Source organism: Balaenoptera acutorostrata, chromosome 18 (genome assembly GCF_949987535.1).
Source record: "Balaenoptera acutorostrata chromosome 18, mBalAcu1.1, whole genome shotgun sequence".
Taxonomy (NCBI): domain Eukaryota; kingdom Metazoa; phylum Chordata; class Mammalia; order Artiodactyla; family Balaenopteridae; genus Balaenoptera; species Balaenoptera acutorostrata.
Genome location: NC_080081.1, coordinates 13281483 through 13353571, shown reverse-complemented (window position 1 = coordinate 13353571; position 72089 = coordinate 13281483). Strand labels below are relative to the sequence as shown.

Here is a 72089-nt window from a genome sequence, read left to right as displayed (position 1 = left end):
CCTGTAATCTTTAGGGGTAGGGACGAAAGCCTGCAGGATACCCCTCATAGTATACTAGATCTTGGAGAGATTTATTCTAAATTGAAATTGGTTCACATGCTGAATGAATAAGAATAAATTGCGTACTCTCTCTGATTCTGGGCCCCTGAGGGGTAGAAAAGCATAATTATCCCAATAAATAATATGGCATTATAAGTCAATAATGGGATGGCATCTTCCTGGCAGCTAGACTGTAATTGCCTGAATTCAGACCATGAGTTTGCCAAGGTGCTTGTTACTGCAGGGTTACTATGGGCTTATTATATTCCTTTGGTCTTGAAAATGGCTGTCTCTGAAGCTGAGTTCGTTAGGTAAACAGCTGGGGTAATTGATAGTGTGAGTACCATTTCATTTCCTGCTGCTCTAAAAGAATTTGCTCTGAGGTGGAAGAAAATGACCGGTTCTGCCACTGTGAATTCTGGCCAGTTTTCCTTGAGGAAAATGCTGCCGGCTGAGTGTCTGCAAATTGTCTTCTTCCCTGTAAGGCGAAGACCATAGGAGGGGCCTATTAGTTCTCTCTCTTTCTCATGGCAGGGCTGGAGTTCCAAGTTCAGATCTCATTTGGCTGCGAAGACTTTTCCCGGGAGCCCCCAGTCTCCACTGGAAGGCCCTGGCAATGACAGAAGGATCACTGGGTCACCCAGGAAGAAGAAAGATGAGCCTTTTCACTACTGTCAGCCCCAGGCATGAGATTTCCAAATGTCAGAGGAAGGGGTGTCCTGGTTTTGTGGGGCTTAAAATGGGGCATGGTGCTCTTGGAGAAAAAAAAAAAGGGATATGCAATTCTATTGGATGGGAAGAAATATTTTTCCCCAAGTTAATTCATAAATTTAAAGCAATTTCAATAAAAATCTCAGAAGAACTTGTGGGACAAAATTATCCCACAAAGTATCTAAAAAAATGATAAAATCGTCAAATTTTACATAATCAAAATAATAAGAGGTGACTTGCACTTGCAGAAAATACAATACACTGCCAAGTAGTGGTTATTAAACATTGTGTTTCTGGGACTAGAAAAGACACACATATCATTGGAACCGAATGATCCAAATGAAAAGAAACCAAATTCATATGGGAAATGCAGTGCAAAATAACATTATTTACATCAGAAATGGTTGTCAACAACTTACCCCTTCGCGGGTAAGGAGATTGGGAGAGACAGCAGCAGAGCTGGTATAATTCATACCAGTGGGTAACTAAATATCTCTTTAAAAGCACAGAATACCTGGAAGAGACTTTGGAATTTCCTTGTTTTTCCTTCTGTTTTTTCCCTTTACTGGAGTGAAGGAGACATTTTAAAGAATGGTATTAAAGGCAAGTTATATAAACGGAAAGGTTGTTTTGTCTACAAAAAAGAAATATTGAGTAGCAGGCCTTGGTTCCTCTAATGAAAGTGAAAAAAAATGCACAGTAATGAGGGTTAGAATAAGGGAGACTGCTCTTGCCAGCTTCATTTTATTTTTAAAGTAATAAATACCACCTCAGCAGCCCTCACGAGAAACTAGAAAACTGGCTCACTTGCGATGAACAAAGGGTAATTAAAAATTTTTTTCTTAATCTTTTCTTAGTACTACATTAAAGGAGCCTAAGGAGACCACTGGTCTCCACTTGAGATTGGATACTTGGGCTTATCTTTCATCCAAACGGCTCTTTACCACCTGGCATCACATCAATCCTCTGTAGGGGGCTGATCGCCATCTTTCCCCCTCTGCTCAAGACCAACAAAGCCAAAAGCAGAAACCTCCTGTTAGTGGACAAAGAGATACTTTTTGTGCATTTCATCAACTTGCTTCTTTGTGAGACGCTGCACCACATTTTGATTTGTGGAGCCCATGACCAAGTGACAAATGAGGGCACAGAGATCGGATTATATAAGAGACGAGTTATGAGCGTAATAAGCATGTGTTAATAGCATTTCCATATTTAATGATCATTTTATCCTATGGCAATTTTGCATTAAATATTCAGAAATTATGTTCTCTTTACTCATGTGAAAGCATTTTGTCAAATGCATTATTATTATTCTGGGAAAAGAAACTATTATGCCGTTACGTGACACGCGATGGCGTTTAAGGTCTCATTTCAACGTCAGTCACCTGCAAGTCCTCACCTCAGCCAGCCTTATGGGGGTACATTTTACTGTAATAGTGAAATAGGTGCCTGGAGCTCCACCCGCGTGGGAGGAAGGAACCTCATTCCCGATCCCTCCATCTCCCACCTCCCATGGGCCAAGGGATTTCAAGGGCTTTTGTTTCTTCTCCTCTCTTTTTGCTTCCGTGTTTTATTTCAGTTTCATTCTCAATTTCCCCTGTAGCTCCCGTCCTGTGACTATTCATTTCCCTTTCACCCCACTGTATTTCAACCCAAAATACAGAACACTAACCCTTCTGGCTTGCTGTGCTTTTCCTTCACAGTACCATTTGTGAAAGCCACTTGCGGTAAGAGAGACTTTTGCTGACAAATTTGGTGGTGGGACGAGTGAGGGTGGGGCTGTAGGTGACAGCGAAGCCCCTGCAGCAGATAACTGTGAATAGAGCATCGGACAGCCCGATTCTAGAGTGAGTTTCTGCCTGGCAGGTTTCTCTCCCCAAGCCCCACAGCCACTCACCCTGCTTCAACCTCCCCTATCACATCTCCTTTCATCTCCAGTCTCCAGCGAGGGCATCTCATCCATCACAGTGACTTCTGAAACTCACAGAACCTCCCACTTCAGAAGGCAGAGCAAAGTGGGTCCCTCTGGTTTGCCCTGACTATCGAGGCCATGAACAGCTTGTCAAGGTATCTTGATACAAAGAAAAAAAATTTCCTCATCCCAGTAGGAAGGAAGTTTGCCACCAGACGATGTACCACCAATGGCTGTTTGGTTTTTTCTTTTTCTGCTACATATTCTCTCAGCAAAATCTCTGCAGCCCCTGCAAGGGCATCTAATATTGCTCAAATTTTCATCCTGATGTGATATGTGGGAATGGAGGAAAGAGAGGATCATATCATTTATTTGGGGAACTTGAATGATTGTTCACATTGATCCCAAGAGAAAATGGTCTACACACATCAAGCAATGTCTATGCATCACCCATATTTTGTAGACCATGAGCAGTGCATTTAAGCATAACTAGGAAGTGAATTTCTCACGCTCCCCAAGCAAGATCTCTTCTATCGCAGCTCTTATTCTCTTTCTTTCTTAGGAGTCCTAGTTTCAGACTGAATGGGAGTTTCCAGCAGGTTTTCTGGGAGGGAAGGCTGGGTGTTCAGCCTCTGCTTGGAGGTGGGGCTCAGAGCCAAGAGCATGCCTCACGCAGAGAGAGCCCAGCTCCCTCTCTCCAGGAAGCTCTCCTAGACTCCCCTTGAGAGCAGGACAATTCTCTTGGTACTTTGGTGCTCTGCCAGGCCAGCGTTCTTCATCAGAACTCTGCATGCTCTCTCCACACCTGGAGCCCTAACCCTCCAGCTCTGGAGCCATACTGAGTCCCCAAGCTTTGGGTAGCCCCGTCCCCATGCTCCCATACATTTTTCTACTGCATGCAGACTTGGGTTCCTAAGTAGGAGAGGAGGGAGGCCCCAGTGAGTTACAGCTCTCCAGCTCATTGGCCTCGTAGGTCTGGTAGAGAGTGGACGGTGCCCTGACTGGAGGTCAAGATTGCCATAGCGCCTCTTCCCTCCGTGTCTGGAACACAATCTCCTGTTGCTGGATCTTACCCACCATGACTTCTACTTCCTATGGCTGCTTTGGACTTTTAGTGCTGACTCTGCTGTTTTGGATTTTTCCTAAAAGCAGCCAATACTGCCTCCCTAACGCCCTCACCCTAGTTTAACTTCACTGGTAGGAATACTTCAGGAATTCCTGTAAATCTCTTGTGCCACCCTCGTTCATTTTATTCCAAAATGTTTCACATAAAATAGTTTCAGCAATCTTTAGTTCCACATCTACATCTGACAGTCCTGTTGTATTTCCCTCGCCAATGATCTCTCTGATATGAATTTACAACAGTGGATTTTTTTCTCCTTACTTTTGGTCATATAGTCAAAGTTTGCACGTACACAAACTATTAATCAAAATTAATGCAAAAATGATGGACTTAATACTCAAGTTTTGATTTTATTTAAATTTTATTTTATTTTATTCTTTTAATGGAAGTATGGTTGATTTACAATGTTTTGCCAATCTCTGCTGTACAGCAAAGTGACTCAGTTATATACATATAGGCATTCTTTTTCAAGTTTTAAATAAAGGAAGAATCAGTATTACCGATTTTTCCTTTTGTCTCAAGTTCTGGTATGGTTAAAGTGTTGTTTTTTTTATCATAGATTATTTTGGTTTTCACTTCAGTTTTTTAAAAATATTTCATTAAAATAGTATTTATCTTGATTACTGATTTTTTTTTTTTTTTTGGCCCCTGAGGTGAGTACCACATTCACCTTGCCCTAATCCAAGCTCTGATCTATCTTCCTTTTGGGTAGTAATTGGAGGGCCAGCCCAGGCCCTGGCCTGTTGAATTGCAGAATATTTCGCAGGAGTAGCCGTTCCTTAAGGTTGAGAGCAACAGTGAGGTAGGGGATTGAAGCAAAACAGAAAACTCAATAATCTTGGTGGGCACCAGAGGACTTGTCACTCTTCCTTGTGTCCCACAAGCTGACCTTTTGTGTTCTTTTTCCCCTCATCTTGTGGATGCTTTAGTAGCCATCTTTCCATCACCAAAATGGCAGGTGAAGGAATCTAGCTCACTAGGAGGAATTAGACAATCAGTGCTTAAGCAAGCATAACAAGCATTTCTTTTTTCTCTCGATGGCATTTAGCAAAATCTGTGCCCACCCACTAATGACAGGCGCTAGTAATACAGCAATAAGTAAAACTTGCACGTGGCCTTGAGGAGCTGACGCGCTCTCTCTGGTCACCAAACAGACCTCGCCGAGGTCTCACCCCATACCCAGTGAAACTGAAACTCTGGGAACAGTATTGTGGGCATCTGTATTGTGTTAAGGTTCCCAGTTGATTCTGAGGCACAAATGAGGACGGGAAATCACTCTTCTAGCTGAAGAGCGGACACAAAGAATTGTCCAAGAGGACAGTGCCCTCTAACAAAAGTCAACGTGGAAAGGGAACAAAGTAGAAGTAGGATTAGTTGTGCCTGGAGGGGTTGGGAAGGTTTTCACAGAGGATGCGACACTTAAGAGAGACCTCAAAAGATGAAAAGAAATTGCTAGGCTACCACAGTACACTATGAACACTGCAGCAGTGTTTGCTTCGTTCTGTCAAAGCAGAGACAACGCCAAGTCAGAACCAGAAATTACCCACAGCTTTCTCGACAGGACCCGGGTCATACAGGACACTTCTGCGTGTACATTGTGGAGGGGCGGGGGGAATGTCATCTGTGGCCTGAGGTGTCTTGAAAAAGCTGCATATTTATTTCCCTTCTGCGAGATTCATTCTATATTAGCATATCAAAGGCTCTAAGGAGCCCTATGGTGACAGTTTCAAGAGCAAATAGATTTAACATGCATTTGGTCAAAAACCTTTTTTATTTTGCTTTGTGTTGTTTTCATGGAATGCCTTAACATCCCGGACCTAACTAGTGTACCATGAAACACACCTAGGAAGCACTGTTAGAGGCCAGAGATTCTCAGTTGCTTCTCTATAGAGCAGCTGCTCCAGAATTAGACTACACGGTAAGTACACAGCACAAATAAAAATCAAAGAAAGGTCAACGAAACATTCAACAACAACTGCTGATAAATAGTTTTGTTTTGGCTTTTTTTTTTCTCATCTTAGTCCATATTAATACATTTTAAAATTTGCAGTTATAATATAGGTGATATTTTGTATTCTTGTTTTCTTACTAAAATTTAACTGTAAATCCTTTTCTTACTGTTACATGGGTTTCATAATTATTACTGTCAATGATCCATCAGGGAAGTAGCAGTTTCCGTATCATTTCTCTTGTATGATACTAAGGTTGAGCCCAATGGTCCTGCAATTATAAATAATTTTCTATAAAGAACAGGTAACATTATATTTTCTTGCCTAGAATTATTTCCTTAAATTCCAGAAGTGGGATAACACAGTTATGGGATCTGGAGGTTATTATCCTGATGGAAATATTTAATCTTGATGGAATTAATAAGTTTGTATCTCTGGGGTAAAGTTAAAGAATGGATGAGAAAGAGTTGTCAAGACACCTCCTGCTCGATTTATCTGCTAAAATCAGATTTCCCAGTGGACAGAGTCATGATACATAAAGAGTCCTCCCACTCAGAGAGAATGAGGCCTTTCCAACACTTCTTCTTTTACCATTGCATCTAAGAGGACAGAAAGGTGCGTATTTAAAACTCCATAAATCTCAGCCAAACTGCCAATCTCTGTCCTTGATCTCTCCTGGTCTCCTTGACCCAAGGAACCCTTTGCTTTCGGCAGGGAGGCACTTACATGCTGCTACCCACTCCCCAACTCTGGAACTGGAGATAAATGCGAATTAGGAATATATCTTTTAATATATCTTTTATATTAGGGAACAGCCTGTGCTAAAAAAAGCTTTAGCATTGTCTTCTCTGTTACTATGGAATTTCAGATCTTCACACCCAACAGGAAAACAAAAACCAGAAAAAAATTTTTCCTTGTGAAAATTAATCTTAACAGAGTATAGGTACAGAGATATGGGTACAATTAGCCTTTGACCTTGAGTTGCCAGAAAGTTTTTGATAACAAGGATAATTCTAAATGGCCTTTCTGGTCCTCTGGAGTTGGTGAAAGTGAAGCATCCTGGCTTATAATTCTGGAACTGAGCAGAAGAATCATGGTGGTATACTTTCCCACTCTGGAATGCTGATTTTCTACAGTCTGAATCTAGATTTTGAAGGTGCTACTATAAGGCTTTGCTCATTGATTTGGCTACAAGGATTGTGTACTCCTTCTATTTAAGGATTCAGTGACAACTCAGTTCTTTCCTGAAACTTCTGGTTAAATCAGAATCTTAGAGGTAGGATAAAACCTTGAACATGGGCCACTAGAGCCACAAGAATACCTCAACCCACGTGGCCACAGAGGGGGGACTGAAGAAGAAGAGTGTCATCTTTATTTCAACAGTTTTAAGACACTTTTGTAGTCTTGTGGGTTTTGTCTGCTTGGTTAGTTTGTTTCTCCTCCTGAAGACTCTTTTGATTGAAATGATGTTACTGAAAAGAAAAATGCAGAGACTAAGGTAGAAAAGTGAGGAGTAAACTCTAAAATGAGGTATTTTGAGGGGAATAAAAACATAACTTAATAAAAATTTTTGAAAACTTACTCTTGACAAAACGCCAAATAGAACAACAAAACGAAGTTGGAAAAATGGAAGAAAAAAAATATAAGCAAATTAGATAATCAAGCTAGGACATAACCACATCCAACTAAAAATGCCTTTTAGAAAGGGAGGATAGAGAAAATGGAGAAGTTATCAATGAAATATGATAAATTTCCAAGCAATGACGAAAATGAGTATCCAGCATAATTAAAACAAGAACACCAGCGTATATCTTTGTCAAATTTCAAAACATCAGTGTAATTCAACACCCCTAAATGCTCCAGGGACCAAAAGCAAAGGGTGAGGAGGCAGACGGCTTTAGACTCTCAACACTACCATTACAAGCCAGCAGATAGCGGCACGTCCCCTTGAAAATTCTAACAGAAAATGATTTTCAATCCAGAGCTCTATACCCACTAGGTGATCAATAAAGAGTGAGTAGGGAACATAATAGAAAACTCAAGATAGGCAAAGTTTCTCATTTCCCTCCCATACTCCCTTTTTTGGAGAACTGCTGGAAGATGTTCTCAACAAAAGTGATAGGCAACCGGCTGGATGATCAGTAAGAAAACAAGACAGCTGCTGCCCTCCCTGGACCGTAAGATTTTCCAGTGACTTGGGTTTCCAAGGCAGTGTCAGCCCATGCTCTCCGAGCAAGATTTGTGAATTGTGTTTGGAATGTTGCACAAGCAGTGGCAGGTCAAGAAAGACGCCATGTCAGCTTCTGTTGGAGGTGCCCAGGTGAGACAGCAAGGCTCTCCCTGAACTGCAGACAAGGGAAGAGGATCTCAACAAAAAATGGCTCTGCACGCATACTGGGTGAGGCCCAACCTGGGTGGGCCTTCCCTTTGAGTCAGCTCATAAAGTAAAGTGCAGAGAGGGCAGAAGCAGCAGCTTCTGGAGGGTTGGGGAAGACTTCCCTTCTGCATAGTGTTCTCTGCTCTAAAACCTAAGGACTCAAGGTCCAAGGTTCATTGGACCTGGACCCGTGAAACGAGAGGGGTCCCCTAATCAATTACATGTGCCTTTGTTATCCCTCCTTTCCTGATTTTTGCTTCTCACTTGCCGAACACCTGTGAATTTTGGATGTCCAGGCTTTGACTAATCACCACGCCTGCTCACACATGCCCTACACACCCCGCAGCACACACACCCTCCCTCATTCCCATCATGAGTTCTGTACCATAGGTCAAAATAACCTCTCACTTCTTTTCCTTCTCACCTCTCCTCCCTCTCAGGAAAAAACAATCCACATACTTGTTCATGAACTATCAATCATCAGAAAGAAAGCAATTCAATTAAATTCTTTCCCACTAAGCTGCGAATATTTGAAATTTCCCACTCTCCTCCAGTAACACCATACTGAAGAGGAGGATTGTTTATCTCAATGCAGGTCCAGTTGGCTGAAGTTCAAGCAGAAGGGTGAGTCTGCTTGGGATAGAATCACCTTCCTGCTGACTTGCCAGAGAAGTAGGGAAGCCTGCTTGCTTCTGCCCTGTGGGGTACCCGGAAATGAGAGTCATAGAACTTGAGAACCTTTGAAGTTTTGCTATTCATCTTCCTTATTTTGCAGCTGAGAATAATGAAGTCCAAGAGGAAAATCCAACCACAGATAACTGGTGGCAGAACCAAAGGAAAAATCTGTTCCTCTGACTCTTTCCAGCCGTCTTTTTGCTTTGAATGCCGTCTCCACTTCAAGGACTCAAAGCTTCTTCTTATTCCATTTTGTAATCACTTGCCTGTTCCCCATATCCCTAGAGAAATTTCCCACAGATCCCTATATTTAGAAAGGTATTTACATATTATGTAATTATCCTTCTAGAAAATGATTTCAAACTACATCTTGAATAGGTAAAAAGAAAAAAAAGGTCATACACAACTCTTTGTGTTTTTGTTTCTTTGTTAGAGAATAGTGGCTACCAAAAATGACTCAGATAGATAAGGAATAGTTACTCACCTCACTACCAGATTCTAAAGAAGTGTGTCATAAATGCTAATCCACATGCAGGATATCCATTAAATCAACATTAGCAAGGAGGCAAAAATGATTTGCACAAAATATTCAATAAGCTCAATGAAGTGCTGACTTTCAGTCTTTTTAAGCCTTCTGGCCTTACTTTGCATGCAAGTTTCTCTTGAGCCAAACACCAGCATTGCAGAGATAGTATTCCGGGCACTGTAGTCAGACATTCAGAAACTCTCCTAACTAATGTCTAGGCCAAGGGACATTTAGGGACCTCAGGTGCTTTGCCTACACAAGCAGGCTACAGACGTTGCTAGGTTTTATACCCTGGCCTTGTGAGAGGTAGGGAGAGTAGGTGGGGAGGGGTGTCTCTAAAATATTTCTAATATATCTTAGAAACTTCGATTTTACCAATGAGATGCCATTTCTAACAGTCCTCACACTAGTCAACAAATCAATACTTTTCACCAATAAACACCCATTTCTGACATTCAGCATGCAAATGAATACAGGGTAGCTTGATTGAGATTTGGCTGCTAGAAATACATGTAGTAGCTGATCTGAAATGTGTCATTTCCCAAATAAAGCCAGCTGACCTCCTGCAGACTGTGTACTCTGTGGTAAAGCAATCACTTGCACCTGGAGTTAAAGCTATGGTTACTAGTCGACCTTGATCTATGGTTTCTTTTCCCAAGGTCAGAGCATGGGCTTCCCATTAGAACATAGCCCTAGAGAAACCATCTCCAACCTCCTAGATATTCTACCCACTTGGGAATGTGCTCCTAGGAACTAGCATAGGTTCTTCAGAGGTGGGTTGTTAGAATTTCTGACTTTTTATCAAGCTGCTAATTAAGTTATTTTCATCATGATCCACGTTGGTAGATCTTTGCTCATAATATAGAATCATAAGCAGGCAACGGAGCCAAAGCAGAATGTAATGGCCACAGTGGAACATATGGTCTAAAAGGAATTTTCTATATTATTAGATCCAAGTGGACCCTAACCTACTATCACATGCAGAGTAAATTGTAGCTCAATACCCTTGGACTTCAACCAGCCATGCTGAAGTAAGTACCTCCACCACAGGCTAACTGATGTAGAATTACACAACCAAAAATGTATTCCTTCAACTTAAACTCTTGTCGAGACTTGAATGCAAATACCCCTAAGGGGAAGCATTTGAAATTAGGGAATAGACCAATGGGGGAGATAGACTTTGTGGAGTTGGACAAAGGCCGTTCTCTATGCCTCTCAAATCAAACTCTGTATTTGCCTATTTGCTCTACCTGCTTGTAAGATTTGCACTGATATGGAAACAGAACCAAATCCTCTTACTGTGACACATCCAAATAACCTCGTGAGAAGGGATCAAAAAGAGTTCAGGTGGGTTTGTACTCCATAGGTATAATATTTGCCTTGTCTGATTTGTGCAAACAGTGCCTATTACTTTTATGGCCAGTGGAAGGGCAGAAGCCAGAGCTCTGGCAGAGAGTAAATGACATATTCCTCAGTGATGGAAGAAGACATTAAAAGCTCATAAGCAAGGAGTCCCTGTATGTGGAGCCCATCCTTGTGATTCACAGCATTAGTGCTTGCTGCGCACAGCCCTTCCCTGGAATTGGAAGCTGGTCCTCCTTAAAATAGGAAAATTGTGGTAGTTTTGCAGGCTTCATTGGGATCTATTGTGTGTGAAAGTACACATTTGAGAGAAAGAGGCACAGGAAAACGGTACTTGCAGTACACTACGTCCGAGAGTGTGTTCATCTGCATTTGGCCCAAGACCTCTGCCCTAGAGGCAGCCCCTTGCAGGGCCCGGGAGACTGCAAGGACCAATCCAGACTCTGCTCCCTGCATGGTCCACAGCTACTACATAACAGACCAACCCCAGGAGCTCTAACTGGGTTTGTCTAACTGTTGCAGGAAGGGGGACCCCTTCCAGGGCCCAGGAGTGGGCTCTTGTCTAACACTCGGAAATGAACTGTCCAATGAGGCACATGTGCTGACAAAACAAGAGACTTTAAAGGTATGGGACACCCGGGCAGAGAGCAGGAGGGTAAGGGAACCCAGGAGAACTGCTCTGCCACGTGGCTCGCAGTCTCGGGTTTTATGGCCATGGGTTAGTTTGCGGGTTGTCTCTGGCCAAACATTCGGACTCAGGGTCCTTCCTGGTGGTGTGTGCATTGCTCAGCCAAGATGGATTCCAGCGAGGAGGATTCTGGGAGGTTGGTAGGACTTATGGACTGGTGTCTCCTTTCTCCTTTTGATCTTTCCTGAATTCTTCCCGGCTGGTCAGTGATAGCTCATTAGTTCCGCGTTCCTTACCAGGACCTCCTGTTACAAGACAACTTATGCAAGCGGTTACTATCAGATCTGGCCAGGGCATATGGTTTCAGTCAGTGGTTCTCCTAACCTAACCACTAAGTTCAGGTGTGGGATGGGTCCCTCCTCGCCATCCTGCAGGGATCCAAGGAACTATGGATGAGCACCAAGTATATATGAGAAATATTTTGGTTATCTGAATGACCAAACATATATATTTCTTATAAATTGCAATATTGCAATCCGTTTCTCCTGGCAAACTTGAGCGACTACCTCTTCTTTATCAGTTAAAACTTTAACCTCACTCCATTCTTTTGCTTCTAGATAAAAGTTATTAAGATTCCCAATCACTGAATTACCCCTGTTTTCTGACAGTGACTTACCCAGAGAGTATCCTTGTTTCCTTGAATCTCCCCAAATCACTTCACGGAAGCCCAAATCCTGTAACGGAGTCTTCCTAACACTGTCTTACTGAGATAGCCCATGCTTCCCCATGGGGTGTAGTCCCCCTTGCTACTCCAAGCATCCATAAACAACTCAGAATGCAGATGCATTCCAGACGAAGAGCCTTGAATCAAGAGTTTCAACAGCCACTAAAACTAAACCTCAAGTCATTCTGAATAAAAAAAATACATACGTATATGTGAGAACAAAACACCTAGTTCCCACTTCCTTTGAGGGTTGAGATGGCTCAGTGTTTAGCAAGACAATTACAGAGACTCCACTTCCTAGAAGGGAGGGAAAAAGTGTTTCAGATTTATCTTTTGCCCTTAGGAATGTCACCACCACCACCCTACCGCCATTTTGCTAAGAAAGGCAAATGAGTCTTAAGTGATGCGTTGGAAAAACCAAAGGAAAGCGATTGTATTTGTTTTCCACCCTGGTATAGTGACTGATTTCCCTATGGATTTTTCAAGTATCTATATCTAGATTTATCATTTGTACCTAATATTTTTAAAAGCATTTGACCAAGTCATTTGCAGGTATAAACCCAAAATGCAATGCAATGTAATAAGTATCATGATAATAGTGAACTCAGACAACTAAGGAGCACAAAGGGAGGGAATCTTTGTTGATACCAAGAGGTTAAGGAAGACTTCCCAGATAAGGTGATGCTTTTGCAGAGTTGAGTAATTGTTAGACAGGCATGTGACCTGCAAGGTATTCCCTGTAGAGGAAGCCACATTGGTAAAGGAAAAGAGGTCAAGCTCCTTGGGAGAAATTTACATAGATCAATTTGGCTCCCTTGAGAAAACTTCCCAAAGCCCTCAGGCTGAGTTGGTCTGTTCTCACTTTTAGGAAACACATGATATATTTACATACCAGTGTATTTATATACAATGTACTGGGATTATTTTCTATGTATTTCTTTCTTGCACTGGAGGGAATGTTCTGGAACACTCCTGATAGCAGTACAGTATATGAGACCGAGAATAGGGCTTTAGTGTCAGATAGAACTGGAACTGCCATTTATTCATCATGCAACTTAGGCAAGCATCCAGCAGGACAAAGCAGGTGCTCAGAAATATTTTTGAATGAACATATAAAGTCATTTCACCCCTTTGAGCTTTAGTTTCCTCATGCATAAAATAAAGATAATACCTACATGGAAGCAGGGAGAACATTAAGGGGCTAATGGAATAATCCAGAGAAGTAATGATGGTGGATTGCATTCAGAGAAGCAGATTGATTCAGGACGTCTTCTGGAGGAAGAGTCCTCAGAACCTTCTAATGGATTGGATATGAGACACAAGGGAAAGAGAGAAAACAAAAAGGGCTCCATCCCCTTTTTGACCTTCAGTTCCAAGTGTCACTTACTGATATGGGAAATACTAGAAGGTATGTTGCAAGACTTTTCATCCTATAAGTGACATTTAAACGGGATACAAGGAACTACCGAGGGAGAGTATACTTTGGGAGGACAAAGGGTCCCAGGACATATCCCTGGGAACATTCCAACATTTAAGAGCCAAGCAGAAAAGCAAGAGTTAACAAGAGACTGGGAGTGATGGGTATGAGTGGCCCCAATGAAGTAAAGGGAAAATCAGGAGAAAGTGATATCACAGAAGCCAAGGAGAAAAAGTGTTTGAAGAAGGAAAGAACGTCCGTCTGCCCCAAATACTACCTAGAAATCAAGTAAGGCAACAAGAGAAAAGGAATGTGACAAAGTGAGGGTCACTGGGAACTTTGATGAGCAGTGTTAGCTAGATGTCAAGGTGCAGTGAAGATAGGAACTCAGGACAACTCTTCAAGGATGCTTGCTTGGGGAGGGTAAGGAAGAGTAAGGAATTGGTAGCTATAGGGAAATTGTCAAGAGAGGTCTTTGTGGTTCTGTTTTGTATCGTATTAAAGGCCAGAGCCACTTTTGTTTCACGCTGGTATGATCTGGTACAAAGCAGAAACTAATGATGCAGGAGAGAGAAGGGGCATTTATATGAGTGAAGTTCTTCTTGAGAAAGAAAAAGAGGCTGGTTGATATGTGATTGATAGAAGCAGGGATAGATTATTCATCCAGCTGAAGGGAAGGTAAAGAATTTAGACTGATATCCTGTAGGTTGGTGAATTTAGTGGAGGAAAGGGGAAGGAGTTCCTATCTCGTTGTACCTAATTTCTCTTAGAACTTTAGGGCAAGGTCATCTGTTGACAGTGAAGGGGGTATAGAGGAAGCAAGGTGTTCGAGCAGAGAGGGCAATGTGTTGAAAAGTCACTTTAGGGAATGGGAAAGGGAATGCTAAGGATCTATAATGAGATTAGCAAGCAGCATTGTATGCCCATTGGAAATGTATGCATTAAAGTGAGACAAACACATGAAATTGTGTGCTTTGCTAAGCCAATATTTGTCTACTCAGCTGCAAGAATGAAATAAGTGGATATTTTGTTTCTCCAGGATTGTATTGACCAGGATGGTACAGAGGAGCAAGAGAATTAAAGGTGTCTGTGCAAAACTCAGGCACATGAGGGGGAAGATGACTAGGGCTGAAGAAACGTCTGTAAATGAATGAATGACTTAGGACAGAAAAAACTTCAAAAGTGGAAACATGCTTCATTATTGGGTTACTTATCAACTCTATATAAAGTTGCCTTTTCTACTGTGATTGCTATTGAATGTGGGTAGTTTACACCCTCTTGCCTGAAGCTTGGAGTTCTCAAGTGCCCCTTCTCTGCACATACTTGTGAAAGAAGCACACGTCATCTGGATGGGTTGAAGTAACCAAGGAGACGGAAATGATTCTTGCAAAACCTTGAGTGACATTTTCAGGGATGCAATCTTAGCTTCTTCTTAAATGGCTTTATAAATTATAGGTTTGCAGGGTCAGAAAGCCCATCACGAAAAGGTCTCAGAGGCAGAGTGTGAGAGTGGGGAACGAGTGACCTAAGAGGACAAAATGTAGAGAAGGATCAGAATGGACCACCTCCCCCACTTTGTTTCTTCTTGCTGCCTGAACCGCCAAAGGGAAGTTCATCTGATGCTCTTCCCAAGTTTTCTGTCTCCTTTCCTTGGCCCCATGGCCCAGGCACAGTGGTTTAATGACAGCTCTCTTCTCTGTTTTTTTTTTAAGTTTTTTTTTGCATGTGGACCATTTTTAAAGTCTTTATTGAAGTTGTTACAATATTGCTTCTGTTTTATGTTTTTGGTTTTTTGGCCGTGAGGCGTGTGGGATCTTAGCTCCCCAACCAGGGATTGAACCCACACCCCCTGCATTGGAAGGTTAAGTCTTAACCACTGGACTACCAGGGAAGTCCCCAACAATCTCTCTTTTTGATAACACCTTCTTACTTGAAATGAGTGAGACGCCAGATTCCTGTCAATTCTAAAAATCATCAGGAACTTTCATTACTCTCAACTACTAATTTTGCTTTCCTTCCCCAACAGATGTTTGTTTGTTTGTTTATTTTATTTTTGCCTTCATTAGAGGGGCCCCAAGGGCTCCTGAGATAGGAATACATTTTATTTTATTTTATTTTTTATAAACTTATTTATTTAGTTTTGGCTGCGTCGGGTCTTCATTGTGGTGCGTGGGCTTCTCATTACGGTGGCTTCTTTTGTTGCGGAGCACGGGCTCTAGGCACGCGGGCTTCAGTAGCTGTGGCTCACGGGCTCAGTAGTTGTGGCTCTCAGGATTGGTAGTTGTGGCTCGCCGGCTCTAGAGCGCAGGCTCAGTAGTTGTGGTGCACGGGTTTAGTTGCTCCGCCACACTTGAGATCTTCCCGGACCAGGGCTCGAACCCGTGTCCCCTGCATTGGCAGGCAGATTCTTAACCACTGCACCACCAGGGAAGTCCCTGTTTGTTTGTTTGTAAATGCCCTTCTGCAGACAGGACCCTCGCAAATAAATAATAGCAAACACATAGGCATCGGTGTCTCTGTTTAGAGTATCATGAGTGAGAGGAGGGTGCCGGTTGCCTGGGGCCCCTTTTCCTTCCCCTTAGCCTGACTGCTAAACTGGCAAAAGCGCAGGTGACAGCTTCGTCTCAGCGCCTTCAAGCACAGGGACTGCGTGATGACAGCTGTGGTTGGAGGGCCCGAAGCTGCTGCACAGGTACGTCTGCTGTTCCTGAGGAAATGGTACGTGAATTGGGTTTTTTGAGTCCAAGAAAGAGAAGACTAAAAGGTGCTTGAATTTACCGTATTCTAGCATCTGAAAGTGGTTTTTTTTTTCCCTCTTAAGCAGGAGGATGGCTTTGAATGCCTACAACAAAACATGAAGTAGTAAACTTAGAGCAGGAAATCTTTCCAGTGGGCATGAGAAAGCATCTCCTAACTATTTTTCCTTGTGGAAACACCCAGACGTGCTCCTGAGCAGATCAGCCATGTCTCTGTCCCTGGGTCTATCGTATACAGGTGTTCAGTGAACCTTGCTCTTCACCATTCTGTGTGCAGGGAGCACGGTCACGTCAGCACCTCCTTCCCAGGGCACTTGACATGTGGGGCAGCATCAAGTCACAACGTGCTTGTCTGTTCCTCCTGGAATTCACGCCCACCTCTGTCCACCCAGCATGACCTAGTTGTCCCCTCCAAGGAGATGGAGAGGGCTGGGACCTATATGCATTAACTCCTGCCACATACAAGGCCCTACAGATGAGAAAACTGAGATTCAGAGCCAGGAAGTAATTTGCTCAAGGCCTCTAGCCAGCCTGACTCCAAACACTCTGCAGCGCATTTCTGAAGCCTTTAAAATTCGCAGCCTCTCCTTTTTCAGAGACTCTTTCTGCCTGGACCATTTGTTCCAGCTTGATGGCAGCTGTAACTCTGCTGTTTTGTGAGGCGCGAATCCAAGCCCTTGTGTGGATACTATTCTTGTAGGTTGAGTGGTTTATCGCTCTGATAATAAGAGGTAGACTATTATTTGGAAAATTCAAAGTCTTCTTTTCATCCTTGCATTAGATAAAGACACTGCATTACCATTTTTAGCCTCAGGGGGAATTCCAAGCTGATATGAGCACGCACATCTTCCAAGTCCTTCCTTCACTGTTGGCTGAGTTTGCGGAAGTCACCTGCAATTGCTGGCGCTGGTTGGTTTTTAGGGGTTACAGGTTGATCAACTATCCCATTTTTTATTTTCCCTTGGGACTTTCCCAGTTTTAACACTGAAAAGTCCTGCATTCCAGAAAAAAACATCAGTCCTGAGCAAACCAAAAGGTTAGTAACCCTAGTTAAAACCTCAGCTGGAAGAAGTGATAGAAAGACAAAAAGGGCTGGTAACCAGGAACTCAAGCAGAAGTTTGTTAAAAATTGGTTTACTGTCCTTAGGCATTTGAAGCCACTTTTATATTTTTCCTGGTGACAGGATGGGATCTTTGGAAGGCCCAGGAAAATAACCTAGAAGTCCATTAAATGGGGACTAGTTAAATAAAATTTGGAAACTCTATCGCTAGAATATAAGACAGACTTAAAAACTAAGGTAACAGATGTATATATATGACTATGTTGAATAATTTCCAAGACTGGAGAAAAAAAAGTATAAGTCATTTGCATATGTACACTATTTGTGGGAGGGTACTGTATTAATTTTCTGTCACTGTGTAACAATGTTATCACACACTTAGTGACTAGAACAATGCACATTTATCATCTCACAGTTTTTGTGGGTCAGGAATCAGGGCTTGGCTTTGCTAGGCTCTCTCTAAAGCTACAACCCAGGTGGCAGGCAGGACTATGTTCTCATCTGAAGGTGTGACTGGAGAAGGATCTGCTTTCAAATTCACATGATTGTTGGCAGAATTCACGTCCTTGTGGTTATCGGAGTGAGGGCTTTACTTCTCAATGACTATTGGGGGTTGGGGGCCACTCTCAGCTCCTAGAGGCTGCCTGCAGTTTTTTTGCCACATGGGGTTCCCTAGCATGGCTGTTTGCTTCCTCAAAGCCAGCAAGAGAGCAAGAAACTCAAGCAAGATGAGTGCTCCAATCTATATAACATAATCACACAATCAGGTGGAGATTGACTTTTCATTACTGTTCACAGTTTAATTTTTTTTTTTTACCAAGTGCACAAATTACTTTTTATCTTGCTTTTCTTTCAGCATTTAAAAACTGATTCTATTGTCTTTTATTATTGAAGTAAAGTTGACCTGCAACACCACTTTAGTTCCAGGTACACAGCAGTGATTCGATATTTCTAAACATTGCAAAATGATCACCATGATGAGTCTAGTTACCGTCTGTCCCATACAAAGTTATCACAATATTACTGACTATATTCTCCATGCTGTACATTTCATCTCTGTGACTCATTTACAAATTATTTTTTTATTAAAATAAAACACATACACACGCACAGAACAACACAATTTCACTAACCAGTGAAGAGAATAAAATATTGGGCAAGGGACAAAGCACTTTGTTCACTTGACAATTGTCATCATAACCTCTTACTCCAGCACTGTATGCGCTCAGTGACAGCCCAGTCTCAGTGCCTGGCCAAGGCTTACATATAATGTACCCATACGTGAAAATCAAGGGGCATCTTATGGCAACTTTAAGGCTGTAAAGAAACTCTATTGGATCTCTTAAAAACATTGGTTTGGTATATTCTGTGGATTGGAGAGCGTATATTGTGGTAAGTGGTCCATTCAGTATTAAAGAGTAAAGGAGGCCAATTCCATTTATGGTGGAGACTACAAACTCACAGATAGACGGGCACTGGGATATACTAAGAAGCTGCCTGGAAACAGTCCTGTAAATCCCCTAGGTGGTCCACAGACCAGGAACATTGGCATCACCTTGGGACTTGCTGGAAATGCAGAATTTCTATCCAACCCCAGACCTACTGAATCAGAATCTGCATTTGAAAAAGATTCAAGAGCATTTTAAAGGTTGAGAAGGTTTGGGCTAGACTACTCCACACTAGAGTCCAATACACACCCAGAAAAACTCACCCGCATTTTCATAGGAACTATCTACACAGGAATGGTTATTGAAGTATTGTTTATAATAGATTTTAAAATAACTGGAAAATAAAACTAACTGATCATCTGTAGGGAATTGAAAAATAAGCTACAGTGTATTCATCAAAGGAACACTATAAGAAGTTAAAATGAACAAACAACAGCTGTATGTATCATGGATATATAGGTAAATCCTAAAAAGCTAACGGTGAGCCCCCAAAAAACAAAAATAAAACGACCAAGTTCTAGGAAGGAATATACAATATAATATCATTTATATGAAGTCCAAAGACTTGGTGTATGGATACATACATAAGTAGCAAAATAAGCCTTAGAATGACAAACACCAAATTCAAGACTGGTTTCATCTGGGAAGAGGAGAAAGAGAATGAGAAGGAGAAACATACAGGGCTTTTTCAGTGTGTGTGTTTCATGCTGGGTGGTAGATACGTAGATGTTGATTATATTTTCCCTGCTTTTTATATGCTCAAATTATTTCATAATATGAAAGAAAAGGCATTCATCTTTTCTAGATGACACCAATTTCTCCTTCAAAATATGCATGCTATTTACTAATCTGACAGGCAGTGAGTGGGGATTCCCTTTACTCCACGTCCTCACACAGTCTCTGTTGGTCAGACTTCTAGTTTTTTGCCAATCTGTTAGGCAGGTATGCGATGGCGTCACATTACTGTCTAATCCTCCTTTCTTCCCTTGTAAGTGACATGTGCTTATTGACCATCGGGTTTCCTGTTCTGTAAACTGCAGCTTCACGTCCCTTGCACATTTTTTTCTACTTATTTGTTTTTCCTCATTGATTTGTAAGAAACACTAATTAAGAGCACTAAGAATGCAAGTTGATGTCCTTCTTCTGTTTAGGTTGCAAGTAGCTAATTCTCTTAAACCAGAGAGAGCAAAGGTTGATAGGAGATGTGAGGTTTTGGATGCAAACTGGGTCACTTCTGAGGTTTACCACCCAATGTCTTATGGTATACCCAAGCTGGTGTCACTCTTCCTGCATTTAAAAATATAATAAAAGCAATCAATTAACCAAACTAAATGCATAGAATTAGCAACTCTGTATATGTTTCTCCATGGTAACTTTTTTTTTTTTTAAACATCTTTATTGAAGTATAATTGCCTTACAATTGTGTGTTAGCTTCTGCTTTATAACAAAGTGAATCAGTTATACATATACAATATGTTCCCATATCTCTTGCCTCTTGCATATCTCCCTCCCTCTCACCCTCCCCATCCCACCCCTCTAGGTGGTCACAAAGCACCGAGCTGATCTCCCTGTGCTATGCGGCTGCTTCCCACTAGCTATCTATTTTACATTTGGTAGTGTATATATGTCCATGACACTCTCTTACCCTGTCACATCTCACCCCACCCCCTCCCCATATCCTCAAGTCCACTCTCTAGTAGGTCTGTGTCTTTATTCCTGTCTTGCCACTAGGTTCTTCATGGCCTTTTTTTTTTTTTTCCTTAGATTCCATATATATGAGTTAGCATACTGTATTTGTTTTTCTCTTTCTGACTTACTTCACTCTGTATGACAGACTCTAACTCCATCCACCTCATTACAAATACCTCCATTTCATTTCTTTTTATGGCTGAGTAATATTCCATTGTATATATGAGCCACATCTTCTTTATCCATTCATCTGTCGATGGACATTTAGGTTGCTTCCATGTCCTGGCTATTGTAAATAGAGCTGCAATGAACATTTTGGTACATGACTCTTTTTGAACTATGGTTTTCTCAGGGTATATGCCCAGTAGTGGGATTGCTGGGTCGTATGGTAGTTCTATTTGTAGTTTTTTAAGGAACCTCCATACTGTTCTCCATAGTGGCTGTATCAATTTACATTCCCACCAACAGTGCAAGAGTGTTCCCTTTCCTCCACACCCTCTCCAGCATTTATTGTTTCTAGATTTTTTGATGATGGCCATTCTGACCAGTGTGAGATGATATCTCATTGTAGTTTTGATTTGCATTTCTCTAATGATTAATGATGTTGAGATTCTTTCATGTGTCTGTTGGCAATCTGTATATCTTCTTTGGAGAAATGTCTATTTAGGTCTTCTGCCCATTTTTGGATTGGGTTGTTCATTTTTTTGTTATTGAGCTGCATGAGCTGCTTGTAAATCTTGGAGATTAATCCTTTGCCAGTTGCTTCATTTGCAAATATGTTCTCCCATTCTGATGGTTGTCTTTTGGTCTTGTTTATGGTTTCCTTTGCTGTGCAAAAGCTTTTAACTTTCATTAGGTCCCATTTGTTTATTTGTGTTCTTATTTCCATTTCTCTGGGAGCTGGGTCAAAAAGAATCTTGCTGTGATGTATGTCATAGAGTGTTCTGCCTATGTTTTCCTCTAAGAGTTTGATAGTGTCTGCCCTTACACTTAGGTCTTTAATCCATTTTGAGTTTATTTTTGTGCATGGTGTCAGGGAGTGTTCTAATTTCATACTTTTACATGTATCTGTCCAATTTTCCCAGCACCACTTATTGAAGAGGCTGTCTTTTCTCCACTGTATATGCTTGCCTCCTTTATCAAAGATAAGGTGACCATATGTGCATGGGTTTATCTCTGGGCTTTCTATCCTGTTCCATTGATCTATATTTCTGTTTTTGTGCCAGTACCATACTGTCTTGATTACTGTAGCTTTGGAATATAGTCTGAAGTCAGGGAGCCTGATTCCCCCAGCTCCATTTTTCGCTCTCAAGATTGCTTTGGCTATTCGGGGTCTTTTGTGTTTCCATACAAATTGTGAAATTTTTTGTTCTAGTTCTGTGAAAAATGCAGTGGTAGTTTGATAGGGATTGCATTGAATCTGTAGATTGCTTTGGGTAGTAGAGTCATTTTCACAATGTTGATTCTTCCAATCCAGGAACATGGTATATCTCTCCATCTATTTGTATCATCTTTAATTTCTTTCATCAGTGTCTTATAATTTTCTGCATACAGGTCTTTTGTCTCCTTAGGTAGGTTTATTCCTAGATATTTTATTCTTTTTGTTGCAATGGTAAACGGGAGTGTTTTCTTAATTTCACTTTCAGATTTTTCGTCATTAGTGTATAGAAATGCAAGAGATTTCTGTGCATTAATTTTGTATCCTGCTACTTTACCAAATTCATGGATTAGCTCTAGGAGTTTTCTGGTAGCATCTTTAGGATTCTCTATGTATAGTATCATGTCATCTGCAAATAGTGACAGCTTTACTTCTTCTTTTCCGATTTGGATTCCTTTTATTTCTTTGTCTTCTCTGATTGCTGTGGCTAACACTTCCAAAACTATGTTGAATAATAGTGGTGAGAGTGGGCAACCTTGTCTTGTTCCTGACCTTAGTGGAAATGGTTTCAGTTTTTCACCATTGAGGACAATGTTGGCTGTGGGTTTGTCATATATGGCCTTTATTATGTTGAGGAAAGTTCCCTCTATGCCTACTTTCTGCAGGGCTTTTATCATAAATGGGTGTTGAATTTTGTTGAAAGCTTTCTCTGCATCTATTGAGATGATCATATGGTTTTTCTCCTTCAATTTTTTAATATGGTGTATCACATTGATTGATTGGCGTATATTGAAGAATCCTTGCATTCCTGGGATAAACCCCACTTGATCATGGTGTATGATCCTTCTAATGTGCTGTTGGATTCTGTTTGCTAGTATTTTGTTGAGGATTTTTGCATCTATCTTCATCAGTGATATTGTCCTGTAGTTTTCTTTCTTTGTGACATCTTTGTCTGGTTTTGGTATCAGGGTGATGGTGGCCTCGTAGAATGAGTTTGGGAGTGTTCCTCCCTCTGCTATATTTTGGAAGAGTTTGAGAAGGATAGGTGTTAGCTCTTCTCTAAATGTTTGATAGAATTCACCTGTGAAGCCATCTGGTCCTGGGCTTTTGTTTGTTGGAAGGTTTTTAATCACAGTTTCAATTTCAGTGCTTGTGATTGGTCTGTTCATATTTTCTATTTCTTCCTGGTTCAGTCTTGGCAGTTTGTGCATTTCTAAGAATCTGTCCATTTCTTCCAGCTTGTCCACTTTATTGGCATAGAGTTGCTTGTAGTAATCTCTCATGATCTTTTGTATTTCTGCAGTGTCAGTGGTTACTTCTCCTTTTTCATTTCTAATTCTATTGATTTGAGTCTTCTCCCTTTTTTTCATGATGAGTCTGGCTAATGGTTTATCAATTTTGTTGATCTTCTCAAAGAACCAGCTTTTAGTTTCATTGATTTTTGCTATTGTTTCCTTCATTTCTTTTTCATTTATTTCTGACCTGATCTTTATGATATCTTTCCTTCTGCTAGCTTTGGGGTTCTTTTGTTCTTCTTTCTCTAATTGCTTTAGGTGCAAGCTTAGGTTGTTTATTCGAGATGTTTCCTGTTTCTTGAGGTAGGCTTGTATTGCTATAAACTTCCCTCTTAGCACTGCTTTTGCTGCTTCCCATAGGTTTTGGGTCATCGTATCTCCATTGTCATTTGTTTCTAGGTATTTTTTCATTTCCCCTTTGATTTCTTCTGTGATCACTTCGTTATTAAGTAGTGTATTGTGTAGCCTCCAGGTGTTTGTATTTTTTACAGATCTTTTCCTGTAATTGATATCTAGTCTCATAGCATTGTGGTCGGAAAAGATACTTGATACGACTTGAATTTTCTTAAATTTACCAAGGCTTGATTTGTGACCCAAGATATGATCTATCCTGGAGAATGTTCCATGAGCACTTGAGGAAAATGTGTATTCTGTTGTTTTTGGGTGGAATGTCCTATAAGTATCAATTAAGTCCATATTGTTTAATGTATCATTTAAAGCTTGTGTTTCCTTATTTATTTTCATTTTGGATGATCTGTCCATTGGTGAAAGTGGGGTGTTAAAATCCCCTACTATGATTGTGTTGCTGTCGATTTCTCCTTTTATGGCTGTTAGTATTTGCCTTATGTATTGAGGTGCTCCTCTGTTGGGTGCATAAATATTTACAACTGTTATACCTTCCTCTTGGATCGATCCCTTGATCATTATATAGTGTCCTTCTTTGTCTCTTGTAATAGTCTTTATTTTAAAGTCTATTTTGTCTGATATGAGAATTGCTACTCCAGCTTTCTTTTGATTTCCATTTGCATGGAATATCTTTTTCCATCCCCTCACTTTCAGTCTGTATGTGTCTCTAGGTCTGAAATGGGTCTCTTGTAGACAGCATATATATGGGTCTTGTTTTTGTATCCATTCAGCCAGCCTGTGTCTTTTGGTGGGAGCATTTAATCCATTTACATTCAAGGTAATTATCAATATGTATGTTCCTATTCCCATTTTCTTAAATGTTTTGGGTTTGTTATTGTAGGTGTTTTTCTTCTCTTGTGTTTCTTGCCTAGAGAAGTTCCTTTAGCATTTGTTGTAAAGCTGGTTTGGTGGTGCTGAATTCTCTTCAGTTTTACTTGTCTGTAAAGGTTTTAATTTCTCCATCACATCTGAATGAGATCCTTGCTGGGTAGAGTAATCTTGGTTGTAGGTTTTTCTCCTTCATCACTTTAAGTATATTCTGCCACTCCCTTCTGGCTTGCAGAGTTTCTGCTGAAAGATCAGCTGTTAACCTTATGGGGATTCCCTTGTGTGTTATTTGTTGTTTTTCCCTTGCTGCTTTTAATATGTTTTCCTTATATTTAATTTTTGACAGTTTGATTAATATGTGTCTTGGCGTGTTTCTCCTTGGGTTTATCCTGTATGGGACTCTCTGTGCTTCCAGGACTTGATTAACTATTTTCTTTCCCATATTAGGGAACTTTTCAACTATAATCTCTTCAAATATTTTCTCAGTCCCTTTCTTTTTCTCTTCTTCTTCTGGGACCCCTATAATTCGAATGTTGGTGCGTTTAATATTGTCCCAGAGGTCTCTGAGACTGTCCTCAGTTCTTTTCATTCTTTTTTCTTTATCTTGCTCTGCAGTAGTTATTTCCACCATTTTATCTTCCAGGTCACTTATCCTTTCTTCTGCCTCAGTTATTCTGCTATTGATCCCATCTAGAGTATTTTTAATTTCATTTATTGTGTTTTTCATCATTGCTTGGTTCCTCTTTAGTTCTTCTATATCCTTGTTAAATGTTTCTTGCATTTTGTCTATTCTATTTCCAAGATTTTGGATCATCCTTACTATCATTATTCTGAATTCTTTTTCAGGTAGACTACCTATTTCCTCTTCATTTGTTAAGTCCGGTGTGTTTTGACCCTGCTCCTTCATCTGCTGTGTGTTTTTCTGTCGTCTCATTTTGCTTATCTTACTGTGTTTGGGGTCTCCTCTTCACAGGCTGCAGGTTCGTAGTTCCCGTTGTTTTTGGTATCTGTCCCCAGTGGCTAAGGTTGGTTCAGTGGGTTGTGTAGGCTTCCTGGTGGAGGGAACTAGTGCCTGAGTTCTGGTGGATGAGGCTGGATCTTGTCTTTCTGGTGGGCATGTCCACGTCTGGTGGTGTATTTTGGGGTGTCTGTGGCCTTATTATGATTTTAGGCAGCCTCTCTGCTAATGGATGGGGCTGTGTTCCTGTCTTGCTAGTTGTTTGGCATAGGGTGTCCAGCACTGTAGCTTGCTGGTCATTGAGTGAAGCTGGGTCTTGATGTTGAGATGGAGATCTCTGAGAGATTTTTGCCGTTTGGTATTACGTGGAGCTGGGAGGTCTCTTGTGGACCAGTGTCCTGAAGTTGGCTCTCCCACCTCAGAGGCACAGCCCTGATGCCTGGCTGGAGCACCAAGAGCCTTTCGTCCACACGGCTCAGAGTAAAAGGGAGAAAAAATAGAAAGAAAGAAAGAAAGAGGCTATAATATAGTGAAGTAAAATAAAGCTATTATAAAGCAAAGCTATACAGACAAAATCTCACCCAGAAGAATATACATATACACTCACAAAAAAAGGAAAAGGGGAAAAATTAATATATCCTGCTCCCAAAGTCCACCTCCTGAATTTAGGATGATTCGTTGTCTATTCAGGTATTCCACAGATGCAGGTACATCAAGTTGATTGTGGAGATTTAATCCGCTGCTCCTGAGGCTGCTGGGAGAGATTTCCCCTTCTCTTCTTTGTTTGCACAGCTCCCGGGGTTCAGCTTTGGATTTGGACCCGCCTCTGCGTGTAGGTCACCTGAGGGCGTCTGTTCCCTGCCCAGACAGGACGGGGTTAAAGGAGCAGCTGCTTCGGGGGCTTTGGCTCACCCAGGCCGCGGGGAGGGAGGGGTACGGAGGAGGCGGGGCGAGCCTGCAGCGGCAGAGGCGTCGTGACGTTGCACCAGCGTGAGGCGTGCCGTGCGTTCTCCCGGGTAAGTTGTCCCCGGATCACGGGAGCCTGGCCATGGCGGGCTGCGCAGGCTACCGGGAGGGGCGGTGTGGATAGTGAGCTGGGCTCGCACACAGGCTTCCTGGTGGCGGCAGCAGCAGCCTTAGCGTCTCACGCCGGTCTCTGGGGTCCGCGCTGCAAGCCGCGGCTCACGCCCATCTCTGGAGCTTGTTTAAGCGGTGCTCTGAATCCCCTCTCCTCGCGCACCAGGAAACAAAGAGGGAAGAAAAAGTCTCTTGCCTCTTCGGCACCTGCAGACTGTTTCCCGGTCTCCCTCCCAGCCAGCTGTGGTGCACTAACCCCTTCAGGCTGTGTTCACGCCGCCAGCCCCAGTCCTCTCCCTGCGAAACCCGAGCCTCAGCTCCCAGCCCCGCCCGCCCCGGCGGGGGAGCAGACAAGCCTCTCGGGCTGGTGAGTGCTGCTCGGCGCCGAGCCTCCGTGCGGGAATGTCTCCGCTTTGCCCTCCGCACCTCTGTGGCTGCGCTCTCCTCCGTGGCTCCGAAGCTCCCCCCTCCGCCACCCGCAGTCTCTGCCCGCGAAGGGGCTCCTAGTGTGTGGAAACCTTTCCTCCTTCACAGCTCCCTCCCACTGGTGCAGGTGCCGTCCCTATTCTTTTGTCTCTGTTATTTCTTTTTTCTTTTGCCCTACCCAAGTACGGGGGGAGTTCCTTGCCTTTTGGGAGGTCTGACGTTTTCTGCCAGCGTTCAGTGGGTGTTCTGTAGGAGCAGTTCCACGTGTAGATGTATTTCTACTGTATTTGTGGGGAGGAAGGTGATCTCCGCGTCTTACTCTTCCACCATCTTCCGAAAACGCCCCTGTAGTACTTTCTGACACCTCTCCATGGTAACTTTTATTTTATCTTGCAGAGCTTCACAATTTTATTTTACTTTTTGCTGTCATTTTTTAGAGGAAAAAAAGAGAAACAATGGTGTCATAAATTAGCAAAATTTGAGATTTTACCAGTTAGCTAAAATTTGTATAAGTCTTTTGTGTTTGTTTTGCCTTTAAGAAAATGACAATCTTTGGAAGTTACTTAGTGGAAGAAATGTCTTTTTGTGTTTGATATTTACTTCTGTAGCTGTCACTGTTTATATATTTTTTAAATTAAAAGACACATTTACTTACTTAAACTTAGAGGAATCAGTTTCTTTAGAATATGTGTAAACGATTAGGGAATTTCATTTATGTGATGGATATTCCTGACAAAATTTTTGGTAGCAGCCCAAAGAGAGCTGTAGTTCCATTTACAATGGGAAAGGTGGTATCACATGGGTGAGTGAGGCCTATTGCTTTAAGTAATAATGAGCTTTCTCTCGGGCCCATAGTGTAAAAGGGATTTTTAAGCATTGCAAAACAGAAACCACATAGACATGTTATACTGCTTAAATCTGAGGTCTGACCCTGTATCCAGCGACTCATTGTATGGCTCTAAGAGTTTAGATATGGCTAAAACCTTCAAGGAACCTTGGTCACTAGGCCAGTCATTCTCATCCTCTAGTAAGGACCAATGATGGTTTTGTTTCATTTGTTTGCATATTGGTTTATTTCTGGTATCATTGTGAATTCATGGATTTAAACATATTTACAGTGTGTTATGGACTGAATGTGTTTCCCCAACATTCATATGTTGAAATCCTATCCCCTAATGTGATAGTATTAAGAGGTGGAGCCTTTGGAAGGTAATTAGGACTAGATAAGGTCATGAGGGTAGAACCCTAACGAGTGGGATTCGTGCCCTTTTATGACTCACAAAAGAGCTTGCTTCCTCTCTCTGTTCTCCACCATGTTAAGGCACAAGGAGAAGTTAGCTGTCTGCAACCCTGAAGAGGCTCTCCAGACCTGCCCATGCTGGCCCCCCAATTTTGGATTTCCAGCCTCCAGGGCAGTGAGAAATTTCTGCTGTTTATAAGCTGCCCAGTCTACGGTATTTCTGCTACAGCAGCCGAGACGTACTAAGGTACCGTGTTTTAATCCTTTGTACTTATTAATGGACAAATTTTCTCACCTTTGGCTGGTAGGAGCCAATTCAGACAGGCTCTTTTAGTGTGAAAAACATCCCCTGATCCCCTTCAGTATTTACAGACAACATTCTGGGTATAATTGTATCATGGCAAATGGGTTGGGCATTGTTTCTAATCTTTTCAGTGGACACAGTAGGAAATAATATATTTTCCGTAAATAAAATATAAATAAATAAATAAATACTATGTTCAGGACAAAAAAATACAGCATAATACAGTTATAGTTCAAATCCAAGCCTATAAAGTTTTCATTTAACCTCATCAATTTTATATTTGTATATCCTTTCAACTCTGCTGAAAATCTCACATAATGACTTATTTGCTATTGTTCACAAAACATACAGAAAAATCTCAGAATAATCATATTAACATTTCTTCTAACAAAAAAATCGCTGAAAACAGTGTACGAATTTTTTTCCACAGTGCTTTTGCCTCCGCATCTATCCCACTAGGGCCAATCATTTTACTGTTTTTTAAAGTCACTTGGAATAACTCTTCTCGGTGTGGTTTTGTCACCAAATAGATATACAGTTAAGGTGGTCCATTTTATTTTACTTTCAATTGTAAGTGATTACCTTTTAATTTATTTAAATGTTGTTGAAACACACTATTTACATGGCTCCAAAGTAAAAACTACAACGTGAGGTATGTTCAAAGCAGTCTCACTTATATCCTCCCTCTCCTCTCGTTCCCCTTAAATCATTCCAGCCCTTGTACTCAGAATGGTCTCTTGAAAATACAAATCCTGTCACCCTGCCCCCCTCCCTTCCTGCTTGAGAACATTTGCTCACTGCTCCAGCCACTTTGCAAAGGTCAGCTGGCTTCTGCATGAGCGAGCCTTTGCCCACCTCTCCAGCCTCATGCTTCATCCTTCCTCTTGATGCTCCAACTAAAATGGAATTCATTCAGAGTCTTGAAAGTACCAACCTCAGTAGCACTTCTGGGTCTTTGCCAATCTCATTCCCTCTGTCTGAAACACTCACATTGCCCAGAGTCTGTGTGTGGGTCTGTCTAAATCCTACTCACCCTCTGGTATCAGCCTATTCGCGACCATCTCCAGGAATCCTCTACCTGAATCAGGGTCCTCTTGTGTGTGCCCATGGCACTCCATGCACGTAACAACCAACACACTGGTATGTATGTAATTGCCTACTAATGTGTCTGCATTCTCTGCTGAAATGTAAGCTCTGTTAGGAGAGAGACTTTGTCTTTTTGGCTCACCATGTTATCCCCAGAGTCGAAAACCTTTCCGGACTCTAGCCCACGTGGTTTCTTTGTGTGTATCCAGGTACTTTTGTGCAGTCTACACACTGCACTAATAGCAGCCCTGCCTGGCATAAAGTATTTGCTCATTAAACAGCTGTTGAATTAATATTAATTATCCCTGGTTTTGACATTTACTTACTGATAGTTTTACTGCTAATCCTCTTTTTCTCTTTACATTTTCTTTTTAGTGTTTTAGAGCATCCTTTAACAATTAAATTCCCTAAGATGGTTACACTGCAATTTTCCAAACAACAAATTCAGGCTTGCTGTATAACTTCATTTGGGAAGGCACACGGCTTACTCCACCACACCAAGATGCCCCCAATCTATCAAAAGAGGACATGTGCTTTTTATTTGAAATATGACTCCTGTTCTCAGCTCTTTGAAGGAATAAGTGGGTAGTATAGGAGAAGACACAGCTGGATCCATTACTGTTTGTTGTACAGATAGCAGGCCCTGAACTGCATCTATTCTAAAGTGTGGGGAAATTTGGAAGCATAAAGTTTACAATCACAACTGTGCAGTTTGAGCCCCACTGTTCCTTTTATTAAAGCATGTCCTTGTGGCTAATCTGCCTTGTGGAACTCAGAACTGCCTGGGAGTTGGGAAAAGACCCTCTTCACGTACAGCAAACCTTTAGAATAATTAAAGAAATAAGTCATTTAAGTACAAAGCCTCCTTTTTTTCCCACATTGTTGAAAGAATTGTCAAAATACCACTTTTATCATAATTAAGGCTCTTCAAAACCCCAAGATAATCATTTTGAATGCTTCCTCCCATGTTCCATTACAACATAGTCTTGCACGACAATGAAAGTCGTGCCACATTGAACAGAAAGGACAGCTATTCTGTCTTCCCTGGGTAGGGCGCATTTTACGCCCTTTCTAGAAGATACTTCAAATCTGGAGATAGTGCGCTGCTGAAGTATTTTTTGGAACAGTGTTTAAAGAACAGGAAGAAAGAGTTTAAGTGCCTTACAGGGAGAATCTAGACTGAAATCTATCTCCTCTTCAAGAATTCTTTCTGAGGCTCCTTGTATTGCTTCCTAAAATATTTATGTGAGCAAATATCTTGACTTATCATAAAGTCTGGGATAACATAGTCAAACAAATTCATTTCTAAAAGAAGGTAAATTCCCAGTGGATACTGAGGTGGCCAGCTGCCATTCAACATTTAGATCTGTTAACAGTAGTAAGTAAATATTAGTGAAAGCAGTTTTCTCATTGACTACAAGAACGGGCAAATACATGATCATGGAAATAATTCTCTGAAGAATAGATTTAAAGATTTGTGTTAAGAAAGACTAAAAGTGACTCTTTCACATGGTACCGAAAGCAGGAACAAAGCTTTGAGATTCCCCAGAAAATTTATTTTTCCTTTTCTGAACTTAGAAGATTTTATTAAAAAAAAACAAAACAATTTTTAACTGTATAATTGGTATACAATATCAACTGTTTAATTGATATACAGTAAACTACATATTTAACGTGTACAACTTGATGAGTCTGGATATCTGTATACACCCATGAAACCATCACCACAATCAACGTAATAGATACAACCAACTCCTCCGAAGATTCCTCATGTACCTTTGGGGACTTTTTTGGTTAGAACACTCACCATAGATCTATCAACTTAACACATTGTTACATGTATTGTACCGTATTGTTGACTATGGGCACTGGGTTGTACAGCAGATGTTTAGAACTATTCATCTTGCATAATTGAAACTTTATACCAACTGAACAACTACTCCCCATTTCCCTTTCTCCCTGGCCCCTGGTAACCGCCATTCTGTTCTCTGCTTCTTTGAATTTGACCTATTTAGCTACTTTATAGAAGTGGAATCGAACAGTATGTATCCTTTTGTGACTGCCTTATTTTATTCCAGGTTCATCCATGTTGTCACAACTGGCAGGATTTCCTTATTTTTAAGGCTGAGAAATATTCCACTGTGTGTATATATACCACATTTTTTTTGTATCCATTCATATGTTGACGGGAATGTTGGCTATTTCCATAACTTGGCTATTGTGAACAGTACTGCAATGACACAAGAATGCAGATATTGCTTAGAGATCCTGATTTCAATTCTTTTTGGTATATACCCCAAATGGCGATGCTGGATCCTATGGTAGTTCTATTTTTAACTTTTTGAAGATAAAGATGTCCCAGAGGAAGTGAAGCTGGCAAAAAAAACAAAAAAACAAAAAAAACAAAACCTTCACGTTAAAGGAATACCCAGTGATATTTCATGACACTGAAGGCACAAAGAAGACAATGTTGAAAGGTGATCCAATCTTAGAAAGGAGTATGACAATTCAACAAGGCATGGAAAAGATGCTTTCTCCATGCATGCTGTAACTTCTACAATGAGAAGAAAGTAAGCTCTGTTCAAGTTACTCTTGATACGTTTCTACAAAAAAATGAAAAACTTTCATTGTCAATGTGTCTAGTGTTTTCATTTATAGTATACTAAATTCATACTATTTTACTATTCATATTTTCACTATTTCCCTTTATGCTTACAAGTGACATGGAGAGCTTTTAATGTTTCAACAAAAAGTATTAAAGATCAAGAAGCAATCATAATTTTCCCCATTGATTATTTTTTTAACATCTTTATTGGTGTATAATTGCTTTACAATATTGTGTTAGTTTCTACTGTATAACAAAGTGAATCAGCTATACGTACACATATATCCCCATATCCCCTCCCTCCTGCATCTCCCTCCCACCTTCCCTATCCCACCGCTCCAGGTGGTCACAAAGCACCGAGCTGATCTCCCTGTGCTATGCGGCTGCTTCCCACTAGCTATCTATTTTACATTTGGTAGTGTATATCTGTCCATGCCACTTTCTCACTTCTTCCCAGCTTACCCTTCCCCCTCCCTCTGTCCTCAAGTCCATTCTCTATGTCTGTGTCTTTATTCCTGTCCTGTCCCTAGGTTCTTCAGAACCATTTTGTTTTTTTCTTTAGATTCCATATGTATGTGTTAGCATACGGTATTTGTTTTTCCCTTTCTGGCTTACTTCACTCCGTATGACAGACTCTAGGTCCATCCACCTCACTACAAATAATTCAATTTCATTTCTTTTTATGGCTGAGTAACATTCCATTGTATATATGTGTCACATCGTCTTTATCCATTCATCGGTCAATGGACACTTAGGTTGCTTCCATGTCCTGGCTATTGTAAATAGAGCGGCAATGAACATTGTGGTACATGACTCTTTGAATTATGGTTTTCTCAAAGTATATGCCCAGTAGTGGGATTGCTGGGTCGTATGGTAGTTCTATTTGTAGTTTTTTAAGGAACCTCCATACTGTTCTCCATAGTGGCTGTATCAATTTACATTCCCACCAACAGTGCAGGAAGGTTCCCTTTTCTCCACACCCTCTCCAGCATTTACTGTTTGTAGATTTTTTGATGATGGCCGTTCTGACCAGTGTGAGGTGATACCTCATGGCACGTTTGATTTGTATTCCTCTAATGATTAATGATGTTGAGCATCCTTTCATGTGTCTGTTGGCAATCTGTATATCTTCTTTGGAGAAATGTCTATTTAGGTCTTCTGCCCATTTTTGGATTGGGTTTTTTGTTTTTTTTGTTTGTTTGTTTGTTTTTTTTTTCAAACATCTTTATTGAAGTATAATTGCCTTACAATAGTGTGTTAGCATCTGCTTTATAACAAAGTGAATCTGTTATACATATACAATATGTTCCCATTTCTCTTCCCTCTTGCATCTCCCTCCCTCCCACCCTCCCCATCCCACCCCTCTAGGTGGTCACAAAGCACCGAGCTGATCTCCCTGTGCTATGCGGCTGCTTCCCACTAGCTATCTATTTTACATTTGGTAGTGTATATATGTCCATGACACTCTCTTACCCTGTCACATCTCACCCCACCCCCTCCCCATATCCTCAAGTCCATTCTCTAGTAGGTCTGTGTCTTTATTCCCGTCTTGCCACTAGGTTCTTCATGGCCTTTTTTTTTTTTTCCCTTAGATTCCATATATATGTGTTAGCATACTGTATTTGTTTTTCTCTTTCTGACTTACTTCACTCTGTATGACAGACTCTAACTCCATCCACCTCATTACAAATACCTCCATTTCATTTCTTTTTATGGCTGAGTAATATTCCATTGTATATATGTGCCACATCTTCTTCATCCATTCATCTGTCGATGGACATTTAGGTTGCTTCCATGTCCTGGCTATTGTAAATAGAGCTGCAATGAACATTTTGGTACATGACTCTTTTTGACCTATGGTTTTCTCAGGGTATATGCCCAGTAGTGGGATTGCTGGGTCGTATGGTAGTTCTATTTGTAGTTTTTTAAGGAACCTCCATACTGTTCTCCATAGTGGCTGTATCAATTTACATTCCCACCAACAGTGCAAGAGTGTTCCCTTTCCTCCACACCCTCTCCAGCATTTATTGTTTCTAGATTTTTTGATGATGGCCATTCTGACCGGTGTGAGATGATATCTCATTGTAGTTTTGATTTGCATTTCTCTAATGATTAATGATGTTGAGCATTCTTTCATGTGTCTGTAGGCCATCTGTATATCTTCTTTGGAGAAATGTCTATTTAGATCTTCTGCCCATTTTTGGATTGGGTTGTTCGTTTTTTTGTTATTGAGCTGCATGAGCTGCTTGTAAATCTTGGAGATTAATCCTTTGTCAGTTGCTTCATTTGCAAATATTTTCTCCCATTCTGAGGGTTGTCTTTTGGTCTTGTTTATGGTTTCCTTTGCTGTGCAAAAGCTTTTCAGTTTCATTAGGTCCCATTTGTTTATTTGTGTACTTATTTCCATTTCTCTGGGAGCTGGGTCAAAAAGAATCTTGCTGTGATGTATGTCATAGAGTGTTCTGCCTATGTTTTCCTCTAAGAGTTTGATAGTGTCTGCCCTTACACTTAGGTCTTTAATCCATTTTGAGTTTATTTTTGTGCATGGTGTCAGGGAGTGTTCTAATTTCATACTTTTACATGTTCCTGTCCAATTTTCCCAGCACCACTTATTGAAGAGGCTGTCTTTTCTCCACTGTATATGCTTGCCTCCTTTATCAAAGATAAGTTGACCATATGTGTGTGGGTTTATCTCTGGGCTTTCTATCCTGTTCCATTGATCTATATTTCTGTTTTTGTGCCAATACCAAACTGTCTTGATTACTGAAGCTTTGTAATATAGTCTGAAGTCAGGGAGCCTGATTCCCCCAGCTCCATTTTTCGTTCTCAAGATTGCTTTGGCTATTCGGGGTCTTTTGTGTTTCCATACAAATTGTGAAATTTTTTGTTCTAGTTCTGTGAAAAATGCCAGTGGTAGTTTGATAGGGATTGCATTGAATCTGTAGATTGCTTTGGGTAGTAGAGACATTTTCACAATGTTGATTCTTCCAATCCAGGAACATGGTATATCTCTCCATCTATTTGTATCATCTTTAATTTCTTTCATCAGTGTCTTATAATTTTCTGCATACAGGTCTTTGTCTCCTTAGGTAGGTTTATTCCTAGATATTTTATTCTTTTTGTTGCAATGGTAAATGGGAGTGTTTTCTTAATTTCACTTTCAGATTTTTCGTCATTAGTGTATAGAAATGCAAGAGATTTCTGTGCATTAATTTTGTATCCTGCTACTTTACCAAATTCATGGATTAGCTCTAGGAGTTTTCTGGTAGCATCTTTAGGATTCTCTATGTATAGTATCATGTCATCTGCAAATAGTGACAGCTTTACTTCTTCTTTTCCGATTTGGATTCCTTTTATTTCTTTGTCTTCTCTGATTGCTGTGGCTAGGACTTCCAGAACTATGTTGAATAATAGTGGTGAGAGTGGGCAACCTTGTCTTGTTCCTGATCTTAGTGGAAATGGTTTCAGTTTTTCACCATTGAGGACAATGTTGGCTGTGGGTTTGTCATATATGGCCTTTATTATGTTGAGGAAAGTTCCCTCTATGCCTACTTTCTGCAGGGCTTTTATCATAAATGGGTGTTGAATTTTGTCAAAAGCTTTCTCTGCATCTATTGAGATGATCATATGGTTTTTCTCCTTCAATTTGTTAATATGGTGTATCACATTGATTGATTTGCGTATATTGAAGAATCCTTGCATTCCTGGGATAAACCCCACTTGATCATGGTGTATGATCCTTTTAATGTGCTGTTGGATTCTGTTTGCTAGTATTTTGTTGAGGACTTTTGCATCTATGTTCATCAGTGATATTGGCCTGTAGTTTTCTTTCTTTGTGACATCTTTGTCTGGTTTTGGTATCAGGGTGATGGTGGCCTCGTAGAATGAGTTTGGGAGTGTTCCTCCCTCTGCAATATTTTGGAAGAGTTTGAGAAGGATAGGTGTTAGCTCTTCTCTAAATGTTTGATAGAATTCGCCTGTGAAGCCATCTGGTCCTGGGCTTTTGTTTGTTGGAAGGTTTTTAATCACAGTTTCAATTTCAGTGCTTGTGATTGGTCTGTTCATATTTTCTATTTCTTCCTGGTTCAGTCTCGGCAGTTTGTGCATTTCTAAGAATCTGTCCATTTCTTCCAGGTTGTCCATTTTATTGGCATATAGTTGCTTGTAGTAATCTCTCATGATCTTTTGTATTTCTGCAGTGTCAGTGGTTACTTCTCCTTTTTCATTTCTAATTCTATTGATCTGAGTCTTCTCCCTTTTTCTCTTGATGAGTCTGGCTAATGGTTTATCAATTTTGTTGATCTTCTCAAAGAACCAGCTTTTAGTTTCATTGATTTTTGCTATTGTTTCCTTCATTTCTTTTTCATTTATTTCTGACCTGATCTTTATAATTTCTTTCCTTCTGCTGGCTTTGGGGTTTTTTTGTTCTTCTTTCTCTTATTGCTTTAGGTGCAAGGTTAGGTTGTTTATTCGAGATGTTTCCTGTTTCTTGAGGTAGGCTTGTATTGCTATAAACTTCCCTCTTAGCACTGCTTTTGCTGTGTCCCATAGGTTTTGGGTCGTCGTGTCTCCATTGTCATTTGTTTCTAGGTATTTTTTGATTTCCCCTTTGATTTCTTCAGTAATCACTTCGTTATTAAGTAATGTATTGTGTAGCCTCCATGTGTTTGTATTTTTTACAGATCTTTTCCTGTAATTGATATCTAGTCTCATAGCATTGTGGTCGGAAAAGATACTTGATACGATTTCAATTTTCTTAAATTTACCAAGGCTTGATTTGTGACCCAAGATATGATCTATCCTGGAGAATGTTCCATGAGCACTTGAGAAAAATGTGTATTCTGTTGTTTTTGGGTGGAATGTCCTATAAATATCAATTAAGTCCATATTGTTTAATGTATCATTTAAAGCTTGTGTTTCCTTATTTATTTTCATTTTGGATGATCTGTCCATTGGTGAAAGTGGGGTGTTAAAGTCCCCTACTATGATTGTGTTGCTGTCAATTTCCCCTTTCATGGCTGTTAGTATTTGCCTTATGTATTGAGGTGCTCCTATGTTGGGTGCATAAATATTTACAATTGTTATACCTTCCTCTTGGATCGATCCCTTGATCATTATATAGTGTCCTTCTTTGTCTCTTGTAATAGTCTTTATTTTAAAGTCTATTTTGTCTGATATGAGAATTGCTACTCCAGCTTTCTTTTGATTTCCATTTGCATGGAATATCTTTTTCCATCCCCTCACTTTCAGTCTGTATGTGTCCCTAGGTCTGAAGTGGGTCTCTTGTAGACAGCATATGTATGGGTCTTGTTTTTGTATCCATTCAGCCAGCCTGTGTCTTTTGGTGGGAGCATTTAATCCATTTACATTCAAGGTAATTATCGATATGTATGTTCCTATTCCCATTTTCTTAAATGTATTGGGTTTGTTATTGTAGGTGTTTTCCTTCTCTTGTGTTTCTTGCCTAGAGAATTTCCTTTAGCATTTGTTGTAAAGCTGGTTTGGTGGTGCTGAACTCTCTCAGCTTTTGCTTGTCTGTAAAGGTTTTAATTTCTCCATCGAATCTGAATGAGATCCTTGCTGGGTAGAGTAATCTTGGTTGTAGGTTTTTCTCCTTCATGACTTTAAGTATATCCTGCCACTCCCTTCTGGCTTGCAGAGTTTCTGCTGAGAGATCAGCTGTTAACCTTATGGGGATTCCCTTGTGTGTTATTTGTTTTTTTTTCCCTTGCTGCCTTTAATATGTTTTCCTTATATTTAATTTTTGACAGTTTGATTAATATGTGTCTTGGCGTGTTCCTCCTTGGGTTTATCCTGTATGGGACTCTCTGTGCTTCCAGGACTTGATTAACTATTTCCTTTCCCATATTAGGGAAGTTTTCAACTATAATCTCTTCAAAAATTTTCTCAGTCCCTTTCTTTTTCTCTTCTTCTTCTGGTACCCCTATAATTCGAATGTTGGCACGTTTAATGTTGTCCCAGAGGTCCCTGAGACTGTCCTCAGTTCTTTTCATTCTTTTTTCTTTATCCTGCTCTGTAGTAGTTATTTCCACCATTTTATCTTCCAGGTCACTTATCCTTTCTTCTGCCTCAGTTATTCTACTATTGATCCCATCTAGAGTATTTTTAATTTCATTTATTGTGTTTTTCATCATTGCTTGGTTCCTCTTTAGTTCTTCTACATCCTTGTTAAATGTTTCTTGCATTTTGTCTATTCTATTTCCAAGATTTTGGATCATCCTTACTATCATTATTCTGAATTCTTTTTCAGGTAGACTACCTATTTCCTCTTCATTTGTTAAGTCCAGTGTGTTTTGAGCCTGCTCCTTCATCTGCTGTGTGTTTTTCTGTCGTCTCATTTTGCCTATCTTACTGTGTTTGGGGTCTCCTTTTCACAGGCTGCAGGTTCGTAGTTCCCGTTGTTTTTGGTATCTGTCCCCAGCGGCTAAGGTTGGTTCAGTGGGTTGTGTAGGCTTCCTGGTGGAGGGAACTAGTGCCTGAGTTCTGGTGGATGAGGCTAGATCTTGTCTTTCTGGTGGGCACGTCCACGTCTGGTGGTGTATTTTGGGGTGTCTGTGGCCTTATTATGATTTTAGGTAGCCTCTCTGCCAATGGATGGGGTTGTGTTCCTGTCTAGCTAGTTGTTTGGCATAGGATGTCCAGCACTGTAGCTTGCTGGTCGTTGAGTGAAGCTGGGTCTTGATGTTGAGATGGAGATCTCTGGGAGATTTTTGCCGTTTGGTATTACGTGGAGCTGGGAGGTCTCTTGTGGACCAGTGTTCTGAAGTTGGCTCTCCCACCTCAGAGGCACGGCCCTGATGCCTGGCTGGAGCACCAAGAGCCTTTCGTCCACACGGCTCAGAGTAAAAGGGAGAAAAATAGAAAGAAAGAAAGAAAGAGGCTATAATATAGTGAAGTAAAATAAAGCTATTGTAAAGCAAAGCTATACAGACAAAATCTCACCCAGAAGCATATACATATACACTCACAAAAAAAAGGAAAAGGGGAAAAATTAATATCTCCTGCTCCCAAAGTCCACCTCCTGAATTTGGGATGATTCGTTGTCTATTCAGGTGTTCAGCAGATGCAGGCACATCAGGTTGTTTGTGGAGCTTTAATCCGCTGCTTCTGAGGCTGCTGGGAGAGATTTCCCCTTCTCTTCCCTGTTCGCACAGCTCCTGGGGTTCAGCTTTGGATTTGGACCCGCCTCTGCGTGTAGGTCGCCTGAGGGCATCTGTTCCCCGCCCAGACAGGACGGGGTTAAAGGAGCAGCTGCTTCGGGGGCTCTGGCTCACCCAGGCCGCGGGGAGGGAGCGGTACAGAGGAGGCGGGGCGAGCCTGCGGCGGCCGAGGCCGGCGTGACGTTGCACCAGCTCGAGGCGCGCAGTGCGTTCTCCCGGGGATGTTGTCCCCGGATCCCGGGACCCCGGCAGTGGCGGGCTGCACAGGCTCCCGGGACGGGAGGTGTGGAGAGTGACCTGTGCTCACACACAGGCTTTTTGGAGGCGGCAGCAGCAGCCCCAGCGTCTCACGCCCGTCTCTGGGGTCCGCGCTGATCGCCGTGGCTCGCGCCCTTCTCTGGAGCTCGTTTAGGCGGCGCTCTGAATCCCCTCTCCTTGCCCGCCGCGAATCAAAGAGGCAAGAAAAAGTCTCTTGCCTCTTCGGCAGCTGCAGACTTTTTCCCCGGACTCCCTCCCGGCTAGCTGTGGTGCGCTAACCCCTTCAGGCTGTGTTCACGCTGCCAGCCCCAGTCCTCTCCCTGCGATCCGACCGAAGCCCGAGCCTCAGCTCCCAGCCCCGCCCGCCCCGGCGGCTAAGCAGACAAGCCTCTCGGGCTGGTGAGTGCTGCTCGGCGCCGAGCCTCTGTGCGGGAACCTCTCCGCTTTGCCCTCCGCACCTCTGTGGCTGCGCTCTCCTCCGTGGCTCTGAAGCTTCCCCCCTCCGCCCCCCGCAGTCTCCGCCCGCGAAGGGGCTCCTAGTGCGTGGAAACCTTTCCTCCTTCACGGCTCCCTCCCACTGGTGCAGGTGCCGTCCCTATTCTTTTGTCTCTGTTATTTCTTTTTTCTTTTGCCCTACCCAAGTACGGGGGGAGTTTCTTGCCTTTTTGGAGGTCGGACGTTTTCTGCCAGCGTTCACTGGGTGTTCTGTAGGAGCAGTTCCACGTGTAGGTGTATTTCTACTGTATCTGTGGGAAGGAATGTGATCTCCGCGTCTTACTCTTCCGCCATCTTCTCTCCCTCCTGGGTTTTTTGTTTTTTTGATATTGAGCTGCATGAGCTGCTTGTATATTTTTGAGATTAATCTTTTGTCAGTTGCTTCATTTGCAAATATTTTCTCCCATTCTGAGAGCTGTCTTTTCTTCTTGTTTAGGTTTCCTTTGCTGTGCAAAAGCTTTTACGTTTCATTAGGTCCCATTTGTTTATTTTTGTTTTTATTTCCATTTCTCTAGGAGGTGGGTCAAAAGGATCTTGCTGTGATTTATGTCATAGAGTGTTCTGCCTATGTTTTCTTCTAAGAGTTTAATAGTGTCTGGCCTTACATTTAGGTCTTTAATCCATTTTGAGTTTATTTTTGTGTATGGTGTTAAGAAGTGTTCTAATTTCATTCTTTTACATGTGCTGTCTAGTTTTCCCAGCACAACTTATTGAAGGGCTGTCTTTTCTCCATTGTATATTCTTGCCTCCTTTATCAAAGATAAGGTGACCATATGTGCGTGGGTTTATCTCTGGGCTTTCTATCCTGTTCCATTGATCTATATTTCTGTTTTTGTACCAGTATCGTAGTGTCTTGATTACTGTAGATTTGTAGTATAGTCTGAAGTCAGGGAGCCTGATTCCTCCAGCTCCATTTTTCTTTCTCAAGATTGCATTGGCTATTCGGGGTCTTTTGTGTTTCCATACAAATTGTGCAATTTTTTGTTCTAGTTCTGTGAAAACTGCCATTGGTAGTTTGATAGGGATTGCATTGAATCTGTAGATTGCCTTGGGTAGTATAGTCATTTTCACAATGCTGATTCTTCCAATCCAAGAACATGGTATATCTCTCCATCTGTTTGTATCATCTTTAATTTCTTTCATAAGTGTCATATAGTTTTCTGCCTAGAGGTCTTTTGTCTCCTTAGGTAGGTTTATTCCTAGGTATTTTATTCTTTTTTTTGCAATGGCAAATGGGAATGTTTCCTTAATTTCTCTTTCAGATTTTTCATCATTAGTGTATAGGAATGCAAGAGATTTCTGTGCATTAATTTTGTATCCTGCTACTTTACCAAATTCATGGATTAGCTCTAGTAGTTTTCTGGTAGCCTCTTTAGGATTCTCTATGTATAGTATCATGTCGTCTGCAAACAGTGACAGTTTTACTTCTGCTGTTCCATTTGGATTTCTTTTATTTCTTTTTCTTCTCTGATTGGTGTGACTAAAACTTCCAAAACTCTGCTGAATAATAGTGGTGAGAGTGGACAACCTTGTCTTGCTCCTGATCTTAGTGGAAACGGTTTCAGTTTTTCACCATTGAGAATGATGTTGGCTGTGGGTTTGTCATATATGGCATTTATTATGCTGAGGTAAGTTCCCTCTATGCCTACTTTCTGGAGGGTTTTTATCATAAATGGGTATTGAATTTTGTCAAAAGCTTTTTATGCATCTATTGAGATGATTATATGGTTTTTCTCCTTCAATTTGTTGAGATGCTGTATCACATTGATTGATTTGCCTATATTGAAGAATCCTTGCACTCCTGGGATAAAGCTCACTTGATCCTGGTGTATGATCCTTTTAATGTGCTGTTGGATTCTGTTTGCTAGTATTTTGTTGAGGATTTTTGCATCTATTTCATCAGTGATATGGGCCTGTAGTGTTCTTTTCTTGTGACATCTTTGTCTGGTTTTGGTATCAGGGTGATGGTGGCCTCGTAGAATGAGTTTGGGAGTGTTCCTCCCTCTGCTATATTTTGGAAGAGTGTGAGAAGGATAAGTGTTAGCTCTTCTCTAAATGTTTCATAGAATTTGCCTGTGAAGCCATCTGGTCCTGGGCTTTTGTTTGTTGGAAGATTGTTCATCACAGTTTCACTTTCAGTGCTTGTCTTTAGTCTGTTTATATTTTCTATTTCTTCCTGGTTCAGTCTCGGAAAGTTGTGCTTCTCTAAGAATCTGTCCATTTCTTCCAGGTTGTCCATTTTATTCCCATACAGTTGCTTGTAGTAACCTCTCATGATCATTTGTATTTCTGCAGTGTCAGTTGTTACTTCCCCTTTTTCATTTCTAATTCTGTTGATTTGAGTCTTCCGTTTTTCTCTTGATGAGTCTGTCTAATGGTTTATCAATTTCATTTATCTTCTCAAAGAACCAGCTTTTAGTTTTATTGTCCTTTGCTATTGTTTCCTTCATTTCTTTTTCATTTATTTCTGATCTGATCTTTATGATTTCTTTCCTTCTGCTAACTTTGGGGTTTTTTTTGTCCTTCTTTCTCTAATTGCTTTAGGTGTAAGGTTAGGTTGTTTAGTTGAGATTTTTCTTGTTTCTTGAGGTAGGATTGATTGCTATAAACTTCCCTCTTAGAATTGCTTTTGCTGCATCCCATAGGTTTTTGGGTTGTCGTGTTTTCATTGTCATCTGTTTCTAGGTAATTTTTGATTTCCTCTTTGATTTCTTCAGTGATCTCTTGGTTATTTAGTAGTGTATTGTTTAGCTTCCATGTATTTGTATTTTTTACAGTTTTTTTTCCTGCAGTTGATATCTAGTATCATACCGTTGTGTTCGGAAATGATACTTGATACGATTTCAATTTTCTTAAATTTACCAAGGCTTGATTTGTGACCCAAGATACGATCTATCCTGGAGAATGTTCTATGAGCACTTGAGAAGAAAGTGTATTCTGTTGTTTTTGGATGGAATGTCCTATAACTATCAATTAAGTCCATCTTGTTTAATGTGTCCTTTAAAGCTTGTGTTTCCTTATTTATTTTCATTGTGGATGATCTGTCCATTGGTGCAAGTGAGGTGTTAAAGTCCCCTACTATGATTGTGTTACTGTCATTTTCCCTTTTTATGGCTGTTAGCATTTGCCTTATGTATTGAGGTGCTTCTATGCAGGGTGCATAAATATTTACAATTGTTATATCTTCTTCTTGGATTGATCCCTTGATCATTATGTAATGTCCTTCTTTGTCTCTTGTAATAGTCTTTATTTTAAAGTCTATTTTGTCTGATATGAGAATTGCTACGCCAGCTTTCTTTTGATTTCTGTTTGCATGGAATATCTTTTTCCATCCCCTGACTTTCAGTCTGTATGTGTCCCTAGGTCTGAAGTGGGTCTCTTGTAGACAGCATATATGTGGGCCTTGTTTTTGTATCCATTCAGCCAGTCTATGTCTTTTGGTTGGAGCACATAATCCATTTACATTTTAGGTAATTATCAATATGTATGTTCCTATTACCATTTTCTTAATTGTTTGGTGTTCGTTTTTGTAGGTCTTTTCCTTCTCTTGTGTTTCTTGCCTAGAGAAGTTCCTTTAGCATTTGTTGTAAAGCTGGTTTGGTGGTGCTGAATTCTCTTCAGTTTTGCTTGTCTGTAAAGGTTTTAATTTCTCTGTCGAATCTGAATGAGATCCTTGCTGGGTAGAGTAATCTTGGTTGTAGGTTTTTCCCTTTCATCACTTTAAATATGTCCTGCCGCTCCCTTCTGGCTTGCAGAGTTTCTGCTGAAAGATCAGTTGTTAACCTTATGGGGATTCCCTTGTATGTTATTTGTTGCTTTTCCCTTGTTGCTTTTAATATTTTTTCTTTGTATTTAATTTTTGATAGTTTGGTTAATATGTGTCTTGTCATGTTTCTCCTTGGATTTATCCTGTATGGGACTCTCTGCGCTTCCAGGACTTGATTGACTATTTCCTTTCCCATATTAGAGAAGTTTTCAACTATAATCTCTTCAAATATTTCTCAGTCCCTTTCTTTTTTTCTTCTTCATCTGGGACCCCTATACTTCGAATGTTGGTGCATTTCATGTTGTCCCAGAGGTCTCTGAGCCTGTCTTCCATTCTTTTCATTCTTTTTTCTTTATTCTGCTCTGCGATAGTTATTTCTACTATTTTATCTTCCAGGTCACTTATCCGTTCTTCTGCTTCAGTTATTCTGCTATTGATTCCTTCTAGAGAATTTTTAATTTCATTTATTGTGGTGTTCATCATTGTTTGTTTGCTCTTTAGTTCTTCTAGGTCCTTGTTAAATGTTTCTTGTATGTTCTCCATTCTATTTCCAAGATTTTGGATCATCTTTACTAACATTACTCTGAATTCTTTTTCAGGTAGACTGCCTATTTCCTCTTCATTTGTTTGGTCTGGTGGGTTTTTACCTTGCTCCTTCATCTGCTGCGTATTTCTCTGTTTTCTCATTTCACTTAACTTACTGTCTTTGGGGTCTCTTTTTTGCAGGCTGCAGGTTCATACTTTCTGTTGTTTTTGGTGTCTGCCCCAGTGGCTAAGGTTGGTTCAGTAGGTTGTGTAGGCTTCCTGGTGGAGGGGACTGGTGCCTGTGTTCTGGTGGATGAGGCTGGATCTTGTCTTTCTGGTGGTCAGCACCACCTCCGGTGCTGTGTTTTGGGGTGTCTGTGAACTTATTACGATTTCAGGCAGCCCTTCTGCTGATGGGTGGGGTTGTGTTCTTGTCTTGCTAGTTGTTTGGCATGGGGTGTCCAGCACTGGAGCTTGCTGGTCGTTGAGTGGAGCTGGGTCTTAGTATTGAGACAGTGATCTCTGTGAGAGCTCTCACCAATTGACATTACATGGGGCTGGGAGGTCTCTGGTGGTCCAATGTCCTGAACTCAGCTCTCTCATCTCAGAGGCTCAGGTCTGACACCTGGCCAGAGCACCAAGACCCTGCAGCCTCACGGCTTGCTAGGTCCTCTGGTCTGTATATTCTCCTTTTCTCCAAATCCTATCACCAATTGGACCTCTGTAAAAAACAAGTACTGAAACGGAGCAGGACCCTGTGTGTCTCCTGGGAACGGGAGCCTTTCTGTTCACCCCACTGATTATTAAAATCACTTTTGGGCTTCCCTGGTGGCGCAGTGGTTGAGAGTCCGCCTGCCAATGCAGGGGACACGGGTTCGAGCCCTGGTCTGGGAAGATCCCACATGCCGCGGAGCGGCTGGGCCCGTGAGCCACAATTGCTGAGCCTGCGCGTCTGGAGCCTGTGCTCCGCAACAAGAGAGGCCGCGATAGCGAGAGGCCCGCGCACCGCGATGAAGAGTGGCCCCTGCTTGCCACAACTGGAGAGAGCCCTCGCACAGAGGCGAGGACCCAGCACAGCCATAAATAAAAAATAAATTAAAAAAAAAAATCACTTTTCATGGTTTCAGTTTGCATCTGCAAATGAGGACTACCTGCATTCATAGGAATTTCAAGTGCGAATGAGTGAATAGGAAGGGTGCTTCAACCACGAAACTGAAACTTAGATGATTCAAACTATTGAGCATCTTTTTTCAATGTATGTCAAAGAAAAGTCTTTCAGGCTCCAACTACCTTACGAGTCCCACAGGAAAACCTGATGGCATGAGAACAGGAAGGTGCAAGAGGAATGCTAGCTTTGGAGAACCAAAAAGCTGAACTAAATGTTGGCTCTTTAGCTTATTAATTCTATAGTCCTGAGCACTCATTCAATAGCTGGGGTTATTGAAATTGAATATGAAAAATATTGTGCAGAGTACCTGGCAGAGACTAGGGACCCAAAAAAGTGTTGCTATATTTTAACACAACCACATGAGAATCAAAACATAACTTGTAATAGTAAAAATCCAGTGGAGGTAGTAGAGCCCTTTCCCCACCCAATCAAGGGCAGGAAGCTACCACTTATTAGGGGCTTAGTAGATGTCAGGGTCTTTGACAGACTCACTCAATCAGTACAACAGCACAGCAAGGTATGGAGAGAAACCTTCCAAAGACAGCCTGCTGATTTCAGTGACTGTGGACCTTCTTGTATAAGACATGGTCAACTCTGGGTGATGAAGTTTAGGACAATAGTTAGGTTAATCTATGGGCCATCTTGGATTTTCTAATAAAAATTCCAGATATCCTAGAAAGAATTTTCAAACTCTAGGTTTTTTTTTTTTTTGCATTTAATTATTTCCTTGATTCTGCATTCATAGAAAATGTACCTTAACATCTCTGCTTCTCATTTTGTTTGAGTGCACTACAAAGAGAATCAAATTTTAATAACTACTATTATTATGTGTTTACATGTAATGAGGCTATTTCCATGTTCGCACAGATGGCCTGGAATAACTAAACGTTATTACAACCCGTTCTTGTAAACATGGAGTGTCTCTACTAGTTTCTTTGATCTCTATCAATACAATATTGTAATTTTGATATTTGTTTTTGTAATGAAATTTATGCTACACTGGAAATTTACTAGAATCTTTATTCATTCATGTATTTTTCAGAGGGGCATGGGAAAAAGATTTTGGTGGTGGAATGCTCCCTCCTAGAGGTTGAATAGATAGATTTGGGTAGATCATTAGTTAGCTGGGATCTAAAAGAGAGTTGAGTAGATGCAAAGTTGACCTTGGAAATAGTCTTGGTGCCTGTTTATCTCTTCAGCTTATCTCCTATCACTCTTCCACACATTTTTACTCTGTCCTGAGTTTACAATCCATTTTCTTAATGTATCATGTTCTCACTTGTATCTGTACCTCAAAACAGTGTAATAGTCCAAGAAAAAGATATGGCAGCCTGGACTACAGTGGTACAAGAGTGGATGGAGAGTAAGTATGTTTAGGAAAGGGGTTAAAGAACCAGAAGAACAGATCCTGGTACCCATCTAAATATGTTACGATGATATAAAAGACCCTGTGCTATCTGCTCCTACATCATTTTCTTGCACTGCCACAGGAAATGTGAAATCCAGGCACCCTCCATGCCCTACAGTTTTCCACTTGTTCTATATGTATTCACCTCCAGATGGCTCTATTTGCTTGATATGCTTTCCTCCCCAGTCTTGCCTCCTTCATTTTCCAGGGTAAATGTTGCCTTACCCAGCTTTCCCTAGTAGAATTAAGCACTTTCACCTAGTTATTCAAAAGGCCTGTTAAATATATTTCAGTTATGATATAACTGGGTAAAAAAAAAATTATTATTGCTTTGCTGTTGACACCAGAGTTTCTGTTTGGGAAAGAAGTGTTTTTATTTAGGAAAATGCACTGAAAAGCTGAAGCTAACAGAAAGTAAGGCCCCAGAGGGGATGGGTTAGCAAATGCAACACAGAGACAGTGACCCTAAAAAGACATATAGAGCTGGGAGAGAACAGAGGGGAGAGAGGTCAAAGGTGGGCTGAAGAGATAAAGGGAGTATGGTGGGAGGTGGAGATGGACATCGCCAGAATCGGCAGAGAGACTTATGAAAGAGGAATTTTAGGTTCAATTTAAATTCATCTACCATGTGGCCAGGAGACGTAATCCCACCATGGCATCCTCCACTCCTCCCCAGTGAAAATCTCCTCCCTCTGTAGTAGCATCATATGATTGGAACTTTTGGAGTATGAAGGAGACAGATCTGTGACCCATGTTTCAGTTGATGCCAAGACTGAGAGAAAGGGATGGAGATCAAAGAAAACAGAAGAAAAAAGAATTCCAGAGAAACTGAGTTACCAGAATTGGCAAGGAAATTTAGAAAAAGAAACAGAAATACTGTCTTTCCCCCCTTCCAGATCCTTGCCTCCCTTCCCCACTGTGAACCATATACCAGTAATTTCCCCACCTGTAAAATTAGGGGGATAAACTAGGTGGTCCCGTAGGGCCTTTCCTGCTTTAATATTCTATGAATCTAAGCTTTTCAGCAAGCTTACGGAAACTAATAAAAGTTATGTTCTATTGTGGAAGGATATTGCGAGCTATGAATGAGCTTGATTAGGCTCTGGAGACGGCACAAATAGTGACAGTTGTTTAACACCTAGGTGAGAAAAAAAAAGCAAATTAAGAGAAGTATGCTCAGGGCACCAAACAATGGCTTGTTCTGATTCATCTGGCAGTTGTGTTGCATCTGTTCTAAAAATTATGATGTGTTTTGAAATTACTACTTGGGTGTATATACAATGTGTGCAGACATATATGTAATTATGTTATTAAAAAAGTTTCCAGTGTCTGTGGACACAAACATGCCAGTATAAGCAAAAAATATCAACATCCCATTCTCTCTATATCTGGCATTTTAAAGGTGGTCAACAGAAGCTATCTAGTAGCAATTGACAATGAAGGCTCAGTCCAATCAATTGATTAAAATGCAATTATTTGGAAGGAAAATATTACATTGTTTCTGTTTATCTGCTAGAGGCAATTATCTGATTGTGTTTAAGAAACTCCAGTCAGGAAGAGCTATCTTTTGGAAGAACAGGAGTGGGTTGGTTGTTTCGAACCTATTTAAATGATGGTAGCTCTGCCTGTTTTGCAGTGGGGAGACTGATGCAAGGTGAGAGAGGGCACAGTTGTAACTTCTAAAATGAGCAAATATTGATGCCTTTAAGTCAATTTGCCATTAGTCATGTATTAACTGGATGCACATAGAACCAGCGGAGTCCTGCACAGAGCTCCTTAGGAGCCATCGTAGAATCTTTGGCACCATGTGTAGAAGTTAAGCCCACAGACACTGGGTTCAAGCCCGGACTCCAAAATTTATTGGTTGTGTGATCTCAGTTGCTATCTGCACTTCAGTTTATTAATATGAAAAATTATATATATATAATATATATAATATATAATATTAATAATATATAATATATAATATATATAGCTATATATTATAATATTATTATAGCTATATATATATATAATATATATGGAATATATATTATATATATAATATATATGGAATAAACAAAATTTCCTTCCGCATCTCCTTCCAGCCCACGTACTCTTCTCCATCCTTTCCCAGGCAGGTGCGGTCCCCGGGAAGCTCACGTCTTCCTTGTGCATCAATGTTTATTAAGAGTTAGCTGGTAGTCCCCAGTGGTTTTGGTAATATGGAGATAATTGGTACTTCAGCAGACACAGGAGGAATGTGGTTGGCAAGGGAAGTTGTCGTGTGACCTAATAATTCATTTTTATCACAAAGCAGGACTCCAAAGCTGATATGCATTTCTTACATTCTGGAGAGAGACACACAGACAAGACAAACATCACCAACAGCCACCATCACCTATGCATCACAACGCAAACCAGGGCCAAAAACCAACCAGTGGAAGGGTTAACCAGACACATGATCATTACCTTATAGCCCAGTGAGCCCAGGGCACAGTCAAATTCCTAAAAGAGAGGATCATACTATTTCCCAAACAAAATCTCCACACACTAGACCCCATCTCTTCTGATGCAGGACTCCTTTGGAATCTTTTCTAAGCAGAGTAAGTTAGGCAAGTGTTGGTTTTGTAAGCCAAAGATGCTGTAATCTTTAATAGCCACTACATTACTATTTACAAAGGACCCTTCTGGATGAAATTCTTTTGAAAAAGACACTGATGTCTGCGGGTTAATCTAAATTGTAAGGTAGGTTAGAAATTGCTTCACATCAATGGGAAAATAGGTACATTTACTGATTTTGCTTATTTAATTCATATTCCAAAAGGAGAATCGGATTTTATAGGAAGAGATTGTATCTTTTTAAAATTTATTTATTTATTTATTTATTTTTGGCTGCGCTGGGTCTTCGTTGCTGCACGCAGGCTTTCTCTAGTTGTGGCCAGTGGGGGCTACTCTTCTTTGTGGTGCGCGGGCTTCTCATTGTGGTGGCTTCTCTTGTTGCGGAGCATGGGCTCTAGGCACTCCGGCTTCAGTAGTTGTGGCACGTGGGCTCAGTAGTTGTGGCGCACGGGCTTAGTTGCTCCACGGCATGTGGGATCTTCCTGGACCAGGGCTCGAACCCATGTCCCCTGCATTGGCAGGCAGATTCTTAACCACTGAGCCACCAGGGAAGTCCGGAAGAGATTGTTTTTTAAAAATGCATCCTCACTTTGCCTTTCCAAGCTGTACCTGGCTAAGAGAACATTTCAAGCGTTTCAGTTTTTCAGGTACTGATTGTTTTCTCTGAGGCACTTTTATTTCTAATAAGGTTTTCTATGCCCTCTAGTGGTTAGTGTTTTGTTTCTGGCATTGGAAGCAAGGTCATGTGCAGTTAGGTAGCAAAATTTCACCTGAGGGGGATTGCTGTGCACTCACTGTAGTACTGGAAGTGGTTTCTGGGGTGTCTTCTCTGAGAGAGGGGGATTCTAGGACGACGTTACCTCCCATTCCACGAAGACAGTTTCAAACTTTGCTTTATTTTTCCAGCCTCTTTTCCTGTGCTTCCCAACATGGAGCTGTTTGAAGTTCTGCGCCATTTACAGTATGCTTGATAGTTTATTATGAGAATTGGTTATTTCTTTTGAAAGTTAACAAAGAAGAGCCTATTTCTGTCCTTAAATTCTGGATCCTAGAGAAGAAGCTTCAAAATTCACTCCTGGAGAAATGGAAAGAGTCGTGTCAGTTTTTAAAGCCACTGGGTAGAGCCGTATGGCATTTGCTGGGGCCCTCCTTCCTGTCCAGTGAACTCGGTAGGAATCAGGCTGTTCTCATGGTTGGGCTTTCAGAAAGCCAAGGTGATTTGGAAAATTGTTCTGAGAGGTAACAGCTGCTGCTGTGTGGTTCAAGGAAGATTTATTTTGGTACAGCTGCCAGGCCCTCATCGTGCCTTCTGTAAATTTTGATCCCTAGTAATTATTAGAAATGACACCAAGTCTTCTTAATTAACCCCTCTGACATAAACAGAAGGTATGCTTCCTCCGTGAGTTTCCTCCAGAGGATAGCGTGTAGGGATGGAAAAGATTTCATTGCTCTACCCTCACACCCCTTTATCTACCAATCCTCAAAAGATTAAAATGATGAGGTGGATTTGTTCAGATTGGCATTTCACGTTAATCTAAGAAGTAATGGTATCCACTGCTTGTACAGTGATGAAACAGAAGACCATTTCTAACTATGTGGGCAGGAGGTAGAAGCAGGATAATATGTTACAGAATGTGTCCAATGCAATTAAGGTGGGACCACCAAGACCATCTTTTCCGTAATTCTTACAGTGTAATTTCAAAAGATTATTGTTTTAAATGTTTAATTGTGAAATAGATCTCTCTCTCTCTCTCTCTCTCTCTCACACACACACACACACACAGTTTACTATTGAATAATGAAAAAGCAAACACCCTTGTACCCACTACCTTTAAGAGGTAATGCCAAACTGTTTTACAAATTAGTGTGTAAATGTCCTTTCCTAACAGTACTTTAAGAGAATTCACTTCACTACATCTCCTTACTGATACTTCTTATTAACCAACTTTTAAACACTTACCCATCCGATAGAAGTAAAATGGCAACTCACTGCAGTTCAATTTTGCATTCCTCTGAGTTCTAGCGAGTTAAACAGCTTTCCGTAAATCTGTTGGCCGTTCATGCTATATCTTCTGGAAATAGCTATCTATGCATTTTTACTTATTGTTTCTACTGAATTATCTTTTATTCACTTGTAAGAGTTTTGTTTTTTTTTTGTTTTTTTTTTGGGGATTTTTTTTTTTTAATTCAGACAGAAAGTCACAAAAATTATACTCATCCTCATCAGTTCACTCAGTCCCATGTAATTAATTTCTTTTTTTTCATCTTGATCTTTTGTTAGCACTTTTATGAGTTCATCAGTTTTTCATTAGAGTTCTGAAAATGCTTATTCATTCAGTTCAGCAGTACAGTCAGTTACCAGAAACCTGTACTTGTCAGAGTCTTTTCCATGAATTTCTTGAAGATGAAACTCTTTTATAGGAACATATTTGCAAAATCATCAGAGTACACCCAGAACTGTCTGTAAATGACAAAAGACTTTAAAATGACCATGGTTAAAGATTTGATGAAAGTTCATAATAATGCAGTTGACAAGAAAATTAGTTATTTCTGAGATATACATTTTAAAGTAATAACTAGGATTATTACTTATAACATTATACCAGAACATATAAGATTTTTAGACGTTTCCTGTAATGTCTGAAACATTTATATTAACATATTTCCATACATATTTCCATACAAATACAAATATAAGATTTTTAGAAATTTCATGTAATGTCTGAAACATTTATATTAACATATTTCCATACATATTTCCATACAAATACAAATATAAGATTTTTAGAAATTTCATGTAATGTCTGAAACATTTATATTAACATATTTCCATACATATTTCCATACAAATACAAATATAAGATTTTTAGAAATTTCATGTAATGTATAAGAGTTTTTAATATATTTTGGATATGTAGGGTCAGCTGTTTATATAGCCAAAGTCTTTGGCAGACAGCCTTCAAAGACAGTTTGGGACTTGTCTTTTTGCTCTCTTTATGGTGTATTTTGATGAACAGAAGCTCTTAATTTTGTATGTAGTTGAATTTATCAACATTTTATTTATGGTTTGTATTTTTTGTGGCTTATTTAAAAATCCTATTCTTCCCCAAATTTTAAAGATAGGCTCCTAAATCTGCTAAAGTGTTTCTGTATTGTCTTTCCTATTTGTGGCAAAGAAAGCTAACTGCCAGCCAAGATTCCACGCCCCTGCCCCTCTCCAGAGGATAGAGTTGTTGTTGGGAAACAGCTGCTCAGTCAGCAATCGGTTAATCCATTTCTGCATCTAGATGGAGCCATATGGGACTTCCCTGGCAGTCCAGTGGTTAAGGCTCCACGTTTCCACTGCAGGGGGCCTGGGTTCGATCCCTGGTTGGGGAACTAAGATCCCATGAGCTGAGCAGTATGGCCAAAGGAAAAAAAAAAAAAAAAAAAAAAAGAACCAGTGATAGATGGATCCATATGACTAGTTCTTGCCAATGGATTGTGTGTAGAAGTGCTGTGGTACTTACATAAGAAGTGTGTGCCTTCTCTCTTTCCTCATCCACGGAGATGCAAGAACTCTGGATTTGGTGAAGCCACAGGTGGAAGGAACATAGATGTTTGAATCACTGCACATAGGTAAATAGCCTGCCAACCAGGAACCCCTATGTTGGGCAGTCACTTGAGCAAGAAAAGAATTCTATTGCGTGAGCCACTCCACTGAGGGGCTATTTTGTTTCATCCGCTACTATTACCCTAACAGATATGGAAATTAGTATCTTGAAGTGGGAAGCTGCCTTAACAAATTCTAAAATGTGCAGCTTTGGCACTGTGGATGGGTGGCAGGCAGCAAGGAAAAATAAAGCAAGACAGAAGTACAGAGCTTTTTTTTATGGCAGCATAAAAATTTGCCTGCTGTAATTTTTAAAGCAGATCAAGTGCCTAGCAGATATGTAGCTCTGCAAGAACTATCTGGAAAGAGCTAGAAATGTTAGTGCATGTGTTGGTTTCTACTCACTGCTTATAGCAAGGTGTAAAAAGGAAAAGATGAGTCCCAGCAAGAAGTGGTTGGCTTGGGAGCAGAGATGGAAAAGAATGGAAAGAGTCCAAAACTATAGAGTTTCAAGAATTGGCAAAGCTGACTGTTTCTGCACTTTAAACCAGGATTTAAAAATTAGAATGAAAAGAACTTTGAGCAACAAAAGTCCATTAGGAGTTCTCAGTTACATGAAGGGATTTGATCTCGTGCCAAAGAACCGATTAAGGTTACTTTTTTCCAACTCAAGGTTGGTTCTTTTATGAGATGGCCCCAAGGTACCTCCCCCTGCAGTGAAAGACACAATCATGGGAGGTGGGGAGCAGAAAGCAAACGTATGAATCAGAGTGAGAATTGTGTCTGGGAAAGCACTAACGTGGTTATCCATACATGGGATTTACTGGAAGCAAATAGATGCGAAGCCTGCTAAGTATCTGTGAGAATTGTCTTGCTAAATAAACTGCAGTCTGGCTTTAAAAAGCCTGTGACTATAAAATAGCCCTCTTGTGTCCAAACTTGTCCCGGTGGGAAGCTGGTAGTGAAAATGGTGTGCCCTCAAAGAGGTCATATTCCTCCAGCCCATTTCAGATGGCGACTTAGGGCAGTGGTTCTCCCAAAGTGTGGTCCCCAAACAAGCAGCCTCACCATCACCCAGGAACTTGTTAGAAATACAAATTATGTGGAAATTCTAGGGCTGGTGCCCATCAATCTGTGTTGTAACAAGCCCCCCAGGGGATTCTGATGCTTGCTAAACCTGGAAACCACTGCCTTAGAGGAGAATCAAGTAGAATCTCCAGGACAGTGGGGAACAGTGGAAAGGAAGTTTCTTCTAAAGAGCAGAATTGAGTTTTAATCAAGAAATGTCCACCACAGTGAAGGCACAGGGTCTTTACAATGCCTCCATGGCAGGACTTCAGAATTCTTTTTTTTCTTTTTAAAGACTGATTGATTGATTGATTGATTGCTATGTTGGGTCTTCGTTTCTGTGCGAGGGCTTTCTCTAGTTGCGGCAAGCGGGGGCCACTCTTCATCACGGTGCGCGGGCCTCTCGCTATGGTGGCCTCTCTTGTTGCAGAGCACAGGCTCCAGACGCGCAGGCTCAGTAGTTGTGGCTCACGGGCCTAGTCGCTCCGCGGCATGTGGGATCTTCCCAGACCAGGGCTCCAACCCGTGTCCCCTGCATTGGCAGGCAGATTCTCAACCACTGCGCCACCAGGGAAGCCCCCAGAATTCTTATGACTATTGTCTCTATCGTTTCCTTTTTCTGAAGGAGCATTTATATTGAAGTTATCTTTAATTTGCTCTGTCTTTATGTATTAAGGTTGGGACAGTTGCCAGATAACTAGCCTTTTAATTCCTAAATAGCCAGATAATGAAGATCTACAACCAGACCATTTGGAAAGAGCTGTGATCAGTTACTGCCAACGGGATGTGAGAAAGGTGGTTAGAAAAGGGGGGTTAAGAAGAAGACCCCAAAGCCCTAGGCAGTGGAGAAGTAAAGAGTTGAAATGCATTTGGGCCCCTGAATCACTGTGTAGACATTAGCTACTTTCTGACCAGGAACACCTACAATGATTTTTTACATGAGTAATGAACTTCTATTGTATTGGGACAATTTCTATTGCTTTCATTGTTACAAGTATGTTTCATTTTTTTATTCCTTTGTAAGTTAGAAAGTTGTTTTATATTGTAGATGTGTCTCTTTAAAAGAGCAGAGAGGGACGTCCCTGGCAGTCCAGTGGTTAAGACTCTGTGCTTCCAATGCAGGGGGCACGGGTTTGATCCTCGGTCAGGGAACTAAGATACCACATGCTGCACGGCATGGTCAAATAAATTAACTTATTAATTAAAATAAAATAAATAAAAGAGAACAGATTATACTAAAGTGTGGTCTGAAAATCTACACATTAGATTGGAATATGTAGTTTTTTCACATTTATTGTGATTATTGACATATTTGTATTTGTTTTTCCATTTTATTTTATGGCCTTATTTGTCCCACTTTTCTGTTTCTTTTTCCTTCCTCTTTCTTGATTTCATTTGGATTAATTGATATCTATCTATCATCTTTTATAACTCCCAGGTGAACGGAATTGAATTAATCATATCCTTGGTTTAGAACAGATTGTCATCACTGTTCTATACAAAGTCTTCCTTTCTAAAATCTATTTGTTTGCTTGTCAATTAATACAATAAACATGTGACCTCATTACCCAACTGTTTTTGTTATTTTCCCCAGCCTCTTTTTTATCACCTTCTGAAAATCTGCTCAGATACATACTGGGCCGTCTCACCTTCTCCTCAAGGCCAAACTCTTTCAAATTTTTCATTTCCTTGCTGCTTTGGGTTGCATTCCAGATAGTTTTTTTCTTATTTCATGTCCAATTTATTAATTTTCTTTTTCTGTGTCAGGTCTCCTGTTTTACCTATCCATCAAAATTTTTATTTTAATTGATTATGTTTGTTAGTTCTAGAAGTCTGGGGGGTTTTTGCTTAATAATATTATAGTCTCACTTCCATCACTCTTCTTCTCAAGACTCAATTTCTTACAGAATATAAACATTCCATCTTGCAATTAAGGTCTGATATTTCTCACATATGAAATCTTTGACAGTCTGCTTCTTCTGTCCTCTAATTCTGATGTATTTCGCCCATTGTGCCCTTTTGTTGACACTTCCTGTGATTTATTTTTACATGTGCTTCTCATTTTCCTTGGAAATTTTACCAATAGGAATTCTTGGAGACCTAGGTTAAAGTCGTGTTCCCTCAGAGAGTTTTTGCATATGCTTCTGCCAGTTGCCTGGAAGTCCTACCCATCTGGAAATCACTTTAAATTCAATTCTCCACTTGAACTTCAGTTTTAACATGCAGGTAACAACAAATTTACATGAGCGCTTGATGCTGACGATGATTTCTCAGGGGCAAATTCATTTTCCTTCCATCCAGTGTCAAAGTAAATGCAGACTATTTTACATGCTGTTCCTTTCTGCTTTGTAGTCTTATTTAATATTCCCCCTAACACTGATGTGCAGAATTTTGCAAAGATCTCCTATTAGAACCCCTACCTTTTTGAGTTCCATACATTATGTCCTGTCTTTTATACTTAGGATGAGCATGTATCATTCCATACACTTTTAAGAATAAAAGTGGGTTCAATGAATGATTACACCTGAGCAGCAGACATTAACTAGTACTGTCCTGGGTAAACCAGGAGGTCTGATCACCCTACTCTTCCCGACACAGATTTCTTAGTCTCAAAAGCTTAGCCTCAATAGCACCAGGATTTTGCAGATACTATTTGGAAAATTGCTGCTTTTGCTGCCTGCCAACTTCTAGCTTTCCGTTTTTATATTTAATTTTTCCCTTTGTGGATTCTTTAGTTTCTTACCAGCTCAGTGAGCATTTTATAGGTGTTTATGAAAATATTTTATTTAGCCATTTTCACCAGTTCCAATTGGAAGGTTGTGCAGTAGAGTTAATCTACTATGTTAGCAGAAACAGAAGTCTTTTCCCTTGCCTTCAAAGGCAATCCAAAGGCTCCATTTAAGCATGAATTTCCTATATCCAGAAATTGGTTGAGTAAGAATAGGGATTAAAAAGCAGGTATTTCGCATTCTAAAAGAGGCCTGTGCTTGCTGTTGTTCTATATTCATGCCTTCTAGCATATCGATAAGAGCTGGAAACACGATGTGACCTTGCGCTGGAGGAGTTAATAATCTCACTGGGGAGAAAAAGAACACATGGACACGGAAGAGTGATAATCCAAGTCCTATAAGACAAAGCGCCCAAAGGGCTTCATGAATAAGAAAAAGAATTTGTAGGACTGACTATCTTAGACTGAGTGGTTAGAGAAAAATTCACAAAAGCTGAACTTCAGCAGTCCTTTCATGAACGGTTAAAAAAAATTTTTTTTTTAATTGGAGTATAGTTGCTTTACAATGCTGTGTCTGTTTCTGCTGTACAACGAAGCAAATTAACTATATGTATACAGATAACCCCTCCCTCTTGGACCTCCCTCCCACCCCCCCATCCCACCCATCTAGGTCATCACAGAGCACCGAGCTGAGCTCCCTGTGCTATACAGCACGGTCCCACTAGCTAACTGTTTTACACCTGGTAGTGTATATATGTCAAACCTAATCTCCCAATTCATCCCATACCCCCTTTCCCTCCTGTGTCCACACGTCCATTTTCTGTGTCTGCGTCTCTATTCCTGCCCTGCAGATTGGTTCATCGGTACCATTTTTCTAGATTCCACAAATATTTAATATACAATATTTGTTTTTCTCTTTCTGACTTACTTCACTCTGTATGACAGACTCTAGGTCCATCCACATCTCTAAAAATGACTCAATTTCATTCCTTTTTATGGCTGAGTAATATTCTATTGTATATATATACATCAATGTTCATTGCAGCAGTATTTACAATAGCTAGGACATGGAAGCAACCTAAATGTCCATTGACAGATGAATGGATAAAGAAGATGTGGTATATGTATACAATGAATGGTTAAAATTTGAATAGAAGCTTTAAGATTGGCCTTGTTTTAATTCTTTAATATGAATAATACTCGGATTTGCCCCGGCGTTTAGAGGAAAAACCAGCACTATTATTCAAACTGTTAGATGGGTTATGTGAATCAGAAAATGTTTAGCAAGATGGAGGTAGCTTATTGGATACCAAGGGCATCATTTGTGGTGCATATGTAGATTTTTTCTTGGCTTTGTGTGTGAGATTCACATATTTAAAATGTTGCTTCCCCCCCCCCAAAAAAAATGTTGCCTCCGATAATGGGATAATATTAAGTATTTAATACCAAATACTATGGTGTTGTTCATCTCCTAGGTGGATTTAAACAGATAAATGGGGCATTTAACCATGTACAATTAGCACCCTAGGAAATTTCTGTGGATTTACCACTTAGAACACACTTTAGGGTTATTGGTGAGAGGGATTTAGATAATTATATATGTTCCTGAAATGCTCCCTTTGGGTTGAGCTCTTTAGATATAACTAGAATAATGATAAACTATAATGGTGAAAAGAACTTGATAAACATTTCATTGAGATTTGATTGCAGCATGACATAAATACTCAACCTAAAAGGCACATATGAATAACACAGTTAGTTTGCAAGATTGTAGTATCTTTGAAAGCAGAATTGTTTATTACTAAGGTTTATATCTCCAGGGTATAGCACAGTACTTTGCACATAGTAGGGCTTTAGAAGATACTGGTGTTAGTTAACCTGAATAGAAATTAAAAATAATCCTAAACATGTAGGCTGTGCATTCTTCTGTTCTTTAAATCCCTGCATTCAACAAGCAGAGATATAAACTGAATAAAGACTATTTTATGCATCTATATTTAGTTTTCAAATGTTTGTGGAAGGTATTGTGATTAATACAAAAAGCATAATTTAGGAGCATTAATGTAGTGTTAGCAAGCATTTCCAAAAAGAAAAACAATATGATCAGGCTATGGGCACATTCCCAAATCATGGAGAACAAATTATATGCTGTTATGTTATCATATAACATATACTCCTATACGTATCATAGAATATGCAATCATAGAGACAAAATAAGAATAAGGAAACAGAGCAACTCCAAGAAACTCAGTGGTTTAAGTGCACCTTGAAAAATCCCACTTTCCTAAACTCAAATGCACACGAAACAATAAAAATCAGAGAATGCTTCACCTGCACTGAAATCAGGAAACAACTCTGGCATCATACTACCAGCCTCTAAGACTTTCTTCTAGATATCAAACAGTTAGGATAAATTGAAAGAAGATGCCAGGAATACTCCCAACTCCCCGTTGCAAAGGTGCAAAGGACGTACCAAGTTGTAGGCAGTTAGTGGAGGGCATTTGGAATAACCTCGCTCATCTCCTTCGGCTTAGTATACAAGAGCTCTTTTTTGTTCTTTGAATGATCATTCCTTTAGAACCTCCTGGCTTGTTTCAGGGATGTTTCTGAGAGTATTAATTATAGGTTTTTTGACCTTGTCCTCATGTCAAGAATCTTCCTGGTTCAACCTCAATAGCTTAGCATTCTCTTGGTGTGGAAAAGGCAGGAAGCGTTCCACGTGGGTCCTGCTCCCTCAGCTGCCGTAGACTATAGTAGGACATAAGGGAGAGGTTCTCTTGCTGTTGACAAAATACAACTGGGCAAAGTATATGCACTCAGCGTTTTCAGGCGTGGGACGACAGACAAAGCAAGACTGTGAGCCCCACAATCACCCCAGAGTGCCGTTTAGGCTTAATTTGCTGACCATGGCATAGAGATCTGGAGTCTAACCGGAGCACAGTGGTCCCACTGAGCCGAGGAGGCAGAGGGCACAGTCTGACATTGCCAGCGTGTCTAAAATGTTTGAAGCAGAGCACCAGTGATAGAGAGAGAAGGGGCAGAAATATATGGAGATTCCCTGTGACTCCTGGACCAAGGGCCATGCTTGCATGGAGAACCTTCTTTTTTTTTTTTTTTTTAAATATAAATCTGATTCTTTTTTTTAAAATTAATTAATTAATTAATTAATTAATTAATTTTTGGCTGTGTTGGGTCTTCGTTTCTGTGCGCGGGCTTTCTCTAGTTGTGCCGAGCGGGGGCCACTCTTCATCACGGTGCGTGGGCCTCTCACTGTCGCGGCCTCTCTTGTTGCGGAACACAGGCTCCAGACGCGCAGGCTCAGTAGTTGTGGCTCACTGGCCTAGTCGCTCCGCGGCATGTGGGATCTTCCCAGACCAGGGCTCGAACCCGTGTTCCCTGCATTGGCAGGCAGACTCTCAACCACTGTGCCACCAGGGAAGCCCCAGAGAACCTTCTTGAGATTAACCACAAAGAGGCTGTTATGGCATCAGAGATACTAGTGGTCAACGTTGGTGTTCATGCCCAGCTAGAGGGGAAAAACCTCCTAACACCCCATGAACTCATTTTGCAGAGACAACAGAAAACTGTACCTTAGGAATAAAGACCACACCCTAGAGTAAGGTCTACTCTAGACATGCTTTGAAAAAACTCTAAAACCAAGTCTGGACAAAACCATAGGAAAAACAGAATTTGGCGGTTGGGTCCTGCTTCTTAAAAGGGCTTGGAAAACATCTTGGGCTTTTCACAAATCTGTCCTTAAATTGTAAAACCAAGTCAACACAATTTCAAGGTGCTTAGCAAGTAATTGATGCGTCTATTAGAGGAAAAGTCAACAGTCTTCAAAGGACAATAATAGAATATAGAGTCTCTACAAGGATTTATTCACCATATTGTTATTATTGTTGTTTTAACTGGTTGTCCTTTAAGAAACCACTGTGATAGGCTGCATGATAACCTTTCCAAAATGTCCTCATCCTAATCCCCAGAACCTGTAAACATGTTACATGCCATAGTAAAATGGACTTTGCAGACGTGATTCCATTACAAACTTTGAGATAAGGAGATTATCCTGAATTGCCTGCAGAATTGCAAAAGTTACAATAAAAAAGAAGGCAAGAGAATCAGAGTCAGAGAGAGGAGATATTCAGGTAAAAGCACAGGTCAGAGAGATTTGAAGATGATACGCTGTTGGCTTTGAAGAGGGAAGAGGGGCCATGAGCCAAGGAATGCGGGTAGCTTATAGAAGACAGAAAACACAAGGAAATGGCTTCCCCTCTGGAGTTTCCAGAAGTAAGGCAGGACTGCCAGCTCTTTGACATTAGCCCAGTGAAACTGGTTTCAGACTTCTGACCTCTGAAAGGGAGTAGGTTTGTGTGGCCTGAAACCACTAAATTTGTGGTAACTGTTATAGCATTCAGAGGAAAGTAATACAAGCCAGACGCTGGACTTAATAGACAAAGATGTTAAAGCAGCTATTTAAATATGTTCAAAGAGTTAAAGGAAAAAATGATTTATTTAGTGAATAAGAGAGTAGCCGAACTTCAGAGAGCAGTGGAGATAAATAGAAATTTGACAATTGACAAGTAAAACAACTAAAGAAAAACCTCTCAGGGAAGCCTCTTTGATTCTTTCACATGCAATTTCTGTCATTCAGTCAAAATTAATAGATATGCAAAGGAGACAGGATCATGTGACCAATAAATATGAGGAAGATGGCAGTCAATGGAAGCAGACCTGAAGGTTATCCAGATATGGAAAGATGAGGACTTTAAAATAACTATGATTATTCAGTTCTAGAAAATATTGGAAAAGGTGGACAAAATAGATTAAAAGACAAAGAAATTCACTGACATGGTAGAATTAATAAAGAGAACCAAATGTACATCCTATAAATGAAAAAAAAATGCAATATCTGATACTAGGAATTCAATGGATAGGCTTAGTAGCAAACTGCATACAGTACAAGGCAGGATCCATAGAAAATTTTCAGATAAAAGCACAGAAAAGAAAATAGAATTAAAAAAAAAAAAGATCAGTGCGTATTATGATTTAATTTCTTCCTGGGAACTCAGTAACACAAGGGGCTCTCACCCTTCAGGCATTTTTATGTTGTTATTCTTCTATCACTTGATATCATTTGGGCTAATCTAATATCTAATATCAGGTAGATTATATTGAGTGATGTTGCTGGGTAAAATTTAAGAATAAAATTAGAACAGGAAATGAAGTTTGACCCCAAATGTTACGTGGCCTTGTAGTTATTAATGTCTTGTTCTACTCCTTCTCAGAACCTCTGGGGGAAAACCAAAATGGCCTGCACTGGCCCAAGAGGACACACAAAGGCACTCAGGTGGGTATGGAGGAGAAGCCTGGCAGCAGCAAGCAAGCTCCTCTGATGACCTCCTTCCCCAAGGGGGCAGCTCCAACCCTGTAGATCACAGGCATGGCTGTCAACCCCAAAGAGTTAAAGAACAAAACTTTGCCTCATATTAAAAGGCAATTCTGTTGAAATTTCTGTCAACACTTACACTCTCATGGAGGAAACAATGGAGAGGCAACTTCCATATCTCTTTCTATCCCTTCCTTGTGTCTTCCCAAAGGTGAAGGAGTAGCTAAACCTGATCAGTGGCAGCTATGTTCAGAGTGGAAGGGGTAAAGGTAGTTGACGAGTCAAAGATCTTTACAGAAAAGCCATGACTAACAAAAGCAGAAGAATGTTAGAACTTTCAAAGTCACCATTGTGAAAAGCCTGGTGTATCATGGCAACAATAAGCAACGACTGGAAAACTATGAAAGCAAAAAAGGCTGGAGAATCTGATGACAGAGGGAGGGAGGGAGGAACTAATCTGTATCTAATCTAACCTCTAGCTCTGCCTTCCAAGTTACAGCAAATACAAGGTGTGAAGGATCATGATAAACACCTAAATGGAATTCAAACAGCCACACCCACAGTGTGGAAAACTTCACAGGGCAAACAGCTTGATTTCTTCAGTAAATAAACAGTGATACATAAAGGGAGGGGTAATTCTAATAGATTAAAAGAAATTTAACAGACATATCAACCAAATGTAATACATAGACCTTGTTTGGATCCTGATTTCAGAAAAAAAAAAAAAAAGCAACTGTAAAAGGCACTTCTGAGGCAACCAGTGGAAAGAAAATATGGATTAGATATTAAATAATGTGAAGGAACCATTTTTTATTTTGTTTTGGTTTTGTATGTTTTGAAAGAGATCAATGTTGAAGCATTTATTGGTGAAACTACTATGTTTTCTAGGATTTACTTTTGAATATTCTAGAAAAAACTGTGGGAAGGGATAGAGGAAACAAGACTGGTAAGATGTTGATTATTGATGAAATTAAGCCATGGGTATGTGAGGTCATTTGCTAATTTCTCTATTTTGTGATTATTTGAAAATTTCCATGATATAAAGTTAAAAACGAAGTGGGGGCATTACTGTCTCCCAAGTTCAGAGCAGGTGTGTCTGGGTTCCCCACCCTCAGGTTCAGGGAACCTGACTTGCTTCTAGTTCCTAGGCTGTGAGCAGACCAGACAGCTCCCTCTCTGGCAGACAGTCAGAGCTCTGCTCTTTTGTTCTCGTACTTTCTCTGCCTACACCTGGGACAACTGGGCAAAGGGCGTTCAGGTCCCACTCTATTCTCAGAAGTATCATCAATCTCTTTTTTGGCCTCAGTTCCAAACTGCATCCTCCAGAACAATTAGCCCAAAAGTCTTTACTTTGGAAAAGAAAACTGACCCTTTGAATCTAATTTAGCTTGGAGCTTTGTGATTGTATTCTAACAGCAGAACCCAGGAGGGCAGACAGACACCTGCACCTGACCCATGAGTGCAGGGAACCAGTCAGATAAGAGAATGACAGAACTGCTGAGTCAGGGGAGGGTATTCTGAGGATAAAGGAAAATGATGCATGTTCCCAAGCTAAGGTCAACTATCCAGGGTAATAGAAACGTTAAAAATTTGAGAAAGTGGGATTGAGTGTTGGAGCAAGTCCTAAGAGAGCATAATAAGGACCTAAGACACGGTGGAAAGAATCACAACTCCTGAAGTCCGCACGCCTAGAGCCCGTGCTCCGCAACAAGAGAAGCCACCGCAGTGAGAAGCCCGCGCACCGCAACGAAGAGCAGCCCCCGCTCGCCGCAACTAGAGAAAGCCCGCGCGCAGCAACGAAGACCCAAGGCAGCCGAAAATAAATAAATAATAAAATATATTCTTAAAAAAAAAAGAAAGAGAGATGATTTGTTGGTCTGTAAACTGGAGGGAAGAAGGAAAAGGATACAAGAATCTACAGCGACAAGTTGAGATTGGGATGAAGGAGATTGACGTGGCTTTTCTCTGGTGGGTGAAATCTTTGGAATAAGAAAGAGAGAGAGGGAGAGAGAGAAAGGAAAGGGCTAGAATAAAAACAGTGGTATTACTATAAAGGCTATTCTGGCCACGCTTTGGTGATGGCCCAGGAGCTGAGCTGCGCATCAGAGGTGTGGGTGTGGGGAGGAGAGCTACCCAGCTTCTCCGTTCCAAGTGGAATTTTGAACGCAATTCCACACTGTGCATCTGCGCAGAGGGGCAAGTTGGGCCCTCTAGTGAAAGAGCTCATTCCAAATGCTATAAAAAAGCCCAGGATAGGACTCCGTGCTTCTACTGTCCAGGGCCTGGGTTCAATCCCTGGTCAGGGAACTAAGATCCCACAGGCCTCGCATTGCGGCCAAAAAGAAAAAAGAAAAGAAAGCCTAGGAAAAGATGGCTCAGAAGGCAGTGGGTAGAGAGAACACCATCATCCAGAGAAGTTCATTCTCAGAGCCGCTGGCTTTCCTCTTTCTCCTCCACACGCCTGCAGTCTCCTGACAAGCATCCTAACTTAGGTCTAAGTCAGATGTTAAGTCCTAGAAAAGCGTGAAAATCATGGAGAGTTCTTATGGTACCCTTTTCTTTGTTTCAATCATCTATTCCGACCTTATTCCATAACTGATTCTTAAAATTATTTTTGTTCTGTAAACATGGAGAACATAAGCTTCCAGTAAGTATAATAGCGGTAAAGCTACATTTTCAGAGAAAACTATTACCAGCCTATTCAGTGATTTTAGATTAGTTTATTAATTGTATCAACATATTTACCAGGGTTTTGAATATCCAGAGTAGGCATTTTCTCAAATATTTACATTTAATGATAATTAAATACACACAATTCAAAAATAGCTCTAGCTGTTATAATAGAGAACATATTTTCAAGAGAGGCACAAAAGAGAAGGTATCTAAAGAGAATTAGTGTTTCCTGGAATATTTTCCCACAGAAATCAAAACAATGTTAGATTTTATTTAATACCCAATAAGTACATGAAAAGTACTTCTGTTCCCCTAAAAGTGCTCCTTCCTTCCCCAGGACACGTTGATAATTACTAGTACAACTTGATCATTTTTATAAATTCAACAACAATTTTTAAAATGATCTACAACAATAAAGACGTAATTCCCCTATTTGGGAATAATGTATGGACATCAATTATGTCCATACATAATTATGTATGCACAGCTATTTGTATGGACATCTTTGAATGGTCTCAAGGGTATTGTACTGGCTTGCTTTCATCTACACAACTGACTAAAAAGCCTAGTGAAAAACACAGTTTAATAATCTCAAAGCAAAGTTTGAAAAAAAAATTAAAGATATGGAATTTTTTAAAAAGCAAATATTGAAAAATATACAAATAATGCCTTGAGGAGCGTAGGGCCTCAATACAAATAGACCTGCGTATAAAGAAGCAAGAAGAAGAAAGAAAAGAAAAAAAAAAGAAGCAAGAAACTGTCAATGAAAAGATTGGCTTTCTCTTGTTGTGGCATTAAATACTGAGAGATTTAGGGCAAGTAGGTGAACATCAATTAATATATATATATATATATATATATATATACACACTATATATAATTTTATAAATGTATATATATAAAGTTGGTGAGACTGGATTTCCTCCCAGAGGGCCTTGAGTTCCCAGAGGTCCAATTCTGCACCTGGATACTTTACTGATACGCACGTATCCCATTCTTACACCTACCCAAGGGAGGCTCTCGGTAGACAGGTTGCAAGGACCTCGCAGCAGCCCTGGCTCTGACACATCATCACCTGAGTGCACAACATGTACCAAGAGTTCCACCGAGGGAGATAGTCTGGACTTCTTAGAAGTTACAGGTAAAATATCAGCATTTCTTTTTTGGCTGAGTATGCGAAACGCTTCAAGGGTTGTTTGAGTGACTGACTTTCTTTCCTTGCTCTAGGTCCCCGCCTGCTTTGCATCTCACCATCGAGCAGACGGCCTGCTGGAAGTTGTTGCTGACCACCACATACAGTAACAGGTTGCCAAAGGTGTTCAGGGCAGCCAGTGGTCTAGAAACGATGTACGCCTCATGGATCTGATTCTCAATGGAGCAGCTGATGGAAAGCAGGCGAGATTCAATCCGAATGACCCTCAAGATATGGAAAGGCAGAAAGCATATATAAAACACGAGGAGCAGCAAAATGGTTAGTCTTCGAGCTTTCTGCTTAAGGCAGCTGTGCGTCTGCGGTCCTTGTGTTAGGGTGTAGATAATCATCGTATAGCAAAGCGTCACGATCACCAAGGGGAGGCAGAAGGTGGTCGCGGTCAAAATTAGATTGTACCATTTGATGGTCGTGAGGTCATCTGAACTGGTGAGGTCAAGGCAGGCGGATCTGTTGGTCCTGGTGGTTGATGTGATCAGAAAGGTTATGGGAATGACGGCCACCAGTGAAATGATCCACACCACCCCACAGGCCACCACGGCCCATCGAGTTTTATGGATGGAAAAGCAGCTCATCGGGTGAATAATGACAAAGTAGCGGAAGATGCTGAAACAGGTGAGAAACAGGATGCTGCTATACAGGTTAAAGTGGAAGCCGAAGCGGATAAACTTGCACATGAAATCCCCAAAGATCCAGTTTTCTCCGCTGGCGTAGTAGTGAATCAGGAAAGGCAGGCTGGTGAGGTACAGCAGGTCCGTGCAGGCCAGGTTCAGCATGATGATGGTGCTGCTTCTCCAGGGCCGCATCTTGAAGATGTACGTGGAAATTGCTACTGCGTTCCCAGGAAAGCCCACCAGGAAGATTATGCTATAAATAACAGGGAGGTAGTGCGTCTTGAGTGGGATCTTTTCATCAGTGCAATTTCCAAGAGCAGCTGCATAATTGGGGAAATCAGAAGCATTTGCAAAATCATCTAGTGGCTCATTCATGGTTGTCTCCTTTCATTTTGCAAGAAAACAAGAGAGTGCAGTTTGGCGAGAGAGAGTAACTCACTGCTAAAGGAAAAGAGAAAACATTAATGGTAGGGTAATGAAAACAATGATCCACTTTTCAATGAAAATTGCTCTAACAGCCTGAATTTGCCACTTTTTCTCTTTAATCTCCAAAGAGACCCTGCGGAAGAAATTGAATTTCAAAGAAAATGACTGTAAGGCAAGTTACTAAAGACATCTAACAATAATATAAAAGTTAAATACCATGAGAAGTAAAATGAAGGACTGGGGTGGAAAACCCCACATTGTAGCTGTAGAAGACGACTTGGCCAGGCTGCTGTTGAGGTATGCCCTAGAGTGTCACCATTAGAGACTTAACCACAGCAAGATCCGCCACTAATCACGCGTGAGGCACTTCACCAATGTGTTACCTCTAAACTTGACAAAACGCTGAGAACATTTCTTATTATCTCTATTTTACAGAAGAGACTAAAACTGCGACCTGTTCCTGGTAACACATCTAGTGGCACAGCTGGGATTTGAACCTGTGTTTGTCTGACTTAGAACCCATTCTCTTTCCAAACTGCCTCGCTGTGCTGCCTCTCAATCTGGATGACCCTAAATGAGGGATGCCATGGGAAGTGCAAAGGCATGACGAGACTGAATACCAGACATTTCTAAAATGTAGATTTCATGCATTCCAACATTATATGTCTGGTAGATTTCATTTTCAAATTTCAGCTCTTCCAACCCATTTTAACAGCTAACATAACTTGCTCATGTTGTGAGGGGTGTGTTTGCAGGGGGAGGTGGAACAACAGCTTCATGCAGTGTTAAGAGCTAGGGTGCTATTGCCAGAGGCCCTGACCTTGACTCTGCTTGGCCAAAGAGTAGTTGTGTGTCCCTAAGCAAGTTGCTTACGCTCTCCAGGGCTGAGAGGAGTGGGATTTTAACCTTTCTTCTTCTTGCTTATCAGTGTTTTCTAAAATTTTGACTGTGAATTTCTGCATGAAGATCATTTAAAAGAAGAATTACTTACAATTAGGTTATTATTCGGATGTAAATGCTGTTGGTAAAATGCATCCACTTACATATTTATGGAGCGCCCACTGTGTATTAATTAGGCACTCTGCCAGGTCCTACAGATACCAAATGAATAACATGCACAGATGTACAAGCCACTATCTCAGTCTACTCGGGGAGATGGACAGAGAAATTATTTTAACAAAATACAACCCTACCTCATGGAACTGTCAATATATCAAAAAAAAAAAAAAAAAGACACGAAAAACACTTGGAACACTACTGGGCACATAATAAGTGCTCGATAAATGTCAGGTGTTAATCACTAAGTCCTTTGATAGATGAATAGTACAAGGCTACTGGTATTACAAAGAAGGGAGGGAACAGCTACCTAGAGAATAGGAGAGGGCACTAAAGGAACATCATTTAGGAGGGAACATTTAATCTGAAACTAGCAAGAAGAGAGGAAAGGCCTTCCAGGCAAAGGGAATAACATGTGCAAAGGCACTGAGGTGTGACAGAGTTCAAGAGGTTTCAAGAGAGATCTCAGAATGCATTTAAACATTTATTACTTGTATTCTGAATGAATTGGGGAAAGAATGGTTCAGGGATAGGAAGCCTGCCAGGCACTGAGGTGTGACAGAGTCCGAGAGGGCAGCTGTCAGGATCCACACGTGAGAGGCCAGTGCTCGCTGGGACCACGTATTACCAATCAAAAGAGAATGTTTCTCTCCTGGTTCAGTTAATTTACTCTCACTGGTATTGCTATTTGTAGAACTACCACAGACTCAGAACTAGGGGTGACAGGAGACAGGCACTGCTGACCAGCAAGGGTGCTGTGAAACCAGGAAACCACAGTGGACAGCTCTTCCCTTGGCCAAAAGCCATAATGGGCTTATGCATGGATAGAAGGCAGTCATTTAAACCCAAAAGAAAATGGTCAGGGTCAGGGAGCCACTGAAGTAGCACTTTCTGAAGTCTGTTCTTAGCAAGTCAAGATTCAAGACTGCTTATCTGCCAGCTCCTTGAAAGCAGAAGCATGAAGTCACCTCGTACCCCAGGGGCCGACACACATATTTATTGTGTGGGCCTCAATAAATATTGTTGAATAAAAGAATCACGACTAACATCAGCAAAATTTATCTTGTGCCGAAAAGCTAGTAAAGCAGCAATGGTTATTCAAAAATAAAAGTTTGATTCTTTAATGGATTTTAAACTAAGGTGCAAAATTAATTTCTGTTATTGCAAATAAACCCCTGCCATGTTATGGGGCCATTTTAAACCATAATCATATCAGGAAAAGGCAGGCTGTAGGTAGAAACAACCACCTTATTGTTTTGAAAAACAACAGTGCAGCTTGGGATTTATTGAACAATGCCTGACCAATTGTAAGGGTGCAGGGGTTGACTAAGAAGTGTCACCCCTCTCCCCTAAACCTCACTAAAAGAATGGTTTGAGTTTACAAAATATGTGTGAAGTTAAGAACAGGAGACAAAAACTGGTCAGGGCTGTGAGCGAAGTAGAATGAGGCAGTTTCTTTCCTCGACAGTTCCAGAGTCCTGTGCAATTCACTGCTGCCACCAGAGCACCGGATGGCCACAAAGGCACCATTTCTATTCAAAGGACATTGTGGAATGATGTGGTGTATTCCCTACTGTGGATCTCAGTCACAGGGTGGTTACAGACCACTGAGGACTACCGGACTCTGTATAAACTAGAAAGAATGATCTATTAAGCTTCAACATAACCAGATGGATATGTTTGAACTAAACTAGATGCCACACAAATAAAAGCAAGCACCAAAGATCTGGGAATTTTTTATGATGGGAAAAAACCTCCATAATTTTAGCCTCTACTCTTTTCTCTGAAATTTGGAAGAGATTGGGAGTGTTTGAGGCTAGCTGCAGGATGTCAGTGTTTGGGGAATGCACAGCTCAGGACCGTTATCCTAAGGCCAGCCTGCATATGAACCTCACAGACTGGGATTGCAAGCTTCTGCGGATAAAGAAGGCAGGACAGGACGTGGTATCTACTCAGGGTGCAGCATAAGCTACTTTGTGTCCATAGAGGATTCTTGCCCACTTGGTGGGAACAAGTCAGGTGGGATTAATGAAGCAATGTGGTTTTCCTAGGGTATCTGATAATCTTGTAATAAACTCCTTATCCAACAGCCCCCGACTCCTCTGCAGCTCCCCCTGCCACACCCTGGTTTCTTATGGTGCTGAAAACCCAAGGCTAAGTTGACACCCATTCTCTCCTCCTTTTCCCAAATTTCCAGTGGACCAGGGAGGGATAAACTTGGAGCACTGCTCCTCTCACCCTCCCTCAGAGGCCTTGGAAACCCCACAGCTAGGGTTGCATGTGGTTACCAAGAAGAACCTTGGAGAGACCTTTCATTCACAAAGATTCATCTTGGTTTCCTCATCTACATATTTGTAAACTAATTTAATTTCGTACTTGTGGAAAGCAGACCAGTTCTCAGCCCAGACACACTTGTGAAGAGGGTGAATGTTGTCCTCCCTGGACACTGAAGGACCCCTCTCCCCAACTCTTCCCTCAGACCCAAATTTCAAATAAGAATCTGCAACTCAGGTACCCCGACGACCCTTAGGACCTGCCACATTGATGGGGCCCAAAGGTATGATTTTAGCTCTTTGATCTTTGATATTCTCCAATCAAATAAAATCTATGGAAATGCACACACAGACACACAAAAGTTTTACATCCAATTTGGAGGTTTAGAGACAATCCTAAACTTGTTCGCTTAATCTATAGCAAAGAAACAAAACAAGATATAATAAAGGCATTTCAGGGGAAAATGTTTTGTTGGTGTGCTTGCTGAGGGGTTTGTGGGGCGGCGTCTTTGGGCTTTGCTAACACCATAAAGCCCAGAAGCATACAGTGTGACTAAGTACGCATCCGGAGGGCGGAATCAATCGATGTCAGAGATGAACTCTCTGCCCCCAAAGTCCCCACGCTTGGTCGTGAAAAAGGTAGGAGAAATCCATAGTCTGGAACTTCTCCAGGCCTCCCTGAGACAAATCTCTGGCCATTCTAGGCTTTTATTTTGCCCACATGAGCCCCTGCCCCCTGCCAGGATGCGGGGTTGCTACTGCTGCCCCGAGATAAGAAGTTGGGGACCTGGGGCTCTGGCCTTCGCCTGGTCCTGCAGCAGAGACGTGCCGGGGGGGCTCTGTTCCCACTGGCTCAGGGCGTCCCGCAACCTGGGTCCCCGCTCCCGGATCAGCGCAGGTCCCCCGTACCCGGCTCCCTCCCGCCCGCGGGGCCCGCTCCCCCCCGGATCGCGGCTCACCTGGCACCCCAGGCGCGGCCGCCGTGCGCCCCGAGTGGCCGTCGGAGCGCGGCTGCGCCCCGGCGGCGGGACAGTCGGAGCAGAGGCCCGCGCGCCGCCCCCGCCCCTCCCACCGCTCGGAGCCCACGCAGCAGGTGCGCCCCGGTCCCGCCCAGCAGGCAGGGGCCAGCGTCCTCCCTCGCCCACTTTCATGGCCAGCAGAGTGACAGCAGTTTCCTCTCCCGGGGATCGCTGGACATCATGTCTGTTTTGCGCGAAACTGCCCAAAGGGAGTATTCGCAGAGGAGCAAACACAGCCTGGCAGGAGGGGCTCTTGCACCAGGGCAGCTGCGGTCCTGGGTCCTGTCGTCTGGGTCCAGAACTATCACCTGCTTGCCCACAGTTCACGGCCTTTCATTTAGTATGGGGTGGAAGCAACTTAAATTCCGGCTCTCTAAATTGAAGACCTCCGCCAGAGGGTCTTTTCACTGTATGCAATTACAGGCCTGCCCCCCACAGCTCAGCAAAGTGGTGTAAAAATAGTTTGTAACTGTGTGGGGAGAGCACCTGTCGGAATCTCCAGATCTAGGACGCAGCCCTCTTGCCATAACCTGAGAACAGCATTTTCCCTTCTCTGAAACTCGGCTACACCATCCAAGAGAACCGGGGTCTGAATCATTGGATCCTGAGGTCCCTGACGGCATCAGAGACAAGTTTTCTG

The 72089-nt window shown here is 41.1% G+C and overlaps 1 long non-coding RNA gene across 1 annotated transcript; it reads left to right on the top strand.

Moving 5' to 3' along the window:
* Window positions 1-26349: 26349 nt before the first annotated feature.
* LOC130705615 (uncharacterized) lies at window positions 26350-68117 on the top strand. The gene is made up of 4 exons (XR_009005934.1): window positions 26350-26705; window positions 28086-28251; window positions 62078-62139; window positions 66079-68117. It is a non-coding gene; the product is annotated as an uncharacterized LOC130705615 (long non-coding RNA).
* Window positions 68118-72089: the final 3972 nt, after the last annotated feature.